At 57.6% G+C, this 69,814-nt stretch overlaps 1 protein-coding gene across 1 annotated transcript; it reads left to right on the top strand.

Moving 5' to 3' along the window:
* Window positions 1-11,210: 11,210 nt before the first annotated feature.
* Window positions 11,211-57,350, top strand: TMEM132E (transmembrane protein 132E). Its single transcript, XM_053912126.2, has 9 exons — window positions 11,211-12,451; window positions 44,695-45,625; window positions 47,098-47,244; window positions 47,507-47,699; window positions 48,563-48,706; window positions 51,060-51,265; window positions 52,941-53,229; window positions 54,161-54,352; window positions 55,235-57,350. The coding sequence occupies exons 1-9, from the start codon at window positions 12,385-12,387 to the stop codon at window positions 56,285-56,287; spliced, it is 3,222 nt and encodes a 1,073-aa protein (XP_053768101.1). The 5' UTR covers window positions 11,211-12,384; the 3' UTR covers window positions 56,288-57,350.
* The last annotated feature ends 12,464 nt before the right edge of the window (window positions 57,351-69,814 follow it).

Here is a 69,814-nt window from a genome sequence, read left to right as displayed (position 1 = left end):
AAGGTAAAACAATGATTCCCATCTTAAGGGACCCAGAAGGAGAACCTGGGTTTTGATCCCAACTCTGAGATGAGCTCTCTATATGAAGTTGGGCTAACTGCCCACTGCTCTGGCCGTCCCGTCCCACCTGAAACACTGGGTTTCCCACAAGGCCTCTGATGGCCGCACAAGTCTCTGGGATAAGGGCTTCTTCCCCAGTCCTCCACACGCCTGGCTCCCCTTCATCTTCCCCAACAGCCAGCCTGGCATTTCCCACTCAGAAGAGGAACCCTGGGCACTGCCACCCCCAGAGCAGGCTCGCCAACTCTGTGAGGTCACAGGCAGAGGTTTGGGAAGCTCTGGGGAGAAGACGGGCCCCCAGCTCTTCCTCTTCCACTTGCACCTGGCAGGCAAGTTGGCTGACAAAGGAGAAGTTGAGTAAGTTGTAGGAACATGGAGAGGTTACTGCCATTTAGCTCCTGGGCCGTGGCAAAGGAAGATGCTTGCTCACTCTGTTTCTCTCTCTCTGCCTCTGCCTGTTGTCCGCTGCACATTCAATCAGAGCTTTGCCCTGGAATTAAGTGAGGCTGTGTGGGGGGTGAGTGAACGGAGCACAGCCCGTATGGCCTGAGTCCAAGTCCTCCCCTGGCCGGGTGCCGGGGTGGTCTTAGCTTTCTGTCTGCATGTGCCAGAGGGAGGAAGGGAAGGGGGATGGCTAGAGTCAGGGTTAGGCAGAGGGTGGGGGTTGGAGGGAGTGCACTGCCCGGCGAGGAACTGAAGGTATATCTAGGGAAAAGAGAGGAAAAAGGCTGTAAACAGACGGTTCCGGGGGCAATGCATTTGGCAGAGAGTTAGTGTGCGTGTGGCTGTGCACACACAGCAGCGATAAGATGCTTTATAAGCGTCTCAGTGTCTTTGACCATCTGCATGTGAAGTGTATGTAAATGAATGACCCTGGGAGTGGGTGTCACACACGCCTGCACTTTTTTGTCTGGAGGGTGTGTCTGCTTGCTCTCCAGCCTCCCTTCCTAGCCCACCCCCGCTCTCGGTGCTCCACCCATGCCATCTCCCAATCATACTGCCTGTCCCCTGGCTCCAGCTCCTCACAAAAACTGCTCCCTCTTCCTGCAACAGCTTCCTCTTCTCTCTCTCTCTTCTCCTTATTCTCCTCCCCCCAGCCTACACCAGCTTGTCTTTCCTAAAAGATCACCTCCTCCAGGAAGCCCTCCCTTTTCCTGCAAAACCTATGATATAGACTGAGCTAGAGGCCCATCATGCCAGCCCCCCTGTGCTTCCTTCCATGGGGCAGCACCCACCCACAGCTACCCTGTGTGGTAATCCTGTGTCTGCCCACTTATATCTACCACACAATGGTGAACGCCTTGAGGGTAAAGACTAGCACAGCTCCAGAAGGAAAATCAGAGTAGCCGATTAATAATTCATTTACTCAATAGCCAGTAACGAGCAGAAGCAGATGCCAGGTGAGGGCATATGGTAGGGACAACACAGACACAGCGCCTGCCTTCCTGTGTTCTCGCGCTCTGGGGGGAGACAGACACATCGACACAATCCTGTGCGTGCTTAGATGCAAAAAACTGGGCCTTAAATGAGCACAGAGTAGGGGTGGGTTGTGGGCGGAGTCAGGGAAGGCTCAGAGAGGAAGAAACATCCAAAGTGAGGCTGAGCTACTGAGGGAGCAACGTAAATGCAATCACTAACACTGGAGTCCAAGGTCTCCACAGCTGAACCCGCAACCACACTGAGTGAGGGCTGAACCCCCAAAACGATGCCCTGGGAGCCTCGTTCCCTCCATCAAAGAAAAGATTGGTTCCCAGGCCCACCGTGGACCTGAGCCAGGTGGGGACCCTTTGGGAATGGGCACACTGCGATGCAGGGAGCCAGGCCCATCCTTCCACGGGGTTCTATTCCTGTCTGCATCAGGACCTGGCTGTGTGACCTTGGGCCAGTCACTTGCTCTCTCTGGGACTTGGGTTTCTTACCTATAAAATAGGAAAGGGATGTATTCTGATCTGTAATCCTAATTGAGAACACGACCCCATCCCAGGGCGGGTTTACTGTGTCGTGATGCCTGGGTGCTCGAGATGCAGAGAGAAATTGAGCCGAGCGCTCCGTGATCAAGACTTGAACCCTGACTGATTCCATAGCCACAGTCTGTTCCTTTGCTCTGTGAGACCACGTAACCATATCACACGGAGTCTGGGAGACTTCGCAGACAGGGCCCCCGAGCCGACACAGGAAGAGGGCAGGGCTGTAACTGGTGGGGAAGAGCACTAATGAAGCACAGGGTGCGGCACGAGGGAAAGTGTGGAGAGAGGGCGGAGCCTGGCATGGCCCCAGACGGCCCCGGTGCTGGTGGTGGCCAGCCTGGCCTGGCTGGGGCAGGGGACTCACACCAGGGAATAGTAGGAGATGCCCATGGCTCCGTCCTGCTGGCTTTCAGATCCAGCAGTCAGGCTAAGGTTGGTGTGGCAGCTGACAAACTGGGAATGAGGCACAATTAGAGCTGAGACAACCAAGAAGAGCATCAGGGATGAAAGTGACCTTGGCAGTGGCCTCCTGGGAAGTTCAGGGGAGTAAAGTGCCAAGCAGGTCCCTCTGTGAACTCAGTCAGACACAAGACCTGATTATAAGGACTGGGTAAAAATCAATGCCTAATTACCAAAATAAATGATTGCGAATGAGGAATCCCCAGAGTCTGATTTGTCGAGCACACGTGCCAGGCACTCTTCTGGGCACGGGGATGCACTGGTGAACGGTTCCTAAAAAAGAATCTTGGCCTGGGGGAGTTCGTATTTTATCAAAGGAGACAGAGGCAACAGACACATTATAAAATTAAGTGCCTGCTGCTATAAGTCAAATCGATGTAGAGTAGGAAGACAGAGCAAAGGCCGAGTTGGCGCGGCGTTGCTTGAAGTTAGGTGGTCAGGGAAGTTGTTTCGGAGGAGGTGGCAGGTGACTAGGAACCTGCATAGAGCGAAGGAGCCAGACGCAAGGTCCAAGGGGCAAGTGGGCCAGATGGAAGGACCAGAAAGTACAAAAGGGCCTGGGCGGGACTGTGCTTGACATACTCCCTCAGGGAGGCCTCTGGGGCTCCCGTGTAATAAAACAGAAGGAGAGTGGTAAACACGCATTGGAAAAAACAGCTGTGATTCCAACCAGCTAGGCCCACAGCAGGCAGTTTGGTTGCGAGAACGGCGAGAGTCAACCTTCAGAGCCCGCATTTGAGTCAGCACTGCTGAGCAATCAGTACACAGGAGCTGGGACTTTTAAAGTGACGTGGGGCTGGTGTGACTTCCTACGTTTGACGGATGAGGGGACCAAGGCTCCGAGAGGTGAGGCCCTGAGCAGCCGCCCTGCGAGGCAGACACGCTCTGGGCTTGAGCCTCAGTTTGGGGCCTAGAATCTGAGCTGTGAGATCAGCCTGCAGGGGGAGGCACAGTGGTCTGGCGCAGGGCAGAGGCTGTGTGGTTACTGTCGTGGCCACACGTGGGCATTAACTGTGTATTACATCAGGTGTATATATAACAGCAGGGAGGTGCTGAGGAAGGGGAGGCAAGAGGCTGGCCACTCCTCTCTGGTCAGAGGCTCCTATGCCCCAGAGGCCCCGTGCTCACTGCCACAGCACTGTCCTCCCTGCGCTGAGCACCCTGTTCATGCCTGGTGCCCCCACCGACCAGGAGGTTTCCGAGCTACGGTCACAGTAGCTTTGTCATCTATGGAATCCTGGGAACCTACACCTCACAGAAAGAGTGGCTAAGTGCATTATGTCCTTGAGTTACGTCTCTGCTACTTTCTAGCTGTGTGATCCTAGGCAAGAAACTCGGTTTTCTCACCTGGCACATAGCAATGATAATAGTATCTACCTAACAGGCCTGCAGTGAGGACCCAGATAATGAACGCAAAATGCCTGGCACAGTGCCTGGCCCATAAAAACCACTCAGTTAGCCACGAATACGCCTAGGCATTCGATATGGATTTGTGGAGCTAAGGTCTTCAACTTCTCTATCTGGGTCTTGTCTGTCTTATTCATCCTATGTACAGGTCCCCTTCCCGCCCCGCACCCCCTCCTCCTGCCCACTGTCATAAGGCAAAGCATTCTTATGAAACCTTTTGTAAGAGAACTGGCATAAAGCAAAGAAGTAATTAGCGCAGGACACATCTTGCGAAGGATGCACAAAGTATATCAAGAGAGAGCACCAGTGCCCTCAGGCGCAGTTCAAAGGTGCTGGCTGAGGCCAAGATGCGGTGTTATTCCCGGAAAGACCTTGGTGGGGCCACTCTCGGTACTGGGAGTGTGCACTGCCTCTGGAACGGGCTCGCGGCCAAACACACGGGATGCTCTGTTTGCTTTCCACCTCTTCTGAAAAGGGAAAAAAAGCAAAAGTCTTCTTTGGATATCTTTCCGTTAGCAAAAACAGGTACTAATGTATTTGTTTCCTGAAAGTCAACTGGCATAAAGCGAACTTTCGAAAAGTAGGGGATGCCTATGTTCTGGTACCTGGCACAATGCTTCACACATAATTAGAGTTTGAGTTTTTAAAAAAGGTCAAAGTATTAAAAGAACAACTAACAAAGCCCAAAGGAGTAGAAAATAGGGAATAATAAAAATCAGAGCCGAAATAAATAAAATGGATTCTAAAAAAAAAAAACCAAACAATACAAAAGATCAATGAAACCAAGAGCTGGTTCTTTGAAAAGATAAACAATATTGACCAAACTTTAACCAGACTCATCAAGAAAAGAAAAGAGAGTTTTTGACCAAATAAATAAAATCAGAAATGAAAGAAAAATAACAACCTACTCCACAGAGATATAGGAGATTGTAAGAAAATATTACGAACAACTACATGCCAACAAATTAAACAATCTGGATGAAAGGGATAAATTCCTAAAAACATACAATCTTCCACAACTGAATCAGAAACAATCAGAGAATCTGAATAGACAGATTATAATTAGTAAAATTGAAGCAGTAATAATAAAGAAAAAACCTCCCAACAAACAAAAGTCCTGGACCAGACGGCTTCACAGGACAATTTTACCAAACATTCAAATAACTAACACCTCTTTTTCTCAAACTATTTCAAAAAATTCAAGAGGAGGGAAGATTCCCAAGCTCATTTTAGGAGGCCAGCATTATCTTAATTCCAAAGCCAAAAAAAGGCACCGCAAAGAAAGAAAATCACAGGCCAATATCTTGATGAACAGAGATGCCAAAATACACAATTAAATATTAGCAAACCAGATCCAGCAATACGTTACAAAGATCATACACCATCCTCAAGTGGGATTTATTCCGGGAATGCAAGTTTGGTATAACATTCACAAATCTACAAATGTGATTCACCACATAAACAAAATGAAAAATAAAAATCACATGATGCTATCAATAGATGCAGAAAAAACATTTGATAAAACCCAGCACCCATTTATGATTAAAAAAAAAAACAAAAACCTCTCACCAAAGTGGGAATAGAGGGAATCTCAACATAATAAAGGTCATTTATGAAAACCTACAGCCAACATAATACTCAATGGGCAAAAACTAAAAGCATTTTCCTTAAGACCAGAAGCAAAACAGGGTTGTCTGCTTTTGCCACCCTTACTTAATATAGTACCCGAAGTCCTAGCCACAGCAATCAGTCAAGAAGAAGAAATAAAAGGCATCCAAATTCTAAAGGAAAAAGTAAAACTGTCATTATTTGCAGATGACATAATACTGTATTTAGTAAACCCTAAAGATTCCACCAAAAAATTACAAAAACTGATCAATGAATTCAGTAACATAGCAAGATAGGAAATAAATATCCAGAAATCAGTTGCATTCCTATATACCAATAATAAACTATAGAAAGGGGAACTAAGAAAATAGTCCCATTTATAATTGCATCTAAAAATACCTAGGAATAAATTTAACCAAGGGTGTAAAAGACCTGTACTCAAGAAATTATAAGACACTAAAGGAAGAAATTGAAGAAGATACAACTAAGTGGAAGTATATTCTGTGTTCTTGGATAGAAAGAATCGACATCATTGAAATGTCCATACCACCCAGAGCACTCTACAGATTCAATGCAATTCCTATCAAGATACTAATGGTGTATTTCACAGAACTAGAACAAACATTCCAGGAAGTTATATGAATCCACAAAAGACCTTGAAGAGCCACAGCAATCTTGAGAAAGAAGAACAAGGTTGGAGGAATCACGCTACCTGATATCAAACTATACTACAAGGCCACAGTAATCAAAACAGCATGGTACTGGCATGAAAACAGACATACGGATCAATGGAACAAAGCAGAGAGCCCCAAAATAAACCCACGCCTTTACGGTCAATTAATATTTGACAAAGGAGGCAAGAACATACAATGAGGTAAAGCTAGTCTCTTCAATAAATGGTGTTGGGAAAACTCGACAGATGTGTGCAAAAAAAAAAAAAAAAGAAACCAGATGACCTTCTTACACCCTACATAAGAATAAACTCAAAATGGATTAATGACTTAAATATAAGACTCAAAACCATAAAAATCCTAGAAGAAAACATAGTAAAATCTCAGACACTTTTTTTTGTAGCAATATTTCCTCTGATATATCTCCTTAGGCAAGGAAAACAAACAAACAAAAAATGAGACTATATCAAACTAAAAATTTTGCACAGCAAAGGAAACCATCAACAAAAGAAAAGACAGCCCACTGAATGGGAGACCATATTCGCCAATGACACATCTGATAAAGGGTTGATATCTAACATTTATAAAGAACTTATAAAACTCAACACCAAAAAAACAAACAATCCAATTTTTTTTTAAATGGGCAAAGGACCTGAATAGATACTTCTCCAAAGAGGACACACGGATGGCCAATAGATGTATTAAAAAAATGCTAAACATCACTAATTATCAGAGAGATGCATATTAAAACCACAACGAGGTATCACCTCGTACCTGTCAGAATGGCCGTCATCAGTACATCTACAAACAGCAAGTGCTGCCGAGGATGTGGAGAAAAGGGAACCTTTGCGCACTGTTGGTGGGAATGCAGACTGGTGCAGCCACTATGGAAAGCGGTATGAAGTCACCTCAAAAAATTAAGAATGGATCCGCCTTATGATCCAACAATTCCACTTCTGGGAACATATCCGCAGAAACCCAAAACACTAATTTGAAAGAACATAAGCGCCCCTATGTGCTTTGGAGCATTATTTACAGGCGCCAAGATTCGGAAGCAGCTCACACGTCCATCAGTAGATGAGTGGATTAAAAAAAGCTCTGGTACATTTACACAAAGGAATACTACTCAGCCATTAAAAAGAAGGAAATTCTACCCTTTGCAACAACATGGATGGACCTGGAGAGCATTATGCTAAGTGAAATAAGCCAGTCAGAGAAAGACAAATGCCATATGATTTCACTCGTATATGGAATCTAATGAACAAAATAAACTAACAGACAAAATAGAAACGGGCTCAGACACAGAGAAGAGACTGACAGCCGTTAGAAGGGAGAAAGGAGGGAGTCTGGGTGAAAAAAGTGAAGGGATTAAGAAAAAAAAACCCTCACAGACATCAGTATGGTGATTACCAGAGGGAAAAGGGGGGAGCGGGAAAGGTGGGAGAAAGTAAAGGGGGGATAAATGATGATGGAAGGAGCCTGACTTGGGGTAGTAAACACACAGTACAATATACAGATGAAATATTATAGAACTGTACCCCTGAAACCTATATAATTTTATTAACCAATGTCACCCCAGGAAATTCAATTTTTGAGAAGTCAAAGCGTGTAATGAAATGAGTAAATGAACAGGCCTCCACTCTTGCAGCTATAAAATGAGAGGACTGGCTTAGGAAATCTCTGAGCCCCTCTCCAGCTGAGCCAGACTAGAGTTCCAGGGGGATCCCAAGAGCCCCCAGGCAGTTAGCTTCCCTTAGGAAAGCCCCATGCTGGTCTGTCCTATCTTCTCCTGTTGGCAGGCGTCCTGCAAACCAGGGGCATGCTGGCAGGACAGATATACCCAGGGCCACCATGGTGGCGAGTTAGGCAGAAGAGGAAGTGGGTGTCAGTTTCTGAGTGGGTCCTTGATGGGCACAGGGGCCTGACATAGAGCCCCACTTACTGCCCTGCTGGCCGGCAGGAGCCTGGGGCTGTTCCAGGCCCCACCTAGGAGCTGAGGGTCAAGGGAACCCCAATGGCCAGTTCTCTATGGAGAAAGACTCCTGGCCCTGAACAAAATGGAAATGGCAGAAAGGGGGGGCCACCACCTTCCCGAATAAGGTGCTCATTTGGGGCACAAGAACACACACCTGCCAGGTCCTCTCTCTAGGCACTGCGGGTTGGGATCCGTGACTAGGCCTCACAGGTGCGCACAGGGCAGTCCACAGGTGTGGCAGCAAAGGCCCAGGTAAGGTGTGAGCCCCTTTCTAAGTCAAAGCCGTGTGAGACTGGAATCGTTGGGACAGGTGGCTATGTCTCCCTCATGCCAACTTCTTTCTCCCTGAGCCTTAGAACTGGCCCTGCCCAGAGTAACAGGTCCACCGGCACTGGAGTTGGAGGAACTGGAGCCTTTAATTCCCAGGCACAGTGTGGGGGAGGGGTCAGCAGACCGGTCACTTCCCTGGGGCAGGGGCAGAGGTCTGCCATTCGCAGGATGGAGGATGCGCCCACACACTGACCTGGCAGGAGTCTCTGGGTGCATGAGGCATAGATCCACATGGGAGGGACCAGAAGAACCTGGCGCTGAAACCAGCGTTCCCTGACGACTGCAGGCGCCGCCCCCTACCACCACCCAAAAACCTTCCCCACCCCGGGCCTCCATCTCCTCCATAAAATGAGCAAAAATGCATAACGCTGCTTAACTTATCACAACTGTAATCAGTTATAAGCTTAGTGAGTGTCTTCCCCTCTGGAATGTAAGTTCCCTGAGGACAGGCTGGGTCTGTCTTGCTCCTCGTTGTGCCTGCGATGTTGGGACACTCGTCATATTGTGAAAGGGGTGGGGAGGGAAACCTGAATGGGGTAAAGGGAGGCTCATTTTTGTTTTTTGTTTTAATCACCTGAAAGCTAGGGGGTGGGGTGGGGATGGGGACAGGTAGAAAGAAGAGCCCGAACACCCAACACCGGGCTCAGTTTCCAGAAAAGCCCCTGAGAGTGGGCTGAAATTGCTGACCAGTCAGCTGCCCGTGTCTGTGGAGGAGGGGAGCTTGGTCTCCCTCACTGGGGCAGGGGGTCCTCCGCTCAGAAAAGCAGATTGCTGCCTCTCCTCTCTTAACTTCTGGACTTACTCTTGACAGGCCCTGTGCCCCTTCCATTGGGGGTGGGGGTGGATAGGGATGGGAGGCCTGCCTGCTTCCTTCCCCCTCTTCCCCCCTGGCCCTCCTGTCTCAGGAGGTGGCTCCTCCCACACACAGCCCTAGCTTGCCTCTCACTGGGATGCTTAATAAGCCCAAGGGTGACGTTAATTGCCATCAGGCATTAGGAGCCTAATGAGAATCATCTTCCTTGACGACTCCAGCACCTTCTATCCCCAGGGCCTCCAGGAGCCGGCCAGCCCTCTGCACGCTGTACCTCTGAGCTGCAGAGATGTGAGGTGGGGGAGGGGAGTAAGCCGCTCTCATCTCTCCGCAGGCCCCAATACAAGCAGAGGTAGCAACAGCGGAAGACAGGGAGGAGGGAGGCTTCCAGGAACTGCCCAAGCCCATTTTCCAAAAAGAAAATGTCACTTTCCTGGACGAACAGGAAACTCACAGGGTCAAGAAGTAGGGCCCAGTCAGGCAGATGGGGGACAGAGACTGAGCGCCCCAGCTGGCCTTGCCCTGACCTACCTGGCCCCACACTGTCTGGGTGGCTGACCATCCAGAAGACCATCAGCCCTCCCCCCACCCCGAAGGAGGAGGTATGTCCATAGGATTGAAGACCATGTCCCTTCACAGGAGAGTGAGGACGAGGCCCGGCCCCTGGAGGTTGGAGCATGATACCCAACTATGCTATAAAATCATTGCCATTGATCCTCTCCCTGGCTGACGTTTTGACAGTTGACTTGTCTGGTCTGATCTGGGTTGCGCTCTAATGGAACGGGCCTGGCGGTGGGAAAGAACGCCACCCCACCACCCCTCCTCCTCGTCAGCAGGTGCCTGGGTGAGTGTACAAGAGGGGCAGCTCCCCACCCGCACCTCATGTCCCTGTAAGGGCTTGCAAAACAACCTGTAGGAAGGCACATCCCCTCCTCTCCGCCCACTCTCTTCCCCAGCGGACGGGTTTTCCCCTAGCTGCTCCCCACGATCCTTCCCGGAACGAAGCGGAGCCAGCGAGCTGCGGCGCGGCCCGAAAGGGACTGGGCGCGGCTGCTCGGCCGATTCCCATCCAGTGCCCCCCAAAAGCCCCACGCAGACTCTGGGGTGGGGGTGGGGTGCCCCCTACCCGCGTCTCTGGCAGAACGGCTGTAAAACACCTCCGGCACCCGGCTGGGAGCGTGCATCCTTTAAAGAAGGACATCGGTGGCCACAGTGGCCCCTACCCGAGGGAAACGCAGCCGCCGCAGTCGGCCCCACTCGGGCCCCAGCGCTAGCCTGCACCGGGGAGAAAAAATAAAACATAAAACAGGGGCGAGAGAAATCGCGAGGTCGGCCCTTGCTGGAGTCTCATTAAGGAGCCGCGCGCGCCCCCAGGCTGGGAATGCGGAATGGACGCGTGGACAGGGGAGGGGGAACTGGCGGAGGGGGGTGGTCTCTGTGGTGCGCGAGCCGTGGGCCGCGCGCTCCGGGGCCACGTGACCACAGGGAATCTGGGAGGAGGAGGGAGGCGAGCGCGCCCGGCTAGGCGCCCGCTTCTGTCCGGGTGGGCTCTGGATCCCGGACGGGGGAGGAGGGCGGGCGAGCGCCAGTGTGTGTCTCTCTCGAGTCATTTACGGCGAAGCAGCCGGCGCTCGCGCCGAGGCGGCGGCGGCTGCTTCGTGCAACTGTGGCTCCCCCCACCTCCTCTTCCTTTTTGCTCCTTGATTCTTCTCCCCGCACACACGTCCATGGGGAGCCGGCCTCCCTGCCGGCACCTCCTCTCCGCTCGGCCCCGTAGATACCAGCTGCCGCCTCCCTGGCCGCGGGCTGCGCGGGCGCCGGGTGCCCCGGCCCCTGGCGTGGCGCCCAGGTCTCGCCGCCTGCAGCCCCGGCTGGCGCTGCGCTACGCTCGCCCCAACTGACTCCGCGAGAGAGAGCGCCGATGCCCGGCTACACAGAGACAGCGGGCGATCGGGCGTCCGGGGGCAGGGCGGGGGTTGCAGGGAGAAGGAGACGTCGGAGATTCTGAAACCCGGAAAAGTTCAAGGTTTGTGCAGGTCTCCCCGGGGAAGGCGAGGAACAAGGCTGAGCAGTGCGCCCCTTTGCTGAGACAGCGAGACCTGGGAGCAGAGGGGGGCGGCCGGGAGCTGCTGCGGGCTGGCCGAGCCCCTCTTCATCCTACTACGTTTACGACCAGGAGGCTGGAGTCACCGCCCCAGGCAGGCAGCGCTCGGGTCAGGCCATTGGCCGGCATTACATCTCCCTCTTTTCTCCCAGCCCCATCTTAATGGGGCAGCCCTTTCTGGCCGCGCCACCCTCGCCCCAGCCGCGAAGCCGCGGCCCGGGCCGCCGGCGCTGAGCCAGCCTGTGTGCAGCTCCCGCCCTGGTCGAGACTGGAGAGCGCGCGCTGGAACCCAGCCTCGAGCTCTGCGAGGGGACTAGCCGCTGGCCGCTCGCCTCGGGCGTTCGGTCCCGGGCGTCGCGTAGGGTGGTGGCGACCAGCATCGCCGGCCCCAGCACTACACGGAAACTTTTCCTTCTCCAGATGGATTAAAGTTGCCCGGATTTTCTCTGTCTTTGCGAAAGAAATCATTCATTTGCACCTAACCTGGGGATTTTTATGCTGGAGCTGCTGCAGGGTGCTTGGAGGAAGGAAGCCGCGTTATCCATGTGGGTTTACTACCGAAACCGAAGAAACTGGGGCTTGTGTTGGAAATCTGCACCCTCGAGCGAGTTCGGATTCGAACTGGGCCGCGGGGCTGGGGGACCGGGCACTTGGCTCTAGGTAGCTCCCGAGACGCCGGTGGCCACCGGCCCGGGGACCGCACGTGCAGCTCCCCCTGGCCGCACAGATCCTACAGGGGGCACCAGCCGGGGAGGTGAAGGCTCGTCTCGCCGCGAGCTGCGCCCCCACCAGCTCCCAGGGTGTAGCCGGCGGCGCCTGGGACGCCCCCTCCCCTCAAACTGTCCCCAAATTGCACTGCCTGGCCCCCAGAGCCTCAGCAGAGACAGCGGGGCGCCACGGCCATCCTGAGTTGGATGTGACCAAGCCCAGACTGGGAGCAGAGTCGTCGTCCACTGTTGCCCCCTCGGCCAGCACCCTCTCCTGCCTTGGCCATGGCCCCAAGGGTTTCGGGCCGCGGCGGCGCCGCCCTGCTCTGCCTTTCAGCGCTGCTCGCCCACGGTAAGTGTCGCGGCGCGGACTCGGGAGTGAAGATGTGGCGGTCGCCCCTGGAGGGGCCCAGAGGAAACGGACTGGTGAAAGGTGAACCCCCATCCCCGCACTCGCAGCCGCCCACTCCTAGCTTGGCATCTCAGGCTGCACTTCGAGTTACCTCCAGCCCCCAAGCGCTTTGGCGGGAGCGGAGGATTCGAGCCCCGCCCTGGGGACCAAGCCCGGCCGGGGAAAAGGGGGGTTGTGGAATCACTCCAATTTCCTCCTGGTTAGTAAAACGGGTCCAAACCCGAGTGTCCGGGGGCGTGTCCGCCCACGGAAATCTATAGGGATCCGAGGATCTATAGATCGTGTCTGGGCCGCCCCTCCTGTTACTCCCTCCACCGCAGCCCTCGGGGCTGGGGGCTGTTGGGGTCCTCGGGGGTCCTATCTTCCCTCGCCCCTGCCTCGCAGGCTGGTGCGGGGCCGCGCCGCCCGCCGCCCCGCTTCCTGCGGCGGTCCGGGAGAAAGGAAGTGGACTGGCAAGGGCCCGGGGAGCCGCGGCGGCTCGCCCACTGGCCGTCCTGTGAGCTGCATCTAAATGGCTGGCTTAGCCGAGCCCGGGGGGCGGGGGGTAGAGAAAACCGGCGCAGGCCGGGGCGGCGCGCGGAGCGAGCGGGCTCCGCGCTCTCGCTTTCTGCAATCTGTTGCGTCTGCTCCCCAGGCTCGCCCCGGGCTCCGCGGTAAAGGGTATCGGAGAGGGAGGGGCCGAGCTGGAGCCCTTTGGCAGCGGGACAGCAGGGATACGGGTAGGGGGACAGAGGGTCTCTAAACAAACCCCCAAGAATGAGAACTCAGATCCGACGGGGGGCGGGGGAGGGGGGGAGGCTGCAGCGGGCCTTCCGCAAGCTGGAGGCGCTCCAGGAGGCGAGGGGCGCAGACCGAATGGGGAGGGAGAGAGCAGGGGAGGGAGGAGAATGGAGAAGAGAGGCCCTCTTCTTCCTCCCAACAAGAAACCAAGAAGCCTGGGACACGTTTCCCTAGCCGGCGGGGAGTGGGGTGGGGGGTTTCGTTGTCCCTGCTGAGGGGTGAATCTAGACAGGCTGGAAAGAGACTTAGATGGAGGGGGCAGTGGGCTCTCCGCAGTGGTGGGAGACCCTCGTGGTGTCGTGCTCCGCTGCAGCCCACCTCTGCCCTGTCCCTAGGAGCCTGCCCAAGCTCGCGGTGAGGGCGCCCAAGGTCTCTAACCAGCAGCCTGTCGCCCAGACCGAGGCGCCGTTCTCAAGGTTGACAGCATGAGGAAAGGAGCGGCTCCGGGAATCTAGGGTCCTGACGCCCAGAGGGGATGGGGAACAGGCTGGCCTCCCTCCCTCTGCCGGTGGATTGCTTCTTCCATGCGCCAGCCGTTTTGCGTTCAGTTCACCAGACCCAGCCAACCTCAGTTCTTTATCAGAAGAATGGGCAAGACAGAATTTGGAGGGGAAGGGGAAACGCGTTTGTACAGCTGGGAACCTGAGATCTCAGCTCCGCGTGCAAGAAGACTAGGGTGGGGAGGGCCTGGGGAGGTGAGCTCTGTGTCTGTAGGAATTTGGGCACCTGGCAGGAGGGAACTGAGCTCAGGCCCGGGTCTAGGCGTGGTTCCGCCCCACTTCTGTCTCTCACTGCCAGTTGCCTTCTGAAAGCTTGCCATGGCCCTACCTCCAGGGAGCTCAAGTGCTCTTCCTAGGTCCCCACTGCCTACCTTCCTGAGTCCTCCGCCTGCTGTTAAAGAGCCTTTCCCCTCCCTCACCCACTGGAGTCCTGCTTTGCTTCCTAAAACCCGGCCCAAGCGGTCTCGCTGCCCTGGCGCTGCTTCTCCTGGACTGTTAGCAGTCTGCCTTGTTTCCTGCTTACAGTCTCTTCTCCGTGCCCTGCTGGTCCTGGAGTGCTGGTGGCCGAACCGCAGGCTGATTCTTCTCTGTCCTTCCACACAGCCAGTGCCTGGTACATGCACGGCCCGGGGTTGGCTGATGACCAGTAAGAAGCTATGTGAAGAGGCAGGGAAGGGGTCCCCTACTGAGCAAGCATTTCCCCCATGATTATCCATCTGGCTCCTTTTCCAAGCTCCTTCCCCGAGCCCCCGTCCCATGCCTCAGTCTCTCCTTTCTCAAGGAGGACTACCAGCAGATTCTTAAGGGACCCCTGCAGAGAGACACAGCCACAACCACTGAAGTTCCTTCCTCCCCAAACCCCACTTCCCCTGGGCCTTTCTCCTTCAGGGCTGCCTATCACCCACCCACCCAAACCGTCTGTCCCTCCATCCAGGAAAAGGGTATGTGGATTCACTCTCAATTCAAGCTCACTCTTGGTTGGGAGTTCTGGGCTCTTTCAAGATGCTGGGGTGTGGGAGCAGTTGCCATTTTTGTGTGTGTGTGTGTGTGTGTCTGGGAGGCTATTAAGGCCAAAGGGTTCTGACCACACAGCCAGACTGGGAGCCAAATAGCCGGGATTTGTGTCTAACTCTGGTGCCAAGGGGCAGGGTGACCTTGGCCTGCCTCCTGCATGTTCCCTGTCTTCCTCCGGCAGTGTGGCCTGTGGCCCATCCCTCCCCTTCTCACTTTCCGCCAGTGCTGCTGGGCACATCCAGAGCCCCACTGCCGGTCAGGCGCCAGCTCCGCCTGCGGGGTGACAGCCCCTACCCTGCACCCAGTCTCCAGGCTTCCAGCGGAGAAGAGCTGAGGAAGCAGCTTCCCCACATCTGGTCTCTGAGGAGGCTTTCTGCTCCACTTTTCATTTGAATAGGAGTTTAGGGGGCAGGTGGTGGTTGAATCTGCTGGGGAGTTGATTATGCCAGCCCCTACTCAGTAACCGTCCCTGGCTCCCCACTGCCTGTAGGATCAGACGTACACTACTTGCTCCTGACCTCCCAGCATCCAAGGCCCTTTATGACTTTGTATCAAGCTACCACGTCACTTCTGTGGGACTGCCCTCCCTCCAGCCCCCAAGAATCATGTGAGAGAATGCTCTTCTCACCTGCCCGTCTATCTGCTTTGGCACCTCCCAGCCCCTCCATGTGGCATACCTTGCCTCCAGAAATTCTTACCTAGCCTTCAAAGCCCAACTCAAACATCATCTCCTCCAGGGAGTCTGCCTAGATTACTCCTTAGCTTCTCACCTGCAGCCCCCATCCCTCCAACAGAAGCAACTGATCTCTTTCCAGTGTTGCCTTGGCCCTTCTGGCTGCCGAGGCAGCCCTCCTCACGGGCTGCAGTGCCTGTGTGTGAAGGGGGTGTGGCCATATTCATACATGACCCTCACCCACTTGCATTTAGGGGAGGAGCCACGCCCTCCCAGTTTTTGCCCCACTCTCCAGTGTTTGACACATAGTAGGTGCTGGGGAGAAAGGAATGGGGGGGAAGACAACTTGATATATTGCGGGCCCTCCCAGTGTCATTTGAAAAGGGAGCTCTGGGGCGTGGGGCAGAGGAGGGGTAGGGGAGAGGACAGGCAGAGACAGCAGGACCAGAGCAATGGGGCAGCATGGGGCAAGGCCACACCCCTGGACCGGCACACATGTGATACCCATGTCCAGGGTGACATGTTATAACGCAGCTCCCTGGGATTCGGGTGCGGTGCCCCATGCTCCTCTGATGCGTGATGTCAAATGCGTGTGCCCTCACCTCTGTGGTCACCAGCCTGGCACCCTCGAGTTTCTCCCCCGGGTAGCGTCCACGCTTTCCCACCCCACTCATTACTGAAGCTCTGGGCTCCTTGGAGAGGCAGGAGCGACACAGCAGGAGGACAGGGTCAGCACCGGGCCGTGGACAGCTCTCTCGGGGCTGGTGTGAGGAATGATGCTCGCCCCGCCCCGCCCCCGCCCCAGCACACGCACACACACACCCCTCTTCTTTCTGGCCACACAGAGCCCTTCGTCACCACACCGCCTTGTCATGTTTGAGACCAGTAGGTGGGGATGTGTTACAAACTTGCTGGCAGAAAATGAGCCTTCCTGAGGATAGCTCGGTGCTCGGCTGTAGGAGGTCAGGCCACGGTAGAATAGCCGGGGGCCGGTCTGGCACCGATGTCCCCCAGGCCTGGGACTGGTGACAAGTGTTTGTGGTGCTGCAGAAATGGAGACTCTACGAGGCATCAACTCCAACCACCAGGGTCTGCCCACTGCCGGGGGCAGGATGTGTATGTCAGCGGGGGAGTCTCGCTCTGTTGTCCGACACGTGGTGATGCCCATCCATGTGCCAGAACTGAATGAGACCCCAGAACCACCAAACCCAGCCCTCGAGTGGATGATGGAATGGGCACGAGAGAGAGAGAGAGAGAGAGAGAGAGAGAGAGAGAGAGAGAAAGAGGGACTGGCCAGGGTCAGCCTGCCAGGGGTTCTGCAATCAGGACCAGCACCGGAGTGAGGGTTCCTGGACTGGCTGGCGGTCTGCCTGGGCCCCTCAGCATAGATTCCACCTCCTCTGTTGCCCCCTCTCTCTTCAACTTCACACCAAGACGTGCTTCTGGCTTCAGTCAAGTCTCGGGTCCCGGGCAAGCAAAATAATCAGTCACCGGTGTTTTTAATAAGCCTTGCCAAGCACTTGCCTATAGGGAACGTGAAGGGGTTTGGGACCAGATCTTCGGCTCCCTTTTAGGAGCTGGAAGTCCCCTTGAGGAGAGGAGAAATCCGAGTCCCCACATGACAAGAGGCAAGGGTTCAAATCCTGATTTGTCACCTTGCTGTGTAGCTACAGGAAAGTCACCCTCCTCTCCGAGTCTTTTCCTCCTCTGCCGAGTGAGAGGGGAGGAGGCCCGCCAAGCCCCTACCAAAACTCTCGTTCAGTGATGGAGAAGCCACGCGTTTCCTCCCTTACGTTCTCCTGGCCCACGCCCACGCCTCCCTCCACGGATGCCCACGGCAGACGCTAACAAGGGGAGAGGACTCTTCCTGCCCACTCCCTCCCCGGGATCTCCCTTTCTTCTTCCCCAGTACTCCACACAGAATTTTAGTAAGAGATGAATGAATCAGTTGTGTGTGCTTTTTTAAGAAAATGAATTTCTTCTTCTATTTTCCTCCTTTGAGTTTTTAAATGAGAAAGAAGTGGGCCTCCTTATCATCAGTTCAGCTGGCTGAGCCATCCTCCTGCAGTCCCCAAGGAGGAGGCCGGGTGTCAGGGGGCGCCTGCACTCTGCCCACTACTGCACCCGTTCCTGGAGGACAGACAGACTGCCAGGGGTGGGCGGAGGCACTGAGATGGGGGAGGCCGGGCTGGTGACAGAGCGGGGAAAAGCTCATCTAGGGACACAAGCTGAGAGTCCAGAAGTCATTTTCTCTGTTCCTGTGTGCCCCTTTCGGCTCCTCCTCCTCTTGCACCACCTCCCAACACACACACACACACACACCCCTCCACCCCAGGCCTGCTGGCTGGCAGACAACCCAGCAGGATGAAGTAGAAAATGGAAGCAATTACCTGGATTATTCAATGCTTGTTGTACGAATGAATGAATGCAAAAATGACTAATTCAGTGCAGAAAAGGGTAGGATATATAATAGAAGAAAATCCCCTTTTGCCGGAATTCTTAGCTAGATAATTATCTGTCTTTGGAAAGTTCTGCTTTTTATCAAGCTTGAGTTCTTCCCGCTGCATTGCCTCACCCACCTTTTTGGGCACCTGGATAAATGCGATGACACAAAATGGTCCTTGTTCTCAGAGGCAGCTCCATCCAAGAATCCAGGCCTGAACAGCAGGAGACCCCATAGTGCAGGCTCCTGGCCCTGGCAGAGAACAGGCAGCTGGGACACCCCCAGTCCTGAACCCCTCCCCAGCGTCACAGCCTGGACGTGGCCAGCCCTTGAACAGATTCAGCCACAGGCGCACTGGGTGGCATCCTCTCTGCTTTTCTGAGGGAGAAGAAGGGAAATGGGTTCCGCCCCCAGGCAGTGCCCAGTATGAAAAGAGATGCAGAGTCTTGTCTTCAGAGGCAGGCGGCCTTTGTCCCTTCACGTGGTCTGACAGTGACAGACAACCTGGCCACCTTTCCCCAGAGGTTATAGGACCCCATCTTCCAGCCCCCCGGGCTGTTGGAGAGCCTGCCTCTGGGCCAGAAGCGAGTGGATACACATATTTTGAGTACACGCTAGCAGACACAGCGCCGCGGTCATGGGCACACCCGACATGCTGTGCTGGAGAGTTCCCACAGGTCTCTGGAGGTCAGAGCCTGCGGCTCTCATGGCAGCCACCAGGTGAAGGCAGCGATTGTGACCCCCTTTTACAGGGGGCAAAGCTGGGGCTCAGCAGAGTTCTGGCCACGCCGGCTCTTGCAGTCAGGTTTTCTGACCCTGAATACAGAGGTCATTTTGTCAGGGAATAAGCACAGACACGGACAGACAGACACACGGACCCATACACCTGAGTGAGGCACCGATCTGACCGCGTGATCCCTCCAGTCTCCTCCTGAGCCCCTGTCCCTCTGGCTCCCGAGGCTTCTTCCAGTCCCTCAAATGAGTCACACTCTCTTTCATGTCAGAGCTCTGTACATGCTGGCTGTTTCCTCTGACCAGAATGCTCCTCCACCCCTGCGTCCTACTCAACCTTCCGACCAGAGCGTCCACATTTCCCCTTGGAAGCCCACCCTGATTTGCAGATGAGCAAAGACCCACCCCCCACCCCGCAGCTCACTGATGATTTGCACCTGTGTTACCGCCCTGCCTGGCCTCCCTGCAGGCCCGCACGGGGGGAGGGTGCTGGTGGTGGAGGGGAAGGGGCCTGGAAGGTGTCTGACCTCTGCCCTGCTGCTGTGCTGGGCCGTCTGGAACAAAGGAGGCATTCGATGCTTTGTGAGACGTGTCAGTGAGTGTGCACAAGCGTGCGTCCTTGCACACCTTCCCCGTCCCTCAACAAGCATTCGGGGAGTGCTTGCTGCAGCCAGGCACCTGGTCTTAATCTGTGAACACCACCGGGTCTCTGCCCTCGTGAACCTGGGCTCCTCTGGGGCAGGGGCAGCACAGGTCACTGTGCGGATAGTCAGCCAAGTATATAACACATCAGAAAGGAAAAAGTGCTAAATAAAATAAGGAAAAAAGTAGGGGGAGAGGAATGGGGAACTGCAGTGCGTGTGGGGAGGGGTTGTGCAGTATCGAAATGAGTGTTCGTTGGGAAAGTGTCGTTAGCAGACTTGAAGGCGGGGAGGGGCAAACAAATACTCCAATATTACAGAGGGACCAGCCCTGGGCCAGGGGCGGGCATAGCCACTCAGGGTGCAGCAAGGAGACCAGAGGGGCTGGAGCGTGTGTGTGGGGCGAGGATCTTGGGGGCGGGGTTGGGCGTGGGGATGGGAGAGTGGGGCGGGGAGGCAGGCCCTTGTGAGACATTAACTTGAGGGCTGAGCGAAGTGGGGAGCCAGCAGGGTTTGGAGCCGGAGTGACCTGAGCTGACCGCAGCTGCAGGCTTTGCAGGGCTCCAGAACTTACAGGGAGGGGACTGACCCCCCAGTGCCACAGGCAGGGACCTCTGTCTGCCCTCTTTAGCTCCTTGCTCCACACAGCCCTGGCCATGGCCGCCTTCCCTGCCACCCCACGGCCACCCCATCGCAGGCAGGGCCTGGGCGTGCGGGAGGTAGACTGCCACAGAGACCACCTGAGGACAGTGGCTGCCCCGTCCGCCCGTGGGTGGGGCCTCCCGTCTTTCCAGACCTGCCACTCCAGGTGCTTCCACAGCCCCTTCTTGCTCCAATGCCGCCATGGCTTCCACGACAGAGGCCAGACACTGGCGTGCTCACCTCAGCTCGTGCAGACAGGACACCAAGCAAGCCTCGGTTTCCTTCGCAGATTCTGACTTTTTACCTGATTATCTACTTTCACAGGAAGCTCCCTATGGGAGCCACGGGGTGCGGGTGACCCGCCGTGCTCTGGGCGGCGATCTTACCAACTCTGCTGTCGGGAGTGCCGCGGCCAGGGCGGCCACAGGCTGTTGTTCTCAGAGGACGCAAAGTCCCGTTTGCCCGGATCCCGGCGCACTGGGCAGCCACTCGGGGTTACTTGTTGCTCTGCTCTCTCTGCCTGTCCCTGCTGTCTGTCTGCAAGTGCTCAGTCGGCGACCCCTCCCGCACCCCCAGCCCCCACCCCCACGTGCTCACGCAGCCCATGCCGCTTCACCAAGGAGGTGCCCTGCCCTGCGGCGACCCACACTGTCCCCTGCCCTATGGGGAAGGATGGGTGTGCAGAGCCTTTGTCCAATGGGAAAGAGCTCTTGGATTGGAAATAGGAAAAATTGTCATTTTCTCAGCTGCCAACACAGCAGAGAAATGATCTCAATTTTCTGAGGCTGTTTTCAGCAGGAGAGAAACAGCCAGCCGCCAGCCCTGTGCATGAGAGGTCTGGAACGGAGGGGAAAGGAGGCTGGAGTTGGGAGAGGGGCAGGGAGAGAAGCAGAGGGGCCGGGCTCCCCACTCGGGCACTGCGGTCCCCTCCCTGGGAAAGCACCCCCCCACCCGCAGCACCCACTGACCACACACTTCTTGTTGGAGCAGCTGCTGAACTATCTGGTCATCTTAACAGTCACTTCCATTAACTGAGCACCCACTATGTGCCCCGCCCTCTGCTGGGCACCAGGAATCACCCCCGAGGAGCAGAGGGTGGACTGCTCTCCTCCTCGCCCCTCCCTGCACTTGGCTCTGACACACAACTGCCTGGCTCCATCACTTCCCACGAGACTTTGGACTCTCTGCCTCAGTTTCCTCACCTGCAAATGATTCTAAACATACCCAGTGCACAGGGTTGTTCTGATGATTAAATGAGTCATTATTTCGTGTCAAATATTTAGAATAATGTCTGGCCCTACTAAGTGTCCAGATTCAATAGTTGTAAATATTATTGTTATTACTAGTATTAGTCCATGACAGGCACTCAGGACAGACCGTGTTTTCCTCATTTTTAACGTAAAACATTTGGACTAAAAATGAAGAAAATACGGTGCCTGTCCCTTGAGGAACTTCCGAGGCGGCGTCCTGGGGAGACGAGCCACATCTGCAGGGACTGTGATAAAGTCACGGGCACGTTGGACGGCATACAGAGTGTTGTGGAGCAAGAAAGATCTCCTAATTGTTCAAGGGATCTGGGGAGGCTTCATGGAGGAGGTGCCACTTCAGGGGCGTTAACCAAGTTACAGAATTCTGTCTCTGAAGACTACTATTAAGTTAGCATCTACTGTGCATCTGATCCCCTGGGGAAGACGGAAACACACAGCAAAAATGGCCACTGGCCTACAGCTCTTGAGCCCAACAGGCAGAGAGCCAAGGCTGCCTCTGAAGAAGTAGCTGGGAGCTAAATGCAGGGTGTGTGGTGGGTTATTCTTTACCTCGATAATCTCTTAATATCTCTCAGAACTTTGGCCTATGTTTCATGCAGCACTGGTGAGCTATTGAGTGTTATGGAGTGAGGGAGGGACATGCTCCAAGCAGGGTTCTCAACAATGACTTCGTGGGGGGCAATTTGCAGACTGGAGCAACCATGCAGGGAGCGGGTGCAGCAACTGATCTGGGAGTGAGGGCTCCTGGGACGGGGAGGGACCACCAGACATCATCAGAGGTCCCACCACCTGGGCAGAGCCCACGCTCAGATCCAGGGGCACAGATCTGAGTGTTGGCCCCACCACTGCCCAGGGGCCTCATTCCTCTCTTCTGCTTCCCAGTTTCCGCCTCTGGAAGATCAGATGGCAAATGGGAGGTGTGGAGCCCACAGCTTGAGGCTCTGTATTTGGAGATGTCTTCGTTATTTTATCAGCAAAGGCCCAGAGAGTGGAGGGGACTTGTCCACAGCTCACAGCCAGTTCCAACCCCCGTGGGGTACTTTATTGTCCTGAAGTCCTGGGGAAGGGGCTGAGGATGAGAACTGAGAGAGTCTCCCCCACTGTTGTTATCAGGGGCCCCGGCTCCTCCCTCATTCTTACCCTGACTGGCAGCCAGGGGCTGAGGGGTCAGATCTGCCAGAGGTCATTGCCCATGGGGGGTGCCCAGGAGAGCCCCAGAGGAAGCCGGTGTGTCAGGGGACAGTGGTGGGGTTCTAAGTTACACAAAGGCAGTGTTGCTGTGTGAGCCGGGAGCCCCGGCCTGCCTGGTCTCCCTGAGTCCCAGCTTCCCCATCTGCGCACGGGGAGCCCCAGCATTGCCTCTCCCGGGCAGGCGGGGCTGCTGCGAGCACGGGGTGCCACGGTGCGGGTGGAAGCACCCGGAACAGAGGCTGCGGGCCTGCTGCAGGGGCTCCATAAATGCTGTGGGTTTCGTGGGTTTCCTTCCCTTCTGCCGGGAGCCAGGCCTTGCTGCCGGGAAGCACGTTGAAGACGGTGCCAAAGTCTTCCCGGAGAGCTGTTTGCTGGTGGCTGGGTTGTTTTGTTTTGTCTAGGGCCTGATTTTTCTTACCCTGGGTGCCTCCTAGCAACATGCTGCTTGTTTTAAGGACAGTGGTGGCCAGCTGCCGACCTCTCTCCGGCCCTTCTTTCCTCTGTAGGAAAGCGGCCGCAGGCATGGCCCCCATTCCCAGTGCCTCCCCCACCCCCTGGAAGAGGAGGCGTTCCTGGGTCCAGCATAGGGCTCTGCAGCGATGCTCCGCTGCGGTCATACCAGCTGGTGAGGCCACGGCTTCCCCATATCTGCCTCGCCCGCAGCCCCAAGGTGGGCACAAAGGCTGCCTGGACGCCAACGAGATAGGCAACTCCGCCTCCCCAGGCCGCCTGCCCCGTGGCCAGAATCAGGTCCTCACTTACAGGGACTTCCTGACACAGAGCCCAGGCAGCCTGGCGACCCTCGCCCTGACCCATCCTGCAGCCTCAGCCACCGCGGAGACCCTGGTCCCAGAGTCGACTTCCCTCCCTCCACAGTCGCAGATTCCCAGCCTGCAAGCAATAGGAGAAAACACGCCCATCCCGCGGGGGTGTTGGGGGCCAGGCCACTGACAGGCACCTGAGCTCCACCAGAACTCTGCGCTGGGTCCCTGTGACCATTCACTACTCATCAAGGCCCCTCAGGAGTCCACCCAGAGGGCCCCTCAGCCCCCCACCACTCTGTTGCTCCGCCCCCAGTAGTCCCCGCACCTTGCTGTCCCTCTCTCAGCCAGCTGTGCGCTCTCAGACAAGGCCTTCCTCCCGCCAGAGTTCACTCTCCCTGTCTCTGAAAGACGGGTTGACTGAGCTGGGTCCATCCTGTCCCAGGGAAATATGCTGTGAGCCACACAGGTCCCTTAAGTTTTTCTAGTTTATCTCAGGAAGAAAAGTAAAAAGAAATGGGTGAAATGAAATTTTAACAATCTATTTTAACCAATATAGCCAAAAGATTATTTCAGCATCTTATCAGTATAAATATTATTGATGCAATATTTTACATTTTCTGAAATTTTGAATTAAATCTTCACAGTGCCTTGTGCATATTACACTTACATCACAGCACACGGCAAGTCCAACTAGCCCCACGCCAGCTGCTCTGTGGCCACGTGTGACAAGGGGCCGCCATCCTGGACAGCGCAGGCCAGGTGTCCCTGGGGCCCCGGAGTCGGGGCTCTGAGGACGGACAGGTGAGCGGCAGCTCTCCTGTCTGCAGACCTGCCTGGAGATTCCCTAAGCAGCGTGGCGCCTGCTGGGCTCCTCCCCAGAGCCTCCCCAGCCCGGTGTGCCTCATGCTGGATTCCTGCTGGCCGTGGCGGCTCCCATTCATGCCAAGACCCTGTAAACGAAGGTCAGATGGAGTCACCCTCCCGCTCAGAGCCGTCCACCTCACGGGGTGTGAAGGTCAAAGTCCTCACATCAAGGCAGCTGACATGGTCTGTCCCTCTTCCCTACAAGCCTCGCTGACTATGTCTTCCCTCTCAGCCGCTCGACTGCAGCCACGCTGTCCTCCTCGCTGTCCTCATCCCTGCCAGGCACCGAGCCCCAGGAACTTGGTCCTTGCTGCATCTCTGCCTGGCACGTTCCCCAAATAAGCATGACTGAGCCTCCCAGTGCCTTTGGGTCCCCGTTCAAAAGCATCCTACCAGTGTGGCCCGCTCTGGCCACTCCCTTACCCAACATAGCCCCGCCCACCCTCACTGGTCCCCTTACCCTGCTTCGTGTCCCTTCACCTGAACTATTGCATGTTATGGGACGTCTTGTTCAGAGACCGACACAGCCATCCTGTTAGGAAGGGAGCCCTTGAGGGCGGGGCCGTATCTGGTCGGCTCACTGCTCTGTTCCCTGCACCTGGACTGGAATCAATGAATAAAACAGTTGCTCCTTCCGCTCCTGTCACTCTGCCACCCAGTGAGTCCCTGAGAAAAGAGATCTGGGAGCCAAATGGATGATAGCGACCGAGGCGGGGATTTAATTCACTCATTCATTCTCACACTCATCTGTCGTATCCTAGCTTTGTGGGCCTGGGAAAATTGCTTCGCGGCCCTGTGGCTCAGTTTCCACACCTGCAAAATGGGATAATAAGAGTGCCTTCCGCACGGGGTCTGTCTTCGTGAATAAACACGCCAGTGCGGGTGATGTGCTGGGACCAGCGCCTGGCTGTAGCAAGTGCTCCATAGGACGTCGCTATGGTCTCAGTCGGCACGTGTTTTGAACGCCAGCTCCACAGCAAGCACTGTGGCCAATGCTGGGCATGCAGCAGCAGGGACCTGGTGCATGGTGTCTCAGACACCACCGTGGGCTGGGATGCAACCAATTCAGTGTACCCCATGCCGGGTGGCAGAGGTGCACGCGCCTCGCCTCACCTGCACATTGGAGAGGGGCAGGTGTGGCTGCCTGTCATTCTGCAGCAACTACTGCCAAAATCTCTGTCGCCCAGTGAGCTGAGGTCCTGCAGCGCCGGGGGGACCATTTGTGCGGAGCCTTGGCCACCCAGCTGCTGCAGTGTGCTAGAGAGAGGTCAGCCCCGCGGTTAGGGGACCTTGGCTCTGCCACAACCCTGCCAGAAGTCACTTTTGTTCCCTAAGCCTCAGTCTCCTTCTCTGTAAAGTGGGCTGATAACAAACAGCAGCTACGTCTTAGACCATGGGAAGTGGGCGAGTTAGCGTGCGGGAAGTCCCCAGCACAGCCTGATGCTCAGGAGACGGGAGCTGCTATTGCTGGCCCGCAGGTGAGGCCCTGGCCAGAGGGAGCAGGGACAGTGTGGGTCTCCTTGTGTGGCGCCTTGCGTGCTGCTGGCCTTCCATGGGTGTTCGACGAATGCCCTGAAAGCTGGGGTGCCCCTTGAGACCCTCTCTGGACACTGCTTAGGGGAGCGAGATACTTGAAGTCAAAGAAACCCCCCGGGGCCAGGGAGCTGGACGGAGGCTTCAGGCCACGTTTCTCCTTGAACCATCCCTACTAGAAAGATGGGAAGACTCAGGCCCGGGGAAGAGACCTTAGCCCCGCTCACTCAGCCATCGGGCCAGGCAAAGCCAGGAGTGAGACCCGGGTCCCTGATGCCCGGTCCACTGGGCTCGTGGTGGTCTTCAGAGGTTTTGCCTGCAGGCGGAGCCGGGGGTGGGGGGGCAGCGTGGACAACAATGGCTGGAGGAAGCAGTCCATAGGTCACAGATGGGGCCACCCCCAGCCCCTGGCTCCCCAGGGGCCTTATCGGGAGGACAGCCTCAGCAGGCGTGGTGTTTACTTGGAGTAACCAGGTTCCAGCTCCAATAATCACATCACAGACGGCGTGACGTGTACCTGTGGGGGGGTCTTCGCTAAACGCGCAAGCCGGTATCATTTCCCACTGTCCCGCTCCCTAGGACCCCCCGCCCCACCTCTCCCACCCACATCACATGCACATGTACACGCATACGTGTGACCTGCATTCCCCAGGCATCCGGCGCCAGCCTCTGACCCCAGCCCAGTGAGGGCCGGTTATGTCGCCCCCAGCCTTCGAGAGCACTTTCTCCTCTCTGGGGTGTGGGCGGGAGGAGTGAGTATTTGAAGGTCAAGTCTTCCCTCTGGAAGCTCCCCACCATTTCCCACCATTCCCCACCATCACCAAGGAATGTGGAGCCCTTGGCAGTTTAAAATGGCTACAATATATCTTACCACACCTCGTCACCTTGTCACGGGTAAGCCTCACGTGACGTTGGTGATCACGATCCCCACCGTATGGATGAGGAAACTGAAGCCTAGAGAGGGGAACTGACCGGCTCAGGTCACAGTGGGGAAGGGGCAGAGTGGGACTCCTGCTCCGGAGACCGTGTCTTCCCCTGTCCCCCACCCTGGCCGCAACGCCCTGGCTCTGTGGTTCTCTGTCCCCAGGCCCAGCCCCCGGTCCCCACTGTCATGTCATAGAGGAAGCATCGTCACACCCATTCAGCTTGATCCCAGTGCCGCCCACTCACCCACGCAGGTGCCCCAGTTACAAAAGGGGAAACCAAGGCACAGAGTGTCCAGCTCCCCTCCTCGTGAGTCTCAGCCCTCTGCCCAACAAACGCCCCCCACCCATCACTCTTCCTTGGTCCCTGGCTGCCGGCTCTCAGTCTCCCAGCCTCACTGGTCAGACCTGGGCCCTGCAGGCCCTCGCCCCTCACCCCACACCCTGGAAACCAGGTTCTCCTTCCCCAGATCCCTGCAAAGCTAATTGGCATAAAACCATCCCCAGGTCTTGCCTTTCAAAGTCTTCAACTTTTCTCTCCCTAAACGGCCCCTAAAGGATTTCTGTAAATTGCTCTAAGTGGCGCAAAAAAAAAAAAAAAGGAGAAGAAGAAGAAATAATAATAACTCAGTGACTAGCTGCCTGACCGGAATGCCAATGGCTCTCCTCCTACCTGGCTGAGGCTCCCAACACCTTTCCACCAGGCGCTCAGACACACAGCCCCTCTGCTCCAAACCCAGGATGGGGCAGTGGGGCGCAGGGGAGTGGGGGGCAGTGACCCTCCGACTGAGCCTGGCCTCTGCCCACACGGGGTACATCCCCCATCAGACCCAGAGCTCCTCAGGGCAGCAACAGCCTCCCTTTCCCTGCCCCCTACCAGCCTGGGACTCTCCAGGGGGCATCAGTCTGGGGCTCCTCCAGTGAAGAGGGCACCTCTCTCTTCGGACTAGGGGCTTCTCCCGGAGAAACTGCCCCTGCCTCCTGAGACAGGCTCCTCTCCAGGCAGGACTGCGGGAGCACTCGGAAGCTCCGCCGATTCTAACTTGCCTTGTTCTGTGACCGGTTCCCCTACAACAGGGGTGTCAAACTCATTTTCACCGGGGGCCACATCAGCCTTGCGGTTGCCTTCAAAGGGCCGAATGTAATTTGAGGACTGTATAAATGTAACTATTCCTTAACTAGGAGCAAGGAGCTCGGCGCTGCCACCAGATAAAACAAGGTGGAAGGCTGGATTCGGCCCACGGGCCTTGTGTTTGCTGCCTGTACCCTGGAGAGTCTCATTTCTTTCCTCCCTGATTAGAAATCTGGGTCCTGATTCCTAGGCTGGGGTGCTTCACTGATTTGCTGTAAGCAAGCATTCATTCATTCATTCATTCATTCATTCTTTCTACTAAAGCTTTCCAAAACCTGCTGTGGGCCAGACACTGCCTGTATGTGGGTCCTTCTGCAGATTCAGCCCCTTTGAGGCAACCCTGTGACCGGGGCCCCCAGATGTGGACCTGGCTCTTATGGGACATGAACCCAGCCTCACGCCCTGCCTACTCTCATGACCTCTTGGCCTCTTTTCAGTGTGGACCAGAGAGGGGCCCCTCTGGGGGCGGGGGGCAGAGGCCAGAGGTGGGAGGGCCCATCAGCTCCAGGGAGGTGCCTCTATGAGACTCAGGCCTGGCTCATCCTTCCACCCACAACCTCCACACGGAGACCCCCCTCACTTCCTGCCCATGGAGCCACACAGGTCATGGCCAGGAGACCTTGGTCCTAGCAGCCTAATTCCTCACCTGGACAAGTCTCTTCCCTCTTCTGGGCCCCCCAGTTGGACAGATTGAATTCAGTCAGTGATTTCCAAAAATATTTTGGCCAGGAAAATATACTATGTATTATAACACTTAACAGAGGGTGTGGCACTGAGTCATGTATAACACAGTGACAGAGGGTGTGGCACTGAGTCAGGTGTAACACAGTGACAGAGGGTGTGGCACTGAGTCATGTATAACACAGTGACAGAGGGTGTGGCACTGAGTCAGGTGTAACACAGTTGCAGAGGGTGTGGCACTGAGTCATGTATAACATGTTATCTATCATACAGATTACATATGACACAGATCAAAGCAGAGTAGCTGTTGAATGGAGAGCAGAGGTGGCTTCCTGAGGCCCCGTCTGTGTCACCTTCCCCTGTCCCCCCATGGCAGCCCTGGTGACACCCCCAATGAGTTCGGGTGGCAAGCCCTCGGTCCACTTCATCCATTCCTGAGGCCCCTTCCCCCGTGCCGTTGGGGAGTCTGGGTAATGCTGCTTGATGGGGGCCATCCCTCCCTGTCTCTGTCCCCACGTCCCTGGGTCCCCGCCGAGTGTTCCCATGAAGGTGAAGTCCATGAGAAATCCTGGCTCTTGTCCGGGCACCCAGCTCCCCCGAGGACCCCCGAGGACCCCTGAAGGAGCCCAGCCCTGGGCCAAATGCACACATAAGAGATGCTTAGAAGGCCACAGATGGGCCACCTCTGGACAGCCCTGGGGATGGAGGGTGGGTGGTTCCAGATGAGATAAAGCCCATTTATCACCCTCCCCACACTCCCTTTGCTGTGCAGGAGGAGGGAGGAGAGCACACGCAGACACAGACCTTTGCTTCCTCTCTGATTTAATTGGAGCCCAATTAAGTGAATAATTGTTACAACTGTGAAACCACCTTCCACCAAGTTGGGGATGGGAGCCTGCAGGAATCAGCCCGAGTCTGCAGGACCCAGGCTGGGCCCAGCCCTGGCCCAGCAGGTGAGGGCTCTCACGGGACAGGGAAGTGGTGACCAGCTCCTGGCCCTCCCCCTGGAAGTGACCCAGTCCAGCCCCTGCTGCTGGGGCACAGCTCCTCGGCCCTAGCCTCGGAAGTCACATTCGGCCAACTGCTGACCCGGACGCGGATTCCCCATCCCAGATCCCAGACATTGCTCTGTCCAAGGCCAGGCGGAGGGACATAAGTGTCAGAGCTGAGGGAGGGACCAGGGGCCCAAGGAGAAACAGGGAGGGAGGGAGCCAAATGGAAAATGGCAACCCTTAAGCAAAAGGAATCCCATCCAAGGAATGGGACACTGGGGTTCCTCAGGGGCCCAGGCTAGAGCTGTGGCCTACGCAGAGGGTCAGGGTACTGGTCACAGGGCCCTGGTGTCCCATGCAAGGACAGCTCTGGCAGAGCAAAGATGCCAAGCAGGAAAAAGACAGATGCAGCTGGAGACCCAGAGCCATGAGGGGGAGGGCCATGAGGCCACAGGGCCACCGGAGCCGGAGCTCCTGGCCCGGGCCCAGCTCACAGTGGGCGCTCTGTCAGCACTTGCTGTGGGAGAGGAAGGCACAGTCCCCATCAGGGAGCAGGTAAAACCAGGGGCGGCATGGGGTGGGGGACAGCATCCTTCTTGCCATCTCACCGTGTGGGATTTGAACAGTGACAGCCAGCAGGAGTCCTGGGAAGTGTCACCAGAGACAGGAGGGCTCTGCCTTGCACCCTCGGAAGGGTTTCCAGAGACCCCAATCCGACCATCGCCATAGTATCACTGAGGAACGCGGTGGGAAGCCAAGGCAAGCAGAAGTGATCCCAATGCCTGGGCCACCGTCCCCTCCTTTGAGCCTCTGTGATGGGCAGGGGCTGGGCAGCACCTCTGAGGGGCCTCGATGGTCAGCTTCCCATCAAGGGGTGGCCGTTGCACTCAGAATGGGGGGCTTGGGAGAGCTCCACCCCAGCCCAGGCTGCCTCTGCCCAAGCCAGGCTGAGCTCTGCAGGGAGCTCTGACCTCTGGCCACAGGCTGTCTTTGTCCCCAAAGTCCCAGCCCTACTTCCTGCAGGTGGGGCACTCCAGAGAGGCGTCCATTCACAGGGGAGATGACCCTGGTGGCCTTGGGGGAGGCAGGCTGTCCCTGACCACACAGGGTGACAGTGATTAAATGGACCAGCAGCTGGGCCACCGGGGCCCTCCCTGCTGCTAATTTGGGTCAATTAAGCCAATTTGTCTTTGTCGACTTGAAGTCCTTTCCCTGCAATGGCTGTACCCCCCTCTAGGGCCTCTGAGGAAGGCAGTTCCCTGGCTACAGAGCTGCCTCTTCCCCAATCCAAACCCAAAGCCCCAGGCTCAGGGGCTTTCCTGACCCTTGTGGCCCCTCCCATTGCAGTGCCCAGGGCCTCCACAGCTGTCATCCCTGCCACTGACCCAGAAGGCAGGTCAGGCAGGGTTAATCTCCATTCCATAGATTAGCAATCAGGGGTCCCTCGGGGAGGCAACGGCTCCCAGGCTCCCAGTCCCCATGAGTCACTGGCCTGTCTGTCTCTAGAGCAGGAGCCACGAGGTGGGGCCTGAGCTCATCCACAGAAGGGTGGGAGCAACTGCATTTTAGGCGGGAATGGGGTCAGAGGCCAGGCCCCCGGACTGACCCTGAGTTATGTGAGCTCAGACAGGCCCCTTAATGCCTCTGGGCCTCAGTTTCCCCATTCCTACCACGGCAGAGCCTGCAGAGGAAGTTGGACCAGGACCCTACAGGTCTCACGTTCGACGGATTGTCCTGAGGTGGAGGGGTTGTGGGGGGAGGGCACCTCTCCTCCGTGTCTGGGAAGTGGCATGCTCCCTCTCTAGCTCTGTCCTGAACAGGGTGGGCAGGTGTGACGCTGCCGCGTTGGTAGACAGGCAGGGACGAGGAAGAGCTAGAGCTTCGCCGTGTCCCCTGAAGGAGGCCGCAGCTCGGGTGCTATCCCCATGCAGCCCATCTGGGCCCTGCGCTCGGAGAAGAGGGAGTTCAGGGTGAAGGGCGGCGGTTTCCGGGGGAGGTCCATAGGAGAAGAGATTGGGGGGCCCCGCCCCAGCAGTGGCAGAGGCCACTGTGGACTTGGGCAAGCTTCCCTTTCAGACCCCACCGATGGCTTCCTTTACCCATCCTTGTGACCAGAGTTGCTTACCTCAAGGGCAGCAGGGCTGTCCACAGATGTGAGTCACCTCCCAGGAGATCTTCCAGAGTGCTGGTAGGAAACACCAGGGCCAGCCGCTCAGGAGGGCTCCCCACAGGCTGTGCCCGCTGGTGACCAGATGGCCTGTGCCAGCTTCCTGGTGTGGAGCTCTCGCTCTGTCCCCCCAGTGGCTGCATCTAGGTGACAGATGGTGGGTCGGGTCAGGGTGAGGGATGGTGACAGATGGAGGAGCTCCTCACCTCCCAGCCATCATCTCCCTTTGCTGCCTCTGCACGCCTGTGACCTCGGATTCCTCAGCCTGTGGGTGGGTGCAGGACGCTAGGCAGGGACAGATTCACAGGCCACCTGGGACCCTGGGGCGGAGGCCATCAGGGTTGGGAAAGACCCAGGGAGGGCTGGTGGGGAGACTGAGGCCCAGAGGGGTCCCACAGGGAGGAGGTGGCCCCTGCCAACACACTGTGTAGACATGCCCATGGAAGCCCAGCCAGAAATTGCTGTCTTGGCCATGTTGGATACACCCCATGCTGTGCTGGTACCGTGGGAACAGGGGCGTGTGCCACGCCTGCCCCTACACAGGCATCCAGGAGACACAGTATGGCAGACAGGGGTGCTGAGTGGGCCTTGGCCTGGAGCCTGACGGGGGCCCTTGGGGGCCATTCCTTTTCTGGGTGTGGTGTGTGGATGGTCCTCCTTTGGCCAGCTCTGTCCCCCGCGTGCCCCCGTGCTGCACCCCAATGCTGTCTTCAGCCTCTTCAGTGCCCACCACGCTCAGCCCTGTGCCGCTGAGCCCTCTCAGCCACGCTCAGAGCATGGAGCTCCCGACTTGACTGCCAGCCCACAGGCCCACAGTACCCTTTGGCTACCCTGCCAGTCACCCGCCAGGCCTGGTCCCCACCAGTCCCCCTGCCTCACTCCCTCCACTTAGAGGACAATGAGAGAAACCTGCCCCATCTCTCCCTCTCCACCTCCCCGCACCCTGCCCTGCCCCGCCCCAGGGTCTGGTTCCCTCTGCTGCTTTAAGGTAACAGCAGCAGTAGCTGTCGCCCACAGGTGCCTCCCCAGTATCAGGCGTTTTTCACTATCAACTCATTTAATCTTCACAGCAACCTTCAGAGGGGCCCCCAGTACCCACTCCACTTTGCCGACAGGGAAGCAGGCCCAGAAAGGGCGGTAGCTTGCCCGAGACCACACAGCGGCCGATGAGTGTGGAGCAGGGAGGAGGAGGGGCAGATAGGCCCTCTGGTCTGTGTTCTTCAGAACAGCTTCTCAGGAAGGGTGCTCTCCTTCCTGGCTGCCAACCCCCTTCAGCATCCCCCCCACCTCCCTCAACGTGTCTGCCAGGCAACCACATCCTGAGGGCTCTGCCTGGCCTGGGTCTCCCCCTGCAGGCCACCTCCAGGAGAGCTCTTTCCAAAATGAAAATACGGCCATGCTCCCAACACCCTTCACCTCAAATAGTCTCCACCCCCATTCCTGGGTGTGGGAGGGCACTCTCCGAGCTCCTCAGAGTGGCCCCTGAGGGCCCCCGGATCACCCACCTCTCTGCCCCGTCCCCCCAAACACACGCACCCAGTGTGGTCACCCCCCCCAGGTAGGTGCCTGGGCGCACCAAGCATAGAAGGCCCCCCAGGTTGTCAGGCTGACTCCCCACCCCTTGCTCTTCCTGGAAAACTCCTACTCACTCTCACAGCTGAGGGGCCCCTGAGCTTCTCAGGGGGCTCCACTGCTCCTCGATCTGCGTGCCCTCAGCATCTCAGTGGCCTGTGTGTCTGTCTGTCCCCCTCAGAGGCCAGCTGTGACCTCTCTGGCCCACCTGGCACATGGCAAACCTTCGAAGGACCAGATAAAGGAATGAATGACTTTTGAGGCAGGTAAAGTCCCAAGTCTAATGAGAATGATTCATTATTAATATCAGGTGCTAACATTTATCACCCAGCACGTCTATACCAGGCACCTTGCCTAACACTTGCATTTTAGCCTCGTGACAGCCCCATCGGGTGCCTATTACTGTTGCCAGCAGTTTAAAGGAGGAGCAGCTGAGGCTCAGCGAGGTTGAGCAGCTGCTCAAGGTCACACAGCTGGGAAGAAGCAGGACTGAGGTTTGAAGTCAGGTGCATCTGAGCTGCAGACGTCCGCCGCTGCAGCCCAGCTGCCCAGAGCTGCCTGGGCTACCAGGGCGAGCCTGCAGCGGCCAGCAGAGGTGCAGCCAGCCCAGGGAGCGATGTGCCTGTCCTCCGCTGCCTAAAGAGCCACTTGTATTTCCTAACGCAATCAGCCATGAAGTCCTAAGTGAGCAGACTCAGGTCCCTCATCCCTGACTGTCACATGGGCCATTGGGGCCCTCAGAGCATGAACCGAATGATGAGGGAGGCTGAGCCCAGCTCCAGGACCACGTGGCTCCTCAAAGTCGGGCCCAGCAAAGGTGTCTGTTTTGGGAATAAGGGGTCAGGGGTACTTAGCACCTGCACCTCAGTGGATGTGGCCAGGCAGGAGGAGGGACGGCCCCTGCTAGGCCAGTTGCTACAGGGGTTTTTCCCTGGACATCCAGAGCAGGCCTCACTGAGCCAGCGTCCCCCAAACACAGCCCCAGCACTGGAGCAGCCTGACCCTGTCCTGCTGTCCCACTTGGGCTGCAGACAGGAAACGGCCTTGTGCCTCCAACAAGCCGTGGCCTTGTCCGTAGCCGAAGGGCTGAGACGACCCTTCAAAGCCCCTCATCAGCACCAGGGTTCCATGCGTCTAGGAAGAATTGATTGACCCCTATTGCCACCATGCCACATAACCAACTGCCCCCAAAGTTGGTGGTGCAGAACGGCACACGCAGAGCTCTCCCGAGCCTGCTGGGTGGCTGGGGTCTGGCTGCTCTAGACTGGCTGGGGCTGGACTCCCAGCTGCTCGTCAGGTCCTGGGCTGGCCATGCTTCTAGCGAGCTCTCTGGACAAGGTGCCTCTTGAAGCTTATTCTTCTCACAGCAAAAGAGGCCCCGTTGTGCAAGCACATTTCAGGCATCTACTACGGGTGTCCCATCTACTAAAGTCTCGTTAGATACAGCAAGTCCCACCACCAAACTCCAAACTAGGAGATAGGGAAGTATACCCGCCCCCCAACCACAGGGCCATGGCACGGGCGTGGCTGCCTCACAGAATCTCGCCATTGGACGGTCATTCAGCCAACCCTGTGCCTGTGTAGAAGCTCCTAGGCAGCATCCTCGATAGAAATCATCAGCCTCTCGTGCCTGGGATCCTTCCAGGGATGGGGAGCTTACTACCTCCACGAGGCAGCCTGTGTATTGCTAGGTTGCTGAGACCCCACGAAATTTCCAACTCACTTTTAGTTCCAAGTCTGCCTCCCCTGCAAATTCCATTCATGGATCTTAGTTCAACCAATGTTTAAGGAAAACTAAGTCTGTGTCAGCTGGGGACTGGGGACATCCAGATGAGAGTCACTTGAGGTGGGGTTCGGGGGCAGGTACTTGCCAGGGGTCTCTGCTCCTTCACTTCAGGATGCCGGGAGCTGAGCCCGGTGGGAGCCCTCTCCCTTCCCAGCTGGGCCTGCGGTGCGCCGGGCTGTTGAGATAACATCAGCTCAGGAATTAATTATAGCACTTGCTTCTGGTGCTTTGTATCAGCCCCTCAGAGCAGCAGCCTCATCCATCTCCCCGGATTCCGCCTTCCTGTCTGACTCTATGTGGTGTGTGTGCGTGCGTGTGTGTCCAGGAGGGGAGCAGGGAGGCAGGGCCAGGTGCCACCTCATGGTACCACTCCCCGTGGAGTGGCTCCTCATCGTCCATGGCTTAATGGGCAACTTTTAAAGGCATCGGAGCTATTAGTCAAGCAAAGGCCGGTGACAGTCTGTGACTACAAAAGCTGCTCGGGACCCCTTGTAGGGCCCGGGACTCTTCCCTAGAGTCACAGGGCTCCAAGGAATACAGTCTGAAAACTCTGCCACAAAGTCCACAGACCCCTTTGCCTGGCATTCGAAGCCCTTTGCCCCCCCTCCCCGGTGCCACCCTGCCCATCCAGTCTCAGCGCCCCCTGTTACACGCCACTCAGTCCTAAGGGCCTGTAGTCCCTGCCCCGCCCGCCACCCTATTTCCTCCGCCCGGAAGCTCCCTGAGCCCCCGCCTCAGTCCCACCACACCGTCAATTGTTGAATTTCCTCCTACTCTTCAAGACCCAACTACTCGACTCACCGCTCCTCCTTCAAGCGTTCTCGCGTCGGCATCTGGCCCTTCTCAGAACACCCACTTCTCTGAAGCCTCCTCACAGCTCTTCCTACCTGTTAGCGCTGGTTATTTATGTGCTTGTCTGGTCTCCTCCCTGTTAGCCGGCAAATTCCTTAAGGGCAGAAACTATCTCCTTTATCTCTGTCTCCCTGGCTGTTCCCAGAAGGTTCTTGAGCAGAGAAGGGGCGGAATAAATATTTATTTGTCGAAAATCTTTATTGAGTGGCCATTACAAGCTCTAGCATCATACCAAGCACTCGGGCTGCCTGTGAAAGGCTCTGTCCCTGCCCTCAGCAGGGCTCCATCAGGAAGAAGGCAAACCTCCAAACCCGCATCTGCAGTACAGACCAAAAAAAAAAAAAAGCACAAAAGTGTGAGCAGCTCAGACATCAGTGCCTAAGCCAGCCAAGGGGTGGTGGTCAAGGAAGGCTTCATAAAGGAGGCAACACCTGGGAGAAGTCAAAAGATGAGCAACGTTTGTCAGGTGGTTGTGTGGGGAACAGCACAGCAGGCAGGTGGAACAGCATGTGCAAAGGCAGAGAACGTGAGAGAGCGTGGCTGGAGCTGCCCAGACCCAGGTGTGGGGCTTGGGGAGTGGGAGATGATAACTCAGAGCATTGTGGGAGGAAGGAAACACCTGTGGGAATATTGGACTGGAAAGCGGGACTGGAAGCTTCCAGCAGTCCTGGGCCACATACAATAAGGCAGCATGGTGCCTGGGGCAGGAGGCAGCTGTGAGACCTTGGGCAGGGATTGTTCTCTCTGAGCCTCAGTCTTGCCACCTGGAAAGTGGGTGGTTTGGACCAGAGGGTCTTGAAGACCCCGTCCAGCACTGAGTTAGAAATGCACACGGAGCACCAGCTGGACTGCTGCCAATCAGTCAATCAATACGGTGCCGAGAAAAACCAGGGCAGGGCAGCGCTGATGAGGGCAGCCTGGGGCGGTGGGGTGGGGGCGGGGCTGATGTGAGGGGCCTGGGAGTCTGGGTCTTCGAGAAGCACCCTGCATGTGTAGGTAGGTTTCGTTAGCCTCATTTGGTACATGAGGAAGTTGCAGCTCAAAGATTCAGTGAGTTGAATCCAAGCTGAGATTTGATCCTCTGAGTCTGTCCCCAGCTGGCGGGCTGCTCTCATCTTCCATACCCCACCCTGGCCTGGAAAATTGGCCAGGGCCTCATGCAATTCTGTCTCTTAGGCCCTGTCACCCCCTGTGGGGCAGAGACAGAAGGAATGGTTGGACTCCTACTTAGGGTGGCCGACTGTGCCTGTTTGCCCGGGATTGAAGGACTTTCAGTATTAAACCCACAACGGTCCCGAGCGAGCCAAGACGAGCAGAGCACCGACTCCTTCTACAGGCGGTGAGCGGAGGCCCAATCACTCTTCCAGGGGGCAATGCCCTAGCCCCCAAGTTTGCTCCACTCCCAATGCACACACACCTTCCTTCCTAGGGGTCAGCTCAGGGGACGGGCCTCCCTTCCCAGCCACCCAGTTCTCAAGGCTTCCTGCGGCCTGGCCTCCGAGAGGCTGCTGAAGACTCCGGTGAGGACACTGGAGAGCTTATAACTGAGTCGGGGAAACTCAGCCGAACTCAAAGCACAGCACGAGGCCAGTCGTGGCCCGTGCCACCCGAGCCTTGGAATGCACGCTGCTCCTTCTTTCTTTCGTGGGTCGTTCTTCTCTCCTCCCCAACTGGAAACTCCCCTGAACTGGGCCTCGGCCCCTGTGACCCAGCTCTGCAGGCCCCCACCCCCACCCCAGCGATCAGGGGTCTGAGCTCCAAACCCCGCTCTACCACTAACCAACCCCCCAGGACTTCACCCGTGTCTTCCCATCCACAGGCCTCCGTGGAAACGGGGCTCAGAAGGAGGCCCACCTGTCAGGAGCACTGAAAACATCAGAGGCGGCTCACATAAAAGCACTGTGGGCTGGCGAGAAGGTCCCGCCCGCTTCTGGTGCAGGTCTAGGGACATAGTTCCCTTGACCAACACGCCTGGTGCCAGACTTCCAGGCTCCAGGGCCCCGGGCCAGGAAATGAGCCCCAAACCAGGAAACCAGGAGGGCCAGCGGGCTACACCCCAGCTGCGCGTCCCTGGGCAAGCCTCTTGGCATCTGCTACGGTTCCTGTCTTGGCAAACACGGGGTGTTGCTGCCCGGGGTCACTACAGAACCCATGACACATGTAGTCCAGCGCCTGTGTGCTGCAAGTGGCCTCTCAGTGTGAGCTGGCCGCTGCGGGCCCACCCTGCCCCTCTGCCCCTGGGGTTCACGGCAGCCTTGACCCTGGACTGCGGCAGAATGGGCTGGAGGGGTGGCGTGGTGCCCTCGCCCTCCCCGTGCCCTGTCCTCTGAGCACCCAGCTCCAAGTCCGCCACCACCCACCACGCTCCAGCACACACACACACACACACACACACACGCTCTCACACACACTTTCTTTTTTCATTGTTTGCAGCTAATTGTTTATTAGGAGATGCAGGCGGCTGTGCCAGTGGGAAGGCTCAGCTTGCTCTGCTATAATTAGGATAATGCACATTAGTCATTTAGTGTAACTCTGAGAGCAGCCCCCGCCCGCGCGCTCCCCTCCCCCGCTGCTGCTGCTTCGGCAGCTTCCTGGGAGCCCAGGTGGGGCTGTGGGGGTTTGCACAGGGTCCCTGGGCCTGAGTCCCCGGCCACTGGCCCCCAGCCTCCCTCCCACCCTTACTCCCCACCCCCATCCCTCTGCTCATCTCCTTCACCACATTCTTCCATCCCATCGGCCACCCTACAAGAATGGGGATTTTCTACCTTCTCCCTCTGTTTCTCTCCCTCCCCAAGCCCTGCCTGGCAGCCGGAACCGAGGTCTGGTTAGGTAGGTCAACAGAGTGGGAGACTCTGGGTTTCCAGGCCCTGGGGGTGGAGGCAGTTCAGTGTGTGCTGTGACCTGGTAGGAGAATCCAGGCCTCCTCTCTCAGGCTCAGGCCTGCTCCCCTGCCAAGTGCCCTCCCGGCTGCTGTCCCCACCCTTCCCTGTCCTGAGGGCCCAGCATTAGTTTGCAGAGCACTGGACTGGCAAAAGCAGGCCTTGCCTTCCAGTGGCCCTACCCATGAGCCCCTCGATGTGGCCCCATCCCCCAATTCACTTATCGTCTTCCCAGAATCCAAGAAACTAGGCCCCACAGGAAGCTAGTGTGTTTTGGAGGTCAAGGTGGGGGATCCCATGGGGCTGGATGGAGCCAGGAGCCCTCTGCCTCCCTGGGCCTGAGTTGGAACAAGGGGCTAGCCCCACAGCATCCTCTTGTGCCCATCCCATAGCCACTGGCAGACTCCAGACTTGGTGACATAGGAACTCCCACCCCTCTTCCTCCATCCCTGAGCCCCCACCCAACCCTTCCCATCAGAGAAGGGACCCAACATCAGGGCCGTTAGATGGCGGTCGATTCGGGACCAGGGGGTTGTATCAGGGGTGGGGGGAGGGGGGAGGCAGGCCCCTTTCCCGTTTTCAGAAATAAAGACAAGAGCTGTCCCCAGGGATGAGGGGTGCCTGGCCGACAACACAAGGCCTCCTTGTCTTCCCGTGCCTGTTTGAGCTTCTGGTCCTGGCCCTGAGATCACAGATGCAGACAGAACAACAGACAGACACACGCTCACAACTCACAAGGGCAGGCTCGCAGAGCAGCGCCGCAAGGGGGCCAGGCTCCCTGTGTGCTTGGAGGGGGCGAGCTCCTTTCCTGGACTTCTTCCCCTCTGCCCCCACCAAACCTCTGTGCCCCATGCTCCTGCAGCCCAGCAGCACCTCTGGCCCGGAGACGCCATCCTGGGTTGTACATCTTGAGTTCCTTGTCCCCAGACAGTCTCCACCAATTCCCCCTGGGCTTCCCCTTCTCACCCTCCTGCTCTGTCACAGTCCCCGAGGCTCTGCACCCCAGTGCCATGCACATGTAGCTCACAGGTTCCCAGGAGGGCAGAAGCTGCAGGGGAAGGGCCGACCCTGGCCCAGCCAGTCTCTCAGGTCAGGAAACCTCTCCTCCATCGCCCCTTGGATCGCTTCCCTGTGGTGGCCAGGCTACAGGGCTCGAGAGCAGGTGCCCCTGGGACTAGAAAGGAGCCAGAAGCAAGAGCCTTGGTCCCTAAGGGCCTGGTCCACCCTCCTGTGGACCAAGCCGGGCTTCCCTCCCTGGGCCCAGTTCCAGCTTGCAGTGGGGGTGGGTCCTAGCAGCAACTTTTTGGGGTCCCATGGCCGCCTGACCTTCTAGTGCACTGGGCCTCCTTTGCACTCTGGGGAAGCATTCCCAGCCCCCAGGTTAGCTGAGCTGGGCTCCTGCCATTCAATATGCTCCTTCCCTCCTCTATGCCTCCCCGGGGTCACTCTGATTTCCTCCCTTTTTCTCAAAGATGAGAGCTCAGTGGCAGGCAGCTGGGGGAGAGAAGGGTTTTAGGCTGAGGGAGCCACTGGAGTGGCCAGGTGAGGGTAGAGTTCCCAGGATGGGGTCGGGCAGAGGCGCCTGCCAGAGGAAGACTGGCACAGACTGGGTGTGTGTGCGTGTGAGCAGACACAGCCTCCCAGGGCCATTCAAGGGCTCGGTGCTGGATGCCAGGGATAAAGAAAGCCGCAGGGCCGCTGCCCGTGCGGCAGGCAAACCAACCGCCAGAGAACGTGGGTCAGGGTTCATTCACACAGGGTGGGGAGCCAGTCACCAGGTCTCAGAGGATCTCTGGGCCCTGGGATGATAACAATTTAATTTATTTAATGGTGCGGATAATAACACCCAAAGAACAGCTCACGTGTAAAGAGGGTTAATTGTGTGCCAGGCCTGGTAGAAGTGCTTTGCAGGCGATCTTACAGCATTCCACGCTCACAGCAACCCCGTGAAAGAGGGACCGCTGTCACCCCACTTTATAGTTAGGCCACTGAGGCGGGGGGGGGGGGCGTGCTACGTCACTTGCCCAAGATTTTATAGCGGATAAATGGTAGGGCCTTCCTGACCCTCAGTTTCTTCTTCTATACAATATGGGGAAGCGACCCTGACCTCCTATAGGGAGTTCCCAGGCACGTGGCAGGAAATGACCCTGCCAATCACCAGCGCTGCTGGCTGTAAGCAGGCAGGAGGTCTGCTGGGTGGGGACTTAGGGCAAAATGAGGGAGGGGTGCCCCTACTGCTGGACCCTTCCCCCAGCTTACTTTTTCCAACCCTGGGTTCTAGCAAGGGGTGGGGGTCCGGTGGGTGACCATCCTGGGAAGCTGCCTGTGCAGAATTTACAACCTTTGGGGTTTGGCGCTGGAAGCTTCAGTTGCCCCCTCTTCCCCAGCCCCCTAGTTAGGACAGCTCTTAAGAGCTGCGTTCTATTACCCTCATTTTATGGGTGTGGAAATCAAGGTGCAGACAGGTTAAGTAACTTGCCTAAGTTTACACAACTAGGAGGTGTCAGAGCCGGCATCTGTTGGTGAGTTTTTGTGGCTCCCAAACCACACAGGTTCCTCCTTCCTTCCTCTTTTAGAAATTTATTCTGTTGCGTGCGTGTGTGTTTTTTTAATTCTTCAAACAGCTTTGAACCATTTCCTTCATTTTTAATGACATTTATTGTTTCCCTTTTAATTTTATAAGCAATACATGTTCGCTGCAGACAACGGGAAAATGCATAAAAGCATAAAGTAAGAAATAACGATCACGCGTAATCCTCCCCGCTCCGAGGTAACTGCCATTAGCACCGTGATGTGTCTCCTCCCAGAGTCCACCTATTTCCACACAAAATCGGTAGCATGCAGAACTGTGAATATTTCCTGTTCTGAGTAAATAGTTTCTAAAAACAAACACAAAACAGAACAAAAAGCCTTGATCTGTAATAGCTGTACACACCCATTCTTCGCCATTCGCTTCTATTTGGCCTTACCCTGCTTTGGGACATGTCGGTTGTTTGTAATATTTTACTAATAAACATGGCATCGTGTGAATGGCTTTCTACATAAATCTTTAGGCCGATTTCTACTTATTAGATTCCCGAGGGGGAGTTAGTGGGGCAAGAAGCATGAACAGTTTCCAGGCCTTTAAAACCTATTTTGAGATTGTGTTCTAGAACGATTGCCCAGTTTATTCTACAGGTCACAGTAGGACCCGTGAACCCCCCACTTCTTAAAACTCTTGCTAACACCGTTATTTTCCCACGTCTACGCCCCGCTCTGCAGTCCCTGGTACACTGGTTGGTAACTCCCCTTGTTGCCAGTGGGAAGACAGGGCTGCAGAGAGCAGACAGGACGGCCCTGTCCTGGGTCAGATTCATGGATTAGCCAGGAATTAGCAGGACTGGACGGCAGGCACCAGGCCTCTTAGTCCGAGCCTCTTCCAGGCAGCCTCGGTGGAGATCCACCCCCAACCCCATCTCCTGGGCCAGTGGCTTCCCCGCCAGTTCACACCCCTCCTTCTGGCCTGGGGCTCTGGGTTGGGAGGGGTCACGACGCACAGCCCAGACCCTGGCTGTGAACGACATGGCCGCCGGGAGCCTCAGCACCTGCTCCAACCGTGGCTCTCACCCCCTTGCTCTTCTTGATCATTCACCACCGGCATCACCAAGTCACAGCACGTGAGTCACCAGCCCTGGTGTTTTCCAAACTTCTGGGACGATCACAAGGCCTGGGATGCGTGATAAACACGCGAATAACCAGGTCTTTCCTCTGCAAATCCCGACCACGTAAGCCAGGGTCTGGCCCTCCAATCCGTTTGCATTGTTGTCTTGACAGATTCTTGCATTCAGGCAAGTTCAGGAGCAAGTGCTGAAGGACCCCCGAGCACTGACATCTGGTGTGCTCACACATGCACGCTTGCACGCACACACACACGCATGCTCCCTCACATAGGTACGCAGCTCAGCCCCTCGGGCCCTGCTGGGCCTTCAGCTTCCAATTCATCAAAGTTAATGATGGTCTTTTTTTTTTTTAAGTTTCTGATTTGCAAGAGATTAGTTTTAATTTGGGGACAATTAGAGGTAGGAGCAGGAGGCATCTGATCTTGATTAGAAGCAGGGAGAGGGCCAGAGGTGCCCCACCTCTAGCCCGCCAGACCCTGGCCTCCACGCAGGTTAATTTATAGAGTCATTGATGGGGGAGGGGGGCAGACGCTGGCCTCTGCACCCGGGGAGAAGGCATGAAGGTTGTCCAGGGGTGGCCAGAGGCCCGTGCTGTGCCCCTGGATTCCTAGGGCCAGCCTGAGATGAAAAGGGAGGGCCTCTGTCCGGCCACTGGCCCCCAGGAGAGGGTAGAATTGGCATTTGCTAAGCATCTGCTGTGGGCCACACCTCATACCATGCAAAGCAAAGCTGGTCTAGACTCAGCATCTGCCCATATCCTGGTCCAGCTGGAAAGGCCAAAGCATAAACAGCTACATGCCTCCTGGTGCTGGAGGTGGCTGGAGAGGCCTCTGCACAGGCGAGGGGGCTCCCAGGCCTGCGTCCGGCCCCCAGGGGACATTCACAGAGCTAACTGATGGGACAGCGCATTGATAATTTACATCTCACACTCATACCCAGATCAAGCTCCCAGTCAGTCAGAGCCGGAGCTGGACAGAGCAAAGCAGCAGCCATGAACCACCCAGGTGGGGGCAGGGACAGGTATCAGGGAAGACTTCAGGGAGGAGGTGATACCTGGGCAGGACATGGAATGATGAAGGGATCCCCCCTGCCAAACCATAGCCCCTGTGCACATCTCTTCTTGGGCACTGGTGAGCCTGATGTCCTTCTGTAGGGCCAGTGAAGCCTCTGTCCATGCCTTGGTTTCTTTCTAGAGCAAGAAGGGAAGGGTGAAGTCCGCTGCCTCGCAGTTGAGCATGGGCCTGAGGGGTCCAGGAGCTGGTGGGAGAGGAGACCTAGGGGGACAGGAGTCCAGGCCTGTTGGCTCGACACCCCATCCTTAGCTGCCAAGCTGTACAGAGCTGGATGCCCCGTCCCAGGGCTGGGAGGGGAGGACCCAATTCAGCCCAGCTGGGAAGGGCCATGCTGAGGAGGGGCTGAGAATAATTCCCCGACTGCCATCATTACCCCCGTGGGCAGCAGCCGATGGCCCCAGCCTGTCCTCCTCACCCCATGTGGCGTCTCCACATCTTACTGGGGAAACTGAGGCTGGGAGGGGCAGAAAACACCAACAGGAGCGAGGCCAGAACCGGGGCAGGGGCCTGGGGCTGGAGGACAGGGGACGTTGGGGACATACCAGCTATCAAGAAGTGGACTTGCTAGAACTTGGCAGGGTCCTGCAAGGATGGGGGGAGGGGGCTGAGGGAGGGAGAGGTCAAACCTGAGGCCCACACTTGGGTTTGGGAGGCTGAGGATCACATTCCCGGTACAGAGAGTGTGTGGGAGGAGTAGGGAGCAGGAGGAAGACATGGGACCCAGGAACCCTGCCCCGTCGGTGGCAGCTGGACTGGGAAAGGGCTTGGGTTGGAGGGTCAAGGGGTCCCAGGTTCATCCTACTGCTGGCCCATTCAGGGATAAATTACTTAAGCGTCCTGCACGTTTATCCATAAGATGTAAAAAGTAGGTTCTCAAAAAAATGTTATTGATAAAGAAAAAAACAAAACTGGTTCAATCAATGGAGATTGCAATCACATTTGCTCAAAGGATCAATCTGGATCAGACAAGCTAATGCTTGTGGAGCATCCGTGAGGAGCTGATGTAAGGGTTTGTGCTTCCTCGGCACCTCGCTCCGCCCGCAGCCTTCCGCACACGACTTTCCTGAGTCCTCATAATGGCACCCTGAGGCCACAAAAATTTTATACTCATTTTACAGACGAGGATGCAGGGAGAGAAAACTTCTTTAAAGTGTCACAATGCTTTGTGCTGGAATTAACTTCCCCCTACATTGCAGAGAGAGAGATGAAGCAGCGGTGAGGAAATTAACACACCTGCACAGGTGGAGCTAGGCTCAGAGCCCAAGCAGCCTGGCCCTGGGCCACCCCAGGACCTGGAGCCAGGCTGGGCACTGCTCGGGGTGGGGTGCATGGCTCTGCGTGAGGGTGGCAGGCTGGGGTGTCCTCGGGTCCCAGTGCAGCCTCTCCTGACCACTGTGGGGTCTTTATTCTGTCTGTCCCCAGCCTCTGGCCGCTCCCACCCAGCCAGCCCCAGCCCACCAGGGCCACAGGCCAGCCCGGTGCTGCCGATCAGCTACCGGTTGTCACACACACGGCTAGCCTTCTTCTTGCGGGAGGCGCGGCCCCCGCCACCTGCGGTTGCCAACAGCTCGCTGCAGCGCTCCGAGCCTTTCGTGGTGTTCCAGACCAAGGAGCTGCCCATCCTCAACGTCTCTCTGGGGCCCTTCAGCACCAGCCAGGTGGTGGCCCGGGAGCTCCTGCAGCCGTCCAGCACCCTGGACATCCCCGAGCGCCTGACGGTCAACTGGAAGGTTCGAGCCTTCATCGTCCGTGCTCGCGTGCCTGCCTCACAGCCTCTGGCCCAGGTGCTGTTCTACGTAGCTGGCCGGGACTGGGATGACTTTGGCGTCACTGAGCGGCTGCCCTGTGTCCGCTTGCATGCCTTCCGAGATGCCCGGGAGGTCAAGAGCTCCTGCCGCCTCAGTGGGGGCCTGGCCACCTGTCTTGTGCGGGCTGAGCTGCCCCTGGCCTGGTTTGGGCCCCCCGCCCCAGCGGCACCGCCCAACGCCCGGCGCAAGTCTCTGGAAGGGCTGGAGCCCGAGTTGGCGGGGGAGAGCCAGCAGGCCGAGCTCTACTACACTCTCCATGCACCAGATGCGTCCGGGGGCTGCGGGGGCTCCCGGCGTGGAACTGGGGCCGGAGTGGGGGCCCGGGCAGAGAGCCCTACCCAGCACCCACTGCTGCGCATAGGGAGCATCAGCCTGTTCCGCCCGCCCCCCAGGAGGACCCTGCAGGAGCACAGGCTGGACAGCAACCTGATGATCCGCCTGCCGGATCGGCCCCTCAAGCCAGGGGAAGTGCTCAGCATCCTCCTCTACCTGGCCCCCAACTCCTCCTCTCCCTCCAGTCCCAGCGTGGAGCATTTCACACTCAGGTAGGGGGGTGTGCCTTCCCTGCATATCTGACCCTTTGTGGAGCTCACGAGCCTGCCTGCCCTGCGCCCTAACCCCAGCTCTCCCATTTACCACTTGACTGGCCTCAGGAAGGCACCTTGCGTATTTGAGCCTCAGTGTTGTCTTCTGGTGGCAACAGACATCTCCGCCCCACTGTCATGTGTCACAGGAGTGACATCTGGTGAAGGAGAAATGCCAGTCTTCACATGCACGCATGTCCCAAGGGTTGAACTGGGGCTAGAAGGGCCCTTAGGCGTTGGCTGGTTCAACCCTCTCATCTTACAGATGAGGGGGCCGAGGCCAAAGCGGAGAAATGGAAATCGGAGAGCAGGTCCGTGCTGCGGGTCACAAGATGAATAGGCGTGTGTGTGTGTGTGTGTGTGTGTGTGTGTGTGTTTGGGGACCGTGCCCGATCCTAGAGTTGGAGGAAAAGCTTTCAGGAGTTCTAGCTCTTTCTAATACCCTGAGAAGGATACAGTTCACAAATCCAGAGATGCCTTAAATTGGATCACATCCCCACAAAATATGATGATGTCTCCCAGCAGGAATCTATGGGAGGCCATTGGTGGGCGATTCATAGGAAGACCCCACCAAAACGCACCCTCCCAGCCCAAGCGCTATGCAGTAGGACCTGAAACATCACCATTAGCCGGCACCTTCTTTAAGTATCGCCCTCCCTCCTGAGTGTACTACCTTCAAGTTCAAATATTCCTGGAAAGGACCATGTCTGATTCAATGACCAACACCTGACTACGAAGGAGTCAAGTCAGTCGTCAGAGATCTTGGGCTGCATTGATGGGAATAGAACGTGTGGAATTAGGGAGGTGAAACCCAATTCCACTTTAGTCAGGGTTAACTAGAGCACAGCTGGAGTGTCATATTTAGTATAGGACACGACACCATATATGTACAAGTGCCCGGAAGAGGGTGACCAGAATATAAGTGACTTGAAACCATGGTAAAAAGTGGTGATTGGAGGAACTGGGGGTGTCAGGCCTGGAGAAGAGATGACTTGGAGAAGCCTCCTTGCCTTCCCAGCTTTTCCGAAGAGCAGTTACAGCTACGCGGGAGGAGACTGTTCTCTCTTGTACCTGTAGCTCCCATAGCGATTGTATTTCAGCTAAATGTGGGGAGGGGGTTCTAACCCTTAGGGGCTTTCCGAAAGTGGGATGGGACCTGTGCAGACGCAGTGAGTCCCTGGTCATTGAGGTATGCAGGCAGAGGTCAAGGCTTAGCAGGGACACGGTGGACGTGATTGCAGCTCCCGCCGAGGGTCAGAGGTTGTAGCTACGTGACACCAGACTCCCCAGTTTGGTCCCCAGCTTTGAGTCAAGGGCCCAGGGCAGCTTACTCACCTGCTTCTGCTACGACCAAGCTTAGGGTCGTGACCAGCAGGGCAGCCACTGTGCCCTGGGCTGATACTCTCCCTCTTCTTCCTCCCCCTTTGTCCCAGGGTGAAGGCCAAGAAGGGCGTGACCCTTCTAGGCACCAAGTCACGGAGTGGCCAGTGGCATGTGACCTCGGAGCTGCTGACTGGGGCGAAGCACTCAACGGCCACCGTGGATGTGGCCTGGGCCCAGGGCACGCCCCTGCCCCCGTGGTGAGCCAGGGTGGCACCTCTGCCCACCTTTTGGCAGGACAGGCACCCAGAGGAGTGGGGGAGCTCTTGGGGAGGAGGCCAGGCCTGAGGAAGGGCGGAAGCTTAGTTTATGGGGAGCCTGAGTCCACAGGGGCCACCTCGGGTGGTGGAGGACACCCAGAGGGCAGGCTGCGAGGAGGGCTGGGCTCCCCACAGGGGTCTCAGAGCTCCTGAGCGGATGCCAGCCCTTCCTTTCCGGCTCTGCTTCCTTCCTCACCCTCAGGGAGGGCCAGGGGCCCCTGGAGATCCTGCAGCTGGACTTTGAGATGGAGAACTTCACCAGCCAGTCGGTCAAGCGGAGAATCATGTGGCACATCGACTACCGGGGCCACGGCGCGCTGCCTGAGCTGGAGCGGGCAGTCACCGAGCTGACGGTCATCCAGCGTGACGTGCAAGCCATCCTGCCCCTGGCCATGGTGAGCAGGGCGGGCGACTGGGCCGGCACTTGCACCTGGGTCCTGTAGGTGCCTGTGTGACGGGGATGTGCACAGCTGAGTGTGGGTGTAGACCGATGCACGCGTGCGTGTGAGCCAGTGCCTGAGTGTTGACGCTGCCTGAACCCAGGTGTGCCCTGTAAAGGTGTGCGGGCTCACAGGGGGCAGGCGGTGCTCTGGGCCTGGTGCTGGAGGAGCACAGCAGATGCTGAGAGGGACAGAGGTGGGAGACGTCACCCATGGAGGGACTACTCAGGGGAGGTCTCCTGGAGGAGAGTCATGCGGTTGAAGGTCACGTGGGGGGAGGGCTCCTACAATCAGAGATGAGGAGGTGCACCAGGCAGGGGATCCACAGACCAAGTTGCGGTAATGGGAATGTGAGTAGTTCATTCAAGGGGGCAATGGATTTAGGAAGAGAGCAACGGGGTGGGAAGGCTGGAACAGTCATCTGGGGCCCGCCCAGCAGCACCATGAATGGCCAGGGGAACGTAGGGCCAGCCCAGAGACATCTTGAATGGCCAGGCAAATGTGTTGGACTTTCCTCTGTGCATCCTGGGAAGCACGGAAGATGTTGAGAAAAGATGGGAGGAGACTGGGAAAGGGCTGTGTTCTGGAAGCAGGGTGAGGTCAACCACGAAGGCTACTGCAGAAGTCCAAGGAAGCTGAGCACCTGAGAAGATGTGTGAGGCTGGGTGGATGCGCCTCTCAGCACATGTGTGCGGGTGTCCCCAGGGAAGGGTGTGCATCTGAGGAGCGGGGACGCTCGGGAGTTGGGGGCCTTGGCTGGCAGGTCCTGGGAGAGCAGAGATTTGCAAGCACCCAGGCCCCTCCTTCTCTCCCCACAGGACACTGAGATCATCAACACGGCCATCCTCACTGGCCGGACAGTGGCCATCCCTGTCAAGGTCATTGCCATCGAAGTGACCGGCCTCGTCCTAGATGTCTCCGCCCTGGTGGAATGCGAGTCTGACAATGAGGACATCATCAAGGTGAGCTTCCTGGAGATGGGGCCCCCGGAAGGAAGGCCTCAGACCTTTGAGGGGGGGGCCTCAAGCCAGAGGGAATGTCACATCCCACGCAGGTCTTCTTGGTGGACAAGAAGGCTGGAAATTGAGGGCCGGAGTACGGAAGAGCTGGGGGCACCCCTCATTCAGCCTGAGTGGGGTGAGGCAAAGCCCTGGGCATGGCCCTGCCAGTCCTGGAGGGCTTCCTGTAGGAATGTGGAAGAGACTGTTTGGCAGACCATGGGGAGAAGGCAGCATTGACAACTTGAACTCAGTCCAATCTGGCAAGTCGTCATGAGCCCCGGCTGGGCGACAGACCCTAGGCAAGGCAATGTGGGGCAGGGGGTGGGCCCCTCAGCGGCAAGCCCTGAACCCCATTGCTGGTTCCAAGTGGAGGAGCTCCAGCACAGAAAGGAAGCTTCCAGAAGCATGTGAGTTAGGCCAGGAGTGAAGGTCATATAAGGAAGGACCTTCTCTGGGCCCCGAGTTCTCCACCACCCAGCAAACAGGGCACTGATTTGACTCAAATGGCCCAGTTGCCACCTCCCCTGGAGGGCCTCCAGATTTGCCCCTCCCCCTGGCTCTGGACGGTGGTCAGAGGCAGTAGAGCGAGCAGTAATGCAGGAGGGTGTCCAGCCCAGGTACCTCACTCGGTGGGTGAGCTGTCTGCCGTGCCAGGCTCCAGCAGGTACCCAAACCAAATGATTAGACACCAGAATCTGTTCCCTGTTCCTGTCAATCCTTCAGCTTAAAGGAGAGCGGGAGGAGGGGATGTGGGTGTCCTCGCTCCAGCTCACTGGGGCTGACCCTGAGTGCACACTGCCCCGGGTCTCCCGAGGTCTGGGGAGCCCAAAGCTCACCTCAGCTGTCTGCCCATCCAGGAAGAGGGCCTTCCAAGTGAGCCAGAGCGGATGGCTCGATCCCACAGCCCCGTCACCTCCTGGGAGTAGAAGCCTTGCCCAGGCCTGTGGGGCCCTCCACCGCTGGCAGGCTGGCACGGGAAGAAATGGGCCCACTCCCAAGAGCCCAGCACCTTTCTCTGCCACCCAGACACCCCCACGCCAGCCCCAGAGGGACCAGAACAAAGTCGTGATGGCTTAGATACCGAAGGGAATTAGCAAAGATTCCAAATGGAATTTGTTTCTGCTCTCAATGAAATACACTCCAGTTCTTTATGGAGTTTGCCAACATTCTAAACAGAATTTGCCAGGCTTCAGATGAAACGCTCTGCCTCCCGAAGAGGGAAATGAGCATCCTGGCAGGGTGCTGTTGCACTTCCACCCACCCTTCTGAGACGGTTAAGAGAGCAAGCAAGAGTTGGGGTCGGTTCAGGGGCTCATCGCCACATAGGAGCCCCCTGCCCCCCAGCCCCCCACCACGGCCTTCAGGGTGTCACCAGCCCACAGGCTGCATCCAAACACGAGGATGTGCACCCACGGGTGTGCACCAGCAGGAGCACCTGAACACGTTGTACACAGCATTCACTCCAGGTGTGTACGTGGGCACATTTGACACGTACACCCATCTGCGTCCGCCTGAAGGGCTGGCAGCGACACCTTTGTGAGTGGGCACAGGTATCCACCCAGATGTGTTCAGTGGGCATCTGCCCATCTGGGGGACCTCGAAGATGCAATTCGGCATCCAGGTGGGCATGCATTTGCAAAAGCTGCAGCCGTTAGCGGCAATAATCCACCCATCTGTGCTTGGGGTTCTCTAGTCCCGATTTTTCCCCTCCCCTTCTCTCACTTCCATCCCTGAATAGAACAGCCCCTTCACCTGAAATAACCAGTGCCCATTTTCCTGGGGCTGCTGGGCCGGAGGGGCTGGGAGGAGCCATGGGCCTGCCCATCACCCCCTGACCTCCGAGCTAGCTGAGCACCGGTGTCTTACTCAGGGCAGGCTGCCCTTCGGTTCAGTGGAGGACTCTACCTGCCGGATACCTGTGCCAGAGCCCAGGTAGCCATAGAGAGGAGGGGAGCCCGTCCTGAGGACCCTCAGCCTGAGGGCTCCTCCAAGGTGGTCTGGCACATGGGAAGCAGCCCCTCGTAAAAACATTTGCACACTGGCTCCTTGCCAGGGAGCACACACTTCCCACAGTAGCCCCTAAGAGGTGATCTCAGGGAAAAAACGAAGGGAGGCAGGGGCACCAGAAGCTGACACCTCCCAAGGGAATTACATTGGGCGCCTTCTCCCATCTGGCCCCCCCCCCCTTCAGTGACTGGCACTTTCTCTGCTCAACAGCCTTCCGGCCCTGCTTGTGGGACTGCAGTCCCTTGCACTGTCCCACAGGATGACCTGTAGGGCAAGACATACCAACCACACTCCCTGCCCCCCCCAGGTATCCAGCAGCTGTGACTACGTGTTTGTGAGCGGAAAGGAGTCTCGCGGGTCCATGAACGCCAGGGTCACCTTCCGCTACGACGTCCTCAATGCCCCCCTGGAAATGACGGTCTGGGTCCCCAAGCTGCCTCTGCACATCGAGCTCTCGGACACGCGCCTCAGCCAAGTGAAGGGCTGGAGGGTACCTATCCTCCCCGACCGGAGGTACAGCCCCTCCACACACGGCAGACACACGGGACACGCGTGGGTGACACAGCTGCAGCACGCAGTCTGGTCTGCGTGTATGTATGAGTGCCTAGAGGTACACAGTCTGAGGTTGGTTATTCAATCAACAAACTGTTATTGGGTGGCTACTGTGTGCCAGGCACTGATGGGTATGTGAGATATGGGATGAGGGTGGCCAGTGCCTTACTGCCCCCAGCTCCGGGTCCACCAGGGAAGCCATCATGTATGTGCCACAGAGCATGGTGGATGCAGGAAGCAGGGAACTGAGTGGCATGAAGGAGAGAATCACTGCTTCCTCTGGGAAGTCAAGGCAGACTTCCTGGAAGAGGTGACTCTTGAGCTAAGTCTTCAAGGATAAATGGAAAGGAGTTGTCTGGGGAACACGCATGCCCCAGCTGGGGCACACCAAGGCACACTGGTGAGCACATCAGCCAGGCACACAGGCCTCCTCTCTGGGGGGCGGGCTCACACACCTGAGTGCCCAACTTTGGGGGCAGGTACGTCTGAACTTAGCACACCCCACTCACCCACTCATTGCTCCTAGTGACAAAAAGCCCCAGGGAAGAGAAAGAGGGGCGGGTCTAGGGGGAGAAGCAGGCAGCCAGGTGAGAGCTGGACTCAGTTCAATTCTGCAGAGACTTGGACACGCAAGGCGGCGTAGACCAGAGCCTCTCAAACCGCCATGTGCACGGGACTCACCTGCGCATCCTGTCAAAACGCACACTCTGTGTTTTGAACCAGCTCCCGGGCGATGTCGCTGCCGCTTTGAGCGGTGAGGACGTAGTGAATTCCGAAGCCACACAGCCCGGGTTGGAAACCTCACCCCTGCTCTTCGCTGGCTGGGCCGTGGTGGCCACGTACACAGCCCCTCCGTGCCTCAGCTTCCTCATCTGTAAAATCGCCACGTTGACACCTCACAGGGTTGTTGCGAGGGTTACATTAGTTAACACAGGAAAAAGAACCCTCCGTGTGAGTGAATATTGTGGCGGCTGATTCTTCCGAGCACCTGCAAAGCGGCAGCCACACCCTCCACTCCAAGCATCCCCAGGTTTCAGCATTTTGGGCAATCTGGATAGGCGGAGAAGTCTGCAGATCAGCAGGTCCTCGTTCCCTTTTGCTCACCAGTTCTTCCCCCAGTTTTTTTCTCTCCTTTTTGCATTTAACTATAAGCAGCAAGAGAAACCCAGGCAGCCCCTTTGACACTTGGCTTGCATTCTTTACTAAATATCCAAGTTGGTCACTTAGAAGTTGTTTGCCACACAGTGTGGGGCTCAGCCCAGCCCAGCTTGCTGGCGCTCGGTAGCAGGCATTGCCGTTGCTCCAGCTTAGAGCTGAGAGCAGGGCCAGACAAGTGCTTCGTGCTGAAAAGAGGCAGCACTTGTTAGGACTTGACGCCAGCTTTCCTCAGGAGCGGGTGAAGCCAAGCAGAGGCGGAGAGGGACCAGGGAGAGTCGAGGAGGTGCCTTTCTAGGCGGGGAATGCCTGGGACTCCTGGCTCCGAGCTTGACAGGAACAGGAAAGAGCCCTGGAAAAGACTTGCCACGCACACAGCCTCCACTCAGGGGGTGCTGGAGAAGGGCCAGCAGGAGAGAGGGGTTTGTGCAGGTCCTTGCCAGGGTGAGGCGCCCTGACCCCGTGTGCACCCCGCCCCCAGGTCAGCCCGGGAGAGCGAGGACGAGGAGGAGGACGAGGAGGAGCGGCGGCAGAGCGCCAGCCGTGGCTGCACGCTGCAGTACCAGCACGCCACGCTGCAGGTCTTCACCCAGTTCCACACGACGTCGTCGGAGGGCACCGACCAGGTGGTCACCATGCTGGGCCCGGACTGGCTGGTGGAGGTCACCGACCTGGTCAGCGACTTCATGCGGGTGGGTGACCCCCGAGTGGCCCGCATGGTAGACAGCAGCACGCTGGCCGGCCTGGAGCCGGGCACCACCCCCTTCAAGGTAGGCACGAGGGCCGCGCCAGCAGCTGTGGTCACCTGTGGGCAGCGGACGCAGACGTCCTCGGGGCGGGATTCCCAGGGCCTCCGCCCCTGGGAGCAGCCCCAGCTGGCCCCCAAAACACACCGTCTTCTCCACCTGCTCCTCTGCCTGAAGTTCCACCACCAGAGGTCAAGGTCCTTTAGCTTCACCTGGGTGAAAGGTCTCCCTCCAAGCCTGGTCAGCGCTATCAGCCTTGCGTCACTGTGTGGGCCCCGAGAGCAGGTGTGTGAAGAGGGAGAGCAGGTGGGAGGGCTCGGGCGGCCCAGAGGCCAGGAAAGGGCATTCAGGATCTAGGAATTCAGCCCCGGCCTTCCCCCTTGGCAACTGGCTGCCTGAGTGGAAATCCCCCACCTAGCAGTTGTTAAATAGTGACCCATGGGCTAGAATCTGCTTGTAGAACACTTGTTTATAAAAAGAACTGATCCTCCGTTTTAAAATTGGGAAGTTCCTCAGTTTTAGAAAACTGGATTTGTGATTTTACAAAATATGACTCTGGCAACGCCGGGCCTGCCTTCCCACCTGGTGATAAGCTGCTCGTGGCAGGACTGGTACCACCTTTACATAAGCCTGAGTTCCCCCATTTGCCACAGTCCCCACCACTCCCTTTTGTCCACCTGACGTTGAGGTTGGAATATCAACAGCCACTTATCACTGTGCAGGCCTGTCATTTTCCTTAAAATCTACCCAGCTCTCTCATCTATGCTTCTACGATCCCCTGACCCTTGCTTGGCCCCTGGACCTCGGTTCCTGGGTGCAGACCTAAGGCAGAGGCCCCCAGCCTACCCCGCCCCCTGGGCTTCTCTTCTGGCAACACTGGGGCTCCTCCCCAATTGCCGATCCTGGGGCTGCTGCTCTCCTGGCCTTCACCTAGCCCTGCCCCTCTCGCCCTCAGGTGGTGTCCCCACTGACGGAGTCTGTGCTCGGGGAGACGCTGCTGACGGTGACAGAGGAGAAGGTCAGCATCACACAATTGCAGGCCCAGGTGGTGGCCAACCTTGCCCTCTCCCTACGGCCCAGCCCCGGGAGCAGCCACACCATCCTGGCCACCACGGCCGCCCAGCAGACCCTCACCTTCCTCAAGCAGGTAACTGGATGCCCAGCCTGCCAGCCTGGGGGCTTGGAGTGTGGAAGGAGGACTCACAGGCTCTGACTCGCCTCTGTGCCATGGGTCCCTGCATTAGGGCTCTAGGGGATGGAAGATCTATCTACCCTACATGCCCCACCCCCTGCTCCGCCCCACCCCCGCCACCTGCATTGGGAGTCTGGCCACAGTCTCCCTTCCTGAACCTGCCAATCCTGGGAGGTGTCCCCTCCTGGATTCTCCCAGGGTCCATCCCCTCTGCCTCTCCCCCCAGACATGCCGGGGCACTGGCTACAGGCAAAGGTGGGAAGGGGACAGGCAGGAGTGCAGGGAGCAGGAGGTGGGTGTTGAGCACCAAGCCAGGAGTCCTGAGCCAGAAGTCCTCTGCCCCCAACTCACCCCAGGGCCTCAGGCCAATCCCTTCTCTCTGGGCCCTGCTTCCTCATCTGCAGGACAGGGGGCAATTTGACAAGCAGAGGAGAAGACTGGGGTTGGGCATGTGTTCTCAGTCTCCAGGTGTCTGATGGGGATGATCCCAAGGTCAGGCATGGAGACGTGGAATTGCTTTGGCAGCAAAAGGGACTTGAGTTAGACCCAAGGCAGAATTTACTCTTAGCTCAGCAAGGGGAGAAGGGTGAAGTGGGCGAAGAAAGTCTGCAGGTGGTAGGAGGCCATACATACCCTGTACCCCCTTCACCACCTCCAGAGCAGGGCCCCCAATCGACCATCCCTGAGCGCCTGCCACCTGCCAGGCACAGTCCCAGCACTGGGAATGCCACAGGGAGCAAGAACCCCGTGGTCCCAGCCCCCAGAGAGCTCAGTGTCCCACAGGAGAGCCAGCCAGGACCAGCACTCTGACTCCTCCCCCTTCTCCTCCTCCTCCAGGAAGCCCTCCTGAGCCTCTGGCTCTCCTACAGTGATGGCACCACTGCTCCACTCTCCCTCTACAGCCCCCGGGACTATGGGCTGCTAGTGAGCAGTCTGGACGAGCGGGTGGCTACGGTGACCCAGGACCGGACCTTTCCGCTGGTGGTGGCAGAGGCCGAGGGGGCAGGGGAGCTGCTCCGAGCTGAGCTCACCATTGCCGAAAGCTGCCAGAAAACCAAGCGCAAGAGCGTTCTGGCTACAACCCCTGTGGGCCTGCGGGTGCACTTTGGGCGGGAGGAGGAGGACCCCACCTACGACTACCCTGGCCCCAGCCAGCCGGGGCCTGGTGGGGGTGAGGACGAGGCCCGGGGAGCAGGCCCGCCAGGCACAAGGGTGTCCCCTGCGGAGGCCCCGGGGCTGGTCACCACCAGCCCAGCAGCTCCGCCCACAGAAGATTTCCTGCCACTGCCCACGGTCTTCCAGCAGATGCCGCGGGGGCTGACAGACCTGGAGATCGGCATGTACGCGCTGCTGGGCGTCTTCTGCCTCGCCATCCTCGTCTTCCTCATCAACTGCATCGTCTTCGTGCTGCGTTACCGGCACAAGCGCATCCCGCCCGAGGGCCAGACCAGCATGGACCACTCTCACCACTGGGTGTTCCTGGGCAACGGGCAGCCGCTACGAGTGCAAGGGGAGCTGTCGCCGCCCGTGGGCAACCCGCTGGAGACCGTGCCCGCCTGCTGCCACGGCGACCACCACAGCAGTGGCAGCTCGCAGACCAGCGTCCAGAGCCAGGTACACGGGCGCGGTGACGGCTCCTCGGGCGGCTCCACCCGGGACCAGGCCGAGGACCCTGCCAGCTCACCCACCTCCAAGCGCAAGCGGGTCAAGTTTACCACCTTCACCACGCTGCCCACAGAGGAACTGGCCTATGACTCGGTGCCCGCCGGCGAAGAGGACGAGGATGAAGAGGACCTGGGCTGGGGCTGCCCGGATGTGGCGGGCACCCCGCGGCCCGCTGTGCCCCCAAACCTGCACAACTACATGCGCAGAAACAAAGAGACTGCGTAGAGGTTCCATGACCCCACAGGGTGGGGTCTGTGTGGGGCACAGCCAGGACCCCTGCTCACACTGCGGCGGGCGGCTAACGTGGATTCTGCGGGCCCTGCCCCTGCAGCTTTGGGCTTCTTCGGGCCACCATCTCCCTCCTCTGGTCCCTCCCACTGCCTCACACTGACACCTTCTTCTGCTCCCGCAGCAGGAGGAGGGCGCCCTCCCCGGGAGCTGGCCAGGAGGAAGCCATCCCGGCCCTCCTTCTACACTTTCCAGACCTCCTCCCATCCTCAACAAACCTGCCCTGAGAGTGAGGCTCGGAGGCCAAGCCAGGGGCCAGGTGGGCCCTCCCTGTGCGCTGCGCTGCGGCCTCCCCTGCCCCCTGTGCTCCCTCTGTGCTGGGGGCTCCGTGGGGTCTTGCGTCACAAACCGCACAAAGACCTTTCTCAAACCACTATTCAGGGATCTCCGTCCTGCAGGGCGGGGCAGCAATGGCTGCCTGCCCTGCCAAGGATCTTGCTGTGGACAAAACATTTGCAAGGTGGGGAATACTTGTAGCATCTTCTGCCTTTCTGGTACCCCCAAGTCCCTTCCTAGGACCTGGGAACTGACTGCAGAGGGACCTGTGGCCAGGCCAGGCACCTTTCTCAGAGCCCAGGGCTCCCTCCTCCAGCCCCGAGGGCTATAGAAGGGGCCTGAAGTGGGAGGAGTCTGTGGGCCACCCCTCACCAAGCCACTGCCCAAAGCACCATGGTCTAGGTGGGCCCAGGGAAGCCTGCGTGCCTCCTGCCCACCCCACAGCAAGGCCAACACCGCGCCTTAGCCCCTCCAGCTCTGCTGGCCACTCTTTTCCTTCTCTGAAGGCGTGGCCCTCAGCCCCCCATGTGGTGAGCTCTGGTAGGAAGGGGAGACAGGGCACCAGGGCATGCCATGAAGGACCTCGGGGTGGGCAAGGCAGGGGGGGCTGGGTGTCTCCCTACCCTGCCCCACAGCCACTGTTCTCTCGGGTTCCGCCCACCACTGTGTCTGGTTTTTCTTAAATAAATGCAGGCGACCATGTTGGAGGTGGGGGCAGCAGCTCCTGGAGAACAGACGGTACATGGTGGCTGGTTCTGTGTCTCTTCTTTCTGTGCACGCATGCACACTCACTCCCACACACATGTGTACACATGTGCACACTGCGGGCACACGAAATGACAGGAAGCCCACACAACCCAGCCCAGCTGTGGCCCTGCTCTTCCTGCTCCGACACCCAGGCACCTCGGACCCCGGTACTTCGGGGGTGCCCATGTCAGAGGATGAAGGGTTTGCTGACCCCAAAACGGGCCCTTACAAAGAGGTGCCTCCTCTAGGAGCCTGCTGTGATTGGTGTGGGAGGGAGGGGCAGCCTCAGGGCCTCCAGGTAAATGCCTTGGGGGGAGAGGGAACAGAAAAATAAGGAGAAAAGTGAGAGAGGATGGGGTGCAGGCCTGGGCTCACTCATTGCCTTCAGCCCCCCTCTCAGGGGCCTCCTTTCTCCATGGATCGAGGGGGAAAGCCTGGTGGTCTGCATGGCAGGGGCCAGGCAGGAGAGAGCAAAGGTGGTTGGGTGTGCCCCTCCCCCACAGCAGGCCCTGGACTAGCCCTGGGAGGCCACTCCCAGGCATAGGGCACAGGGGCACCTTACCTGAGTGCGGAGACCGGCCAAGGCTGCCTGGCAGCCCCCCACGCCCGGGATGGGTGGCTAGAGCAGCCATCTCGGAGTGGGGAGAGGAGAAGGCACAGCAAAGGGCGTCTGTTGCAGAGCGGACCAGAGGCAGGACAGGCCGCCCTGGCACCTGCCCCAACCTGCCACTGCCACCTCGGGAGGGCACCTGCCTTCCCCATCATCTGCGCGTCTCCAGCAGCAGGCCGGGGGGCATGGTGAGCATTAAATGCCGCCAGACACATAAAGCTCTCCACATGGTGCCCAACAAGAGCAGACGAAGCCCCTGGCATAGGTGACAAATGGAGTGTGCGGCGTCCAGGTTTAATTTTCAGGTGAGGTGTGGTGCTGAAAGGAAGACTAGAGATTGGCCAGCTCTGGCCAGCTTGTGCACCCAACAAAGAAGAACGGGGGTCACTCTGTGGCGCGGAGGGAGCCACAGGGAAGCCAGGCCCAGGGCGGAGCCGTGGAGTTAGAACCGCTGCCCCCACTTCCCAGAACACAGGATACCTGTCATGCAAATAAGCCGACAGTGACCTCCCACAGGGTTCTCAGCCCTCTTTCTTAACTGACAGTGCCTAGCGTCCGCAAGTGCTCTGCACGCAGTGGCCGACTGAAGTCCAAACGAAAACTGCAAATGGCTTTCTCGTTATTCCACATTTGGGGGTTTTCTCTACCCTCCCATCGTACCACGTGATCTTGCAGACAATCACAAGTTGCAGCGAGAGAGGAGGAGGACACAGGTGTGAGTCAGGAAGAACGAAGATTCTAGCTCGGGTGTGTGCGCATGGTGGGGCTGCTGGTGTTAAAGGTGGTTCCATCTGTTCATTCAGCACAGAAAGCTCCTACTGTGTGCTAGGCCCTGCCAGGGACCAGGGAGTGGGGGGCAGTATGGAGGCAAAACTGTGGGCCTGCCCTCAAGGAGCCCCAGCTCTACAGGGAAGACTGACAAGTCCCACCATCTGGGAGTATGGATGCTGTGTGTGCTGGCTCTGCCCTGGCTTGAGGGGGCACAAAGGAAAGGAGGAGACATTTTTCAAACTGAACTTGCTGAGGACGGGGCCAGAGACACTTCCGGAAGGGTGGGTGGTGGCTGTGAAGTCCCAGAGCCGGCAGACCTGTGCTCCCTCTGCGTGCCCTGTCTCTGCGCGTACTTGCCCCATGCCTGGAACAGGGGTCCCTGGGGACAGAGAAACAGACACATCTAGGCCTGGGTATGGAGGCCAGAGGGGCGGAGGGAGGTCAGCATGGATTTGGGCATCAAGCTCAGACTCGAGGTTCAGATCCTGTCCCTCTCGCTGGGGAAGGCAGGAAGGGGCAAGGGGCCCCGTGACGGAAATGCCGCAGGGCCAGGGCAGTGGGGACGGAGAGCTGGGTGCCCGCAGGAGTTTCAGCTACAGGCTTTGCCAACCGCTTTGTCCCCCAGGGGTTCAAAGGGGAGGAGACGTGAGCTGCTGCTTGACAAAGACCTCCCTCCCAGGGAATCCCGGAGACAGGCCACTCCAGGGGAGACGGTGGGTGCTCTCGAAGCGGTTTCTGCCAGCATCCACACTTTCACAAACACGGAAGTGGGGGCCCGAAGAGGGGAGCAGGTGGCCAGAAGTGACACAGCCAACCTAGGGGCAGAGCCAGAGCACTGCCTGCTGCCCCGTCCGGTAATTTGTGCCCCCTCCTCTTCATTCTTCACTCCCTGTCCAAATGCTGGACTCAGAGGCAATTGCGGGAAACGGCAAGCCCTGACCCTCGCACAGTTCAAGAGGGAGCAAGCGTGGAGGAACGAGGTGGGACATTAAGTTAACAGCCCCTCTGGAATGGCCCTGGCACTGAACTCCTCTTTAAAAATTTGTCTTCAACCCTGAAAATGAATCGAGGGACCTTATAAAGAATAGTTATTGACAGAGAGCTGTTCTGGGAGCACTGGGGAACCAGGCACATGAATCAGCTTGCCAGCAAAATGAGGTTTCTCAGACAGCCAGGGCCGGCGAAGGCAGAAAGGGGGGGGGGCAGTGCAGGGAAGCAGCATTGAGCCTGTCCCCAGCCCGCTGCTCAGCTCCCTGCCCCAGCCCACACTGCCAGCTTCTCCGTGCCAGCCCTGGACACACCTCCACGCCCATCTTCAGCAAATACCGACTGGCACCTCCCACATGCCAGGCCCTGTGCCCCCCCCAACCCCCGCCCCCAAGAGAAGGCTTCCAGCAAGTGGAAAACTGAAAATGCAATCAATGAGCCAGAGAAGGAAACTCACTAGAAGTGATGAGATTTCCTAAGATGGGCTGGCAGGGACTCCTGGGGTCTGACTGGGTGACCTTCAGCCAGTGCGGTGCCAGCGCTGGACTCATCTCCCCATTTGGGCAAACGGTAGCATCCACTGACTCCCCGAAGGGGCGCCCCCATTTCAGCACCTGCATTGCCAACAAGCATCTAGAGCGATAGGAATCGCCAGTCCCATTTTACAAAGGAGACGACAGGCACCCAGAAAGGACAAGTAACTTGCTTGTGGTCTCCAGGCTAGAAGTGACCTATAGGCAGCCACAGACCTACCCGCTTTCTGCTGCACCCTGAAGCCACACTGGCTGTGGAAAGGGAATGAGGTTGCAGAGATTTGGAGGCAGGAGGGCTCTAAAGGTCTGATGTGCTCTGTGATGGGGGCAGGCTGCGGGCCTCCCCCCCCCCCACTGAAGGCTTAATTAGATCACTGTCAGGGTTTGGGGTCCCGTGGGACACTGTGAGTACTCTGGCCTCTCTGCCATTGTTGGAGAGGCCGTACCCCCTCCTTGGCTGGGAACTCCCTCTCCAGTGGTCACAAAAGCCAATCGCCCAAGCCTCTCTCAGTTGCGCCTTCAGGCAGAGACCTGGCAGGGCCTTCCTGAGCAAGGCGCCCTAAGGAGAGCCAGTGGCACAAGCAGAAATGCCCAGCACAGGTCGGTGGGATGAGCCAGCGCCTGTCCTCTCCCTTGGGATACTGGCTGCCCCTTCGGTCCCTGGGGCCTAAGCAAGAGAACTGGGAAACTGAGGCCATCCTCCCTGTGCCCACGCCTGCCACAGCAGCATGGTGAGTGCGGATGAAATCTCTGCCCTTGATCTGACCGAGGGCCGAGCACAGAGGAGGCAGGAGTGTTAAATAGCATTTTCTGAGAGCACACGACAAGCGAGGAATCACTTGAGGTCCATCATTTCATCACCTCTTCACAATGACCAAGTAAAGTAGGTGCTACTGTGATACCCATTCTACAGACGGCAAAACTGGGCCTCAGAGGGGTTTCTTTCATGCCACACAACTCATTTAAATGGCAGGGCCAGGATTCAAACCCAGGTCTCATTGGCTCCAGTTGCAACGTCTTCACACTGCCTTCCTTGGAGGGGACCTGGAGCTCAGAGAATCATTCCAAAGCAGTGGCAAGATACTCCACCAGAAGTCAAGGGCTTGGCAGGAGTTTTCACTTGGCCATGGACTGGTCACACGGCTGTGAGCCTGGCACTGCCCGTGTCTGAGACAAGCCAGGACTTCCGACCAGATTCCAGGGGCCAGATGGTCACTCTAGTGCCTTCAGTCTTGGGGGTTCTCAGACCTCAGGAGGTGAATCCTGAGGCACCACACTGCCCTGACACTTCATACCTCCCCTCTCCACCCTCCTAGAGAGGTTGGTGCTGTGGGGTGAGAGGTGGGGCAACAGGCTTCAATGGTCCCCCTCTGCCCAAGCTCCGCCAGCTCTGCCATCCTTACTTACTGCCACATTGGCGGTTGCCCCCAGGGGTTTAGGATTCAGCTTGTTGTGGGGAGGGGGGAGGGAACAAAGCGGTGTATGGGAATGACAACCACCCATGTGTGCCAGGTGGACGGTGAGTCTCGGGACTGAGATGGAGCTTGAACGGTCAAGTTGTCAGGCCCCTGCCCGCGGGGAGCTCAGTCTGATGGAGGAGGCACGGATCCTGTTTCATGGGGCCCCCAACCTGATGCAAGAGGAACAGGCCCTGTCTTACAGTAGCTCCCAGTCTGGGGTGGGGGGGGAAACAAGCCACCTACCCTTGACAGATACTTGTCTGGATGGGGTGTTCCCACACTCTGAAGAAATGACAGAAAGCATCCTGAAGAAATGACAGAGAAGGACGCAAACAGTTGCCCGTGGGTGAAAGGTAATCTACACCTGCACGCAGCCTACGGAGCAGAGGAAATGCGGAAGCCAGGCAGGTAATCCAGAAAGGCAGCCTGGAGGAGGGCTGCTCGAGGCCTCTAGGGGAGGCATTCATTAGGCAGGGCCTGCCAGGTGGCTGGGAAGTCAGAAACAGCTGCTTGAGGATTGGGCGGTGGGATGAATTGTCCTGGCGGGAGGGAGCCCTGCCAGGGCCTGGCTGAGAGGCGTGGGTGTGTGGGGAAGGGGAGGAAGTGACCCTCCCTCCGGTGACCACAGAGAAGCCCTGGGCTGCTGGGGAGGACGCTGCTGCCGTCCAGGTGTGGGAGAGGCCAGAGGGAGGATCCCAACCCTTCCACTTCTCGGGGACATAGGGAGGCAACCTGGATGGGGGCAAAGGGCTTGGCCTCCAGCCCCCTGGGCACCCCCACCCACAGTGTGGCCTGGCAGCAGTCTCCAGTCCCCCTCTGTTGAGATGGGGGGTCCAGAGGGAGTGTTGTCTTGGGGCACCTCCCAAGCTGACTTTCTGCGCCCAGGTCAGGAGCCCAGCGGTGGCCCTCCTGCTGAGTGGGTCCCAGCGAGGAGTCTGGGTGCCTGAGAGCCCCTTTGCTGGGTGGGGCTGGAGCACAGAGGGGGCCTCAGCCCTGGTGGGGCTTGGGCCTGGGGGCTGCAGCTGCAGGATCCCCTGAGGGTGGGCCCAGCTCTGCTGCTGTGCCCTGGGGGTGAGCTCAGAGGGCCCTGAGCCTTCTTCCAGAGCCGGCGCTGCCCTCTGCCCCCGCCCTTCGGCAATTCTAGAGTGACTTCCTTCCTCCTCCGTTTCAAAGTTCCCGATAGGACGTCCTAGGATTCACAAGGAGGGCACTGAGGCCGGTCCCTGTCACTTGTCCTGCTAGGAGGGGTCCTTCAACTGGGACAGCTGACAGGGAGCACGGGGAGTGTGTGGGGGTCCCTGGATGGGCCCTCTGCGCCCTGTCTGCTGCGCAGTTCTGCAGCGCAGGCCTGTGCTGAAGGTGGGCTCCACCTGCGGACCCGCCCCGGCCTGTTAAGGAAGGAGGGGAGGTTAGGGGTGCAAATGGCGGCAGGTGGTAAGTGAAGGGGAGGTGCCTCCCCTGTCTCTGCCCAGCCATAGTATTTGCCTCTACCTCCTTGTAGACTCCACCCCTCCAGGATGCAGTGAGCAGAGCCCACCCCTTCCCAGGTGGGGTACAGTTCCTCAGTGCCGATGCTGAGGGAGCTGGGACTCTGAGCAGGGCCCTCCCTCCCACACATTTGCCCACAGGGTCCTCCTTCTGCAGTCTGCTCCTCTCCCTTTCCAGGCTCTGTTCCCGATTCCAGGTCCCCGGTGGGGTGGCGATAACACCCAGGGAAGGGGCAGGCCCAAGGGAGGGCCGGTCTGGGGTTAGCCCACCAGGCAGGGGCCACAGCCACCAGGGAGAGAAGAGAGGAGAAGGGGAAGCAGAGGACTCGCCAGCAGCGGCAGCTTCTGCAGGGAACCTCCAGCAATGCCAGGGCCACAGGGCGGCCCTCCCCTCCAGCAAACCCTGCTCCAGGGACGGACAAAACAAACCCCAGACACATCCGGTGATTAAAGGGCTGCCTTTGTCAGACGATGAGGAACCCGCTCTGGTGGGCAGCAGGGCAAGCAGAGCACTCTGCACACGTTCCTCACACACACGCACACACACGCGCACACGCACACACAGGGCACACGTCCTAAATGCACCCCCTCTGAGCACCCCTACTCATTCACACTTGCAGGCATCTACCAATGGGCGCCTGTCCCTCCTATACATGTACACACATACATGCACCTCTAATGCACACACGCTCCCTACACGCACACATGCACACACATGCACATGCACGCATACAGCTCCAGCGCAGCAATAACCAGGGGAGCTAATGCTCGACCCCAGGGTGGGGCGGAGCCCTCAGAGCCCTCCACCCCCCCGGGAGGGGAGGCAGAGTCACAGGGGGGTAGGGGCAGGGCCAGAGTTGTGGGTAAAGGACAGGGGTCGGGGGCCTAACGGAGAGGGGCCAGAGTGAAGCCAGGTGGCACTCTGGCCCCAGTGTACCTGTGGGTGGGTCTCGGCAGAGGCCCCTGCTGCCCGTCTATGTGAGTCACCTTCAGAGGGGGTGGCTGGAGAGGGGCTGTGAGAGAGAGAGGTAGTCAGGAGCCTAGTTACTCCCCACTTGAAACATGAAGAAACAGGCCCACAGCATGCAGACGAATATCTACCATTTACATGCAAGCTGTCACTGAGTCGATTACAAAGATTCTTCTCCGTTCATTAAAGCCGACAGGAGGGTCCTCTATTTGGAAACACGTTGCAGTTAAAAGGATTGTGTTATCAACTCTAGTGAAATGATTTATTTTAGGTTCGCGCCTGGTAATGTAGAATCCGGGGCCAGAAGCCCTCATTCCGAGTGTGTGCCCTGGTCCTCTGGCTGATGTCCTTCACATGGACGCCAAGAAGACTTCTGGGAGGAAAGGGGCAGAGGTCCTGGAGAGAGTGTTCAACCCTCTCCCATGGATAGAAAGTCCGTCTGGGGCTGGTTGGAAGGAACGGGCAGCCGGGGAACCCAGGTCAATCTGGCCTCGCCATGGAAGGCGGAAGAACTGTCTTCCCCCTAAACTCAGTCCCCTGTCCATGAAACGGGGATCAAATTGCACCTACCTCCTAGGCTGCTCGTGAGGGTTACAGGAGTCCTTGCCTGTGAGCAACTGAAATTCGCCCTGGTAAATGCTAGCTATGGTTTTATTATTTTCCAAGGGACGATGAATTTTCTAAATGATGGGACCCGGAGATCCTGGTCTGGTTCTCCATGGGAGTCTCCGATTGTTGAGGGTGTTTTCTTCAGCTTGGTGTTTAGATGCGGGACCTTCCTCTTAGATGGAGTTGTCTCCCTGAGGTACTTCCAACGATTTGGAGGAGAGGTCCGTGGTCCCCAAAAGAAAGATCATTGATGTCCTCCTACTGAGTGAGGATACCTGCATTTAAGGCATTCTTGAAGCAGACCCTTTGCTGATATTCCTTGGAATTACCCTATATTTGGGAGGCCTGAGCAGACTCGTTCGTGTGTGTTGGGCAGTGAGGAATAAACCAGTCTTCTTGGTTCAGGTGACATCACAGGCATGCTTTGGGAGGCAGGCCCCTGGAGCTGAGGCCAGGGACACTCAGCTCACAGAAGCAGGCCCTCAGCCCGAGACTGGGGTTCGGCTCTGAGGCAGAGGGACCAGGATGGACTGGAGCCCAGTGAGAGATGGAGCTACGCTAGGTGTGACCTGAGAGCCAGGAACAGACATGCTTTCCCAAGCGGCTCTCTCAGGATTCCCCCATCCCTCTTTTCGATGATTTATCCCTCTACAAGATTCCCTAAGTCCATGCCCCCAAAACTCTCTGTGCCCTGGGAGAAGCGGGTCATCTAGTGACAAGAGAGGACGTTGCAGTGACAGGGATGGATTTGAACCTTGGTTCTGCCGTTTACTTCGTGGGAGTCACTCCAAACCAGCCTCTCAGTTACCCAGTATGTAAAATGGGACTGAAGCTGGCTTCTTCCCCGTTCGTTCGTGTGAGGATCAATGATCTCTTGCATCCTAAGTCACACAGTAAGTGCCCAACAACTGGTGGGACCTTATATCACCTGGGTCTTAAAATTCCCAGCACGTCACCAATCGCCAGCACTGGAAGGAATCCATTCCAGTTTTGGAAGGAAGCAAGACCACAAGCAGTGGAATGACTTGTCCCAAGGTTGCACGGATAAAGAAGCTGGGATTCCTATCCAGGGCCCCAGATCGCTGCCCCACCTCCCACCTTCCCAGCCGCCTCACGCCCAGGCCTGCCTGGCCTTCCCGCGTTTCAGGGAGATGACCGCGCTTCCTCGTGTTCTAAGATTGTGGGAGGTGGTGATCGGGCGGAAATCAGTGCATTCTCCTCTCCTCTCCCCTGATCGCCGCCTCATCTTTTCTCTGTCTAGGAGCATCTGCTTCCAAGTGTCATCAAAGCCCAGGCCGGGAGGCGCCGCACAGGCTGCCCGGCGGAGCGGGTCGATCTCGGGAGAGGGAAACGGCCGGTGGAAGGAGCCAAAGATGGGAAACGTGCTGCTTGTGTCCGCCCTGTCCCCTGGGCCCCTGCGTGGGGCTGAGGGAGGGGCCTGTGCCCCGCCAGCGGTCCGACCGTGATGGAGGTGGAACCTGGTAGGATGGTGTCGGCAACACTTGGCGAGATTCATTTTCCCCGCTGCGAGGGGAGAAAAATGAGGCCTCCGCGCCATCCATCTGCTCTGCAGCGAAGTGGTAAACAGGCCAGCGGTGCGGGAGCAGCCTGGAGCGGAGCCGGGCCGGCAGGCTTCCTGCAGGGCCCGCAGGCTGGGAGGCAGCCCTGGGATTCGTTTCCACGGGCGCCAGTGTCTGGGAGGACCCTCGATGGGGACCCCCTGGGTGGGGCCCTCAGGGGAGGGACACACACCTTCAAGAACCAAAAGTTAGGAAGTCAGATGGACCATGATTCGACTTCACCATCATGCTAACCGCCAGATGAATCCCAAAGGAAAAATGGCTGGGATCCCCCACGGCCCTGACGCCATGCCCTTCATGCCATCCCCTCTCCCTATCGCTCTCGGGATCCCACCCATGGCCAGTACACAAGTCATCTCCCTCCTAGATGCTCCCAGCCTTGTCTGTCAATGCTCTTAGTAGGTATCTGGCCATCGAATTTGGCTTGAGGTAGTTGAACACGGTTTTTGCCACCTCCGTCCCCCAAAGTCATATCACATCTGAACCTCTGTCCTCTCAGATGCCCCTGGAGTGAGTTGCCTGCATTCCGGGGCAACCAAGGCCCGGGCTCCGGTACATGCAGAAGCCCAGGTTCACCACTTCCCTCCCAGGTCAGAGGCCACATCCAGGCAGGCTGCGTCAAATGCTCTTGCCAAGTACATAGCGCTTCCAGGAAAACAACTGGACACCTCGAGTGAGGAGGTGTCCCTGTTTCTTCTCCTGACTCATCCCTTCCTCCCCACGCCACCCCATCATTTCCTCCCATACAGATTTCTGGAATCCGGTCAGCAGCTCCACCTCTGTTCTCCACGAGCACCAAGGCACTCTCCGCCCACCAGTCTCCGGGCCTTTTGTGCTAAGAAGCATTGTTACTATAATTATTTCCCATCTGACAGAACGGGGAAACTGAGGCCAGCTCGAGCCAAGTCTTGCCCAGAGCGGCACAAAGCCAGAGCCGGGACGGGAGCTAGATTTATTCTGAACCTTCAGAAGCAGTACTTTCCCCACTTTTTAAGTTCCCAGCACCAGTGTGAGGCTGCTCCTGGCTCCTTGGTCCCCAGCAGGGACAGGGCGTACGTACTCCAGTGGGCTTTCTCTCTGTCCTCCCTCCCCTCATTGTCCCCAGCACACCACAGTGCCCTCCGACCTGGCCTCCCTGCCCGGCTGCGGCCTCAGCATCACCTTTCTAACCTGTATCTGGTGTGTCTACCCTACTCCCCTCCCCTGCCCCAGGCAGGTGTCCCCTGGAGAATGGCAGAGTGATAAGGTATGTGCTGCCCCAGGTGAGGGGACCTTGCAGGTGCTGTCATTCTGCCTCTTCGAGCACCAGAGGGACCCTGTGACCCTCTGGGGAAGCAGCTGGTTCGGCTCATGTACATGGCTCCCCACTCTAGACCTTGAACCTCCTGGTCTTACCCCACCTCTTATCACCCACCCCATCTCCCTGCCTTCTGCCCTATGGCTCATGAAGAAAAACCGGATTCGGGGAGGCTCAGACGCCCTGGGCCCTCTCATTCTGTGTCCCTCTTTAGCTAGACAGTGGACTGCAGAGACTGTGGGGGAGATGAGGACAACCGCCCCCCAGTCCGGCCCCCAGAATCCACACACCTGCCCCTTGACATTGGATGAGAGGGCAGAATCCGGGAGAGCTGAACTTGGGGGGGTGGGGGGGAAGTATGGACACTTTAAAGAGGCTGATGAAAACCATGACCTTTGCCCCCACTACCTTTCTAAAACATTCCTACTTATATAGATTTCACCCCTAAGGACCCTCCCATGGACTCCCCCTTAAATCTCCATGGGGGCCACTTGAGAAGCCCTTGTCAGATGGTCCCTAAGGACCTTTCCAGTGTTAGCCCTCTTAGCCACACTTCTGCCTGTCCGGGATGAGGCCAGGTTGAGGGCGGCCACTCCCTGCCCCCCCCCCCCCGACTGGACAGAGAAGGTGTGGGGAGGGGACCCTTCCCCCCTCATCCCTCACCAGGATGTTAGTGGAACTGGCATGGTCATCACTCACTGAGCCAATCACTCACTCCAGTGCTGTCCCACCCCACCCCCTCCTCCAAAGAACAAAATTAAAAGAGATTTGTCCTCAAGCTGCGACAGCTCATCTCTTTCACAGCAGCAGCAAGAGCTTCCCGGCGGCTGCGCTCCAGGCGGGGATTGCCCGGTGAACCTGGGCAGGAGGCCAGTGGGAGCCCACGTCTTTGACCTCTGTCCTGCCCTTCGCAGCCCTCTGTCCAGCCTGCTCCTGCCCCACTTCCAGCTGAGGGATGCTTGAAATGAATTCCATTTAAAAGCGATTCCTTCCCACATTTTTAAATTCCACGGCACTGGCATTATATCCTCATTGCTCATTCATTCTTGCTTTCGTTCAACAAGTGGCTCCACTTGTCATCTTTTTGCTGAAGCCTTCCTAACCCCACAGCTGACTGATGGTGTCCTGCTCTCAGAAGGAGCACCTCCTTGAGGCTTCTGTCCTCATTGCAAGGGCTCGAGCCGCCAGCCTCTCCGTCTCTCCCACTGGGGCGGAGCGCTAGTTGTGACGGCATGACCCTTTGGGCCCATCTGTGCGACCCCTACCTCTGGCACAGAGCACGTGCCGGGGGTGCTGACTGCGTCTACTGACTGTGGGCCCACCACGTGCCGAGTGCCATGTAGACCCCAAGGGGCTGACCAGGAATGGCGCACCTGGTAGAGGAGGCAGGTGCAGAATCAAACAGAATGCCTCTGTGACCGTGACTCTGTGGGAGTGAGCAGGCCCCACCCCAGCCCCACGCCCTTTACCCACTTACCGCACATCTCTGGCCACGTGGACACACCCTCTGGAGCTGCATCAGTGTCTCCCAGGTTGACAAGGTGCCCAATTCGCCAAGATCCCTGGACCCTTCCCAGGACACTGGGGTCAGGAGAGCTTAGTGCCAGGGCTGCTCCTGGAGAAGAGAGTGGAGGATTATGGGAAATTCCCTGATGGCTGTTCTTACAAAGGGTGGGGAGGAGCTGGCAGAATGGGGGAAGGGACCTCACTGTTCAGAGAATATTGTCCCAAATGCCACAGGGCAGCAAACTCTCTGTAGAAAACCACTGAAGCCCTCAGAATTGAATGTGGAGAACCTGCTTTGGGGGATCTTGCTTAGGCCTCCTTCTTTAAGGGACTTGCAACAAGAGAAGACGTCTGGACCAAATTACCGTTTGCACAGGAGGTCTCAGCTCCAGGGGCCCAAAGGAGGACAACCACTTAAGAGTCAGGCAAGAGGGGGTCCTGCCCTTGGTCAGCGAATTTTCTTAAAGCACCAGATAACAAATATTTCCGTCTGGCAGTGCACAGGGTCCAGTCTCTGTTAACACCACTCTGCTCCTAATAGCTCCAAAGCTGCCACAGACAATGGCCGAGACAATGTTGTACTACAACATTTACACACCAGGCAGCCGCCTGCTGGAGCTCAAACGTTGTA

Source organism: Desmodus rotundus, chromosome 9 (assembly GCF_022682495.2).
Source record: "Desmodus rotundus isolate HL8 chromosome 9, HLdesRot8A.1, whole genome shotgun sequence".
Lineage (NCBI taxonomy): Eukaryota > Metazoa > Chordata > Mammalia > Chiroptera > Phyllostomidae > Desmodus > Desmodus rotundus.
Note: the sequence above shows the minus strand (reverse complement) of the source record. Positions and strands in the feature narration are given on the sequence as shown.

Bases quoted from the DNA above. Each gene is read 5' to 3' on its own strand.
- TMEM132E (XM_053912126.2), top strand. From the start codon at position 12,385: ATGGCCCCAAGGGTTTCGGGCCGCGGCGGCGCCGCCCTGCTCTGCCTT. The intron at 47,245-47,506 runs GTGAGCCAGGGT...CCTCACCCTCAG, and splicing joins GGCACGCCCCTGCCCCCGTG to GGAGGGCCAGGGGCCCCTGG. The intron at 48,707-51,059 runs GTGAGCTTCCTG...TGCCCCCCCCAG, and splicing joins ACAATGAGGACATCATCAAG to GTATCCAGCAGCTGTGACTA.